Here is a 72089-nt window from a genome sequence, read left to right as displayed (position 1 = left end):
TAATGCACCCTCCAGCCTGTCACTTTGGCAGGATATTTAAAATGCTTTCTTTCAGCTTTTCATTTCCTCCAGAGTGACCACTTTCTTTCACAAAAGTAGTCTGGTATCATTCCCCAAACTATCTCCCATTCAAACCCTAGCTTCCAACTGCAAACCAAATCTCTTGCCCCTTATTTCTACTTCATTTGGGTATTTGTTACTCCGCACAGACTATGTTTCTTATAGTGTCAATTATCTTTTTTCTGTATAATATCTCTATTAATTTATTGAAAGGTTCTTAGCACAAAATATCAAAATGGCCATGAGCAGCAACAGATAAATTCAAGTAAAATTTAAAGGTGCTAAAAACTGTAGCACTTTCATTTGTAGGCTTGGTTATTGCTCTAATATTGATTAAAAAAACTCATTCATTTAGAAATAATACTAATAAAAGCAATCAGAAAGTCCTACTTGGTTCCATTGATACATACTCTACTTAATTGAAATTTCACTCCCAAAAGTTCACAATTCTTCCATACTCTATCTGTATTTTTCTAATAGAGTTCTGTATTCCAGAGTTTTTTTAACCTTCTTTTCCCTTGATACAGATAAAAAAATATAGTCACCATTCTTCATGGAGTAATTTCTAATTATTATTTTCTATTAGCTCAAAACCATATATAACTCTCCACTGCAGTCTATTCCACAACAATCCAATCTATATTATCATGCTTATCATTGCTGAACATTTTAGTAACTGTGGTTCTAATGGTATGTGAATAGCTACAAAACTCTCTTCCACTAGTGATAGGTTTTTTTTTTTTCTAATTTATTTGTAGTTAAGTGTTCCAAAATTTTACAGCATATACTGTCTCATAGAACAATACTAACAAACCCAAAGTCTGATTTTGAAGGATCAGACTCTATAATTTGGAGGTTCACATCATATTTAATAATGCTCTTGGGAATAATTTCAAGGTACTAGCATAGGAAAGATAAAGGAATTAAAAATGTGAGGCAGTTGCAGCAGAAGCCTCACTCTATCTCTTTGAACCAGGAGCAACAGGGACAGAAAATTTGTATTTTTAACTAATGAGTCAGGCAAAAAAAAAAAAAAACTTTATTAGAATTTTTAAATGTTATATAAGACCTTAATTAATGATGAATTTCAGTCCACAATAGAAAGAACTTTTGTTTCTCTAGGTCCACTATTATAAATATTTATCTTTCTTAAATACTCTAATAGACACACCCCCAAACTAATATCTAACCAGCAATCTGATCATAACTTGGTTTTGTCAAAATAATGTACATAATATAACATCATAAACATATTTCAATTTGAGCAATAAGAATCATTAATTATGGGGCCGGGTGGTGGCGCTAAAGGTAAGGTGCCTGCCTTGTCTGCGCTAGCCTTGGACGGACCACGGTTCGATCCCCCGGTGTCCCATATGTTCCCCCAAGCCAGGAGCAACTTCTGAGTGCATAGCCAGGAGTAACCCCTGAGCGTTACTGGGTGTGGCCCAAAAACCAAAAAAAAAAAAAAAAAAGGAATCATTAATTATGTAGATAGCTGAGTGCATTTTAACTCCATTATAAAATAATTTTATATTTTTATTTGATCATTAGATAGATTTTAATAAATTACTTTTTATATATTATTGAGAAACCATTCAAAATATTTAAAGAAAATGAAGTAAGACATAATTTATGATTTCTTAAGTCTACTAATTGCTTAACCACTGAAAATATTTAAAGGAAAATGAGTTAGACATAATTTATGATTCCTTAAGTTTACTCATTGCTTAATAAGTCAATATAATTTATGCTTATATTATTCTCTTATATATTTTGTTTATCAACTTAAAAATTGAATGCTAAGTAAAAAAAACACAAAACAATATTATAAAGTACTTAAAGTCGTGACTAGAGACAGTTAAGAGAGTAAGGAAGTAAGTAAGCCTTGGATGCAGCTGACCTTTGTTCAATCTTCAGCATACTATATGGTCCCCTTATCCCTACAGAAGTGATCTCTTAGAAAAACTGGATGTGGCCCAAACAATGTCCTCCACAAACAATGTTAATGTATTTTTAGAAAATCTATGCTAAATGTTCCTTAAGAAAGAATAGATTACTTCAGTATATACTACTAAATGGTATACTAGTTAAATAATGCTTAAATCCAAATCTTTGTTCTTATTTTATAACATGAAATTTAAAATAGTTTTTTAAGCAATTCAAAATATTGTATCTGCTTTAAATGTTTGCTTTTGTATTTTTCCTACTTGATATGTAAAACTATAAATACAGCTGATAATAAGTGGTAATGGAAGGGAAAGGCATAGGTTAAAACTGCATATATAATCTAAATTGCATAAGGTAATTAATCCAGTTGAAATTATGTCAATCCCTGTAGACAACCTTACTGTATTAAAGAGTTTAATTTATCATTTTATTACCCTATAAAAATATAGGGTTTCATCTAGAGGCTTTCTCTTTGTACCTGTAATCCTGTTAAAGCTGCCCAAGTAAATGATTGAAGACCAGAATCGCTAAGTAGACTGTTAGAGAGAAAGTGCTATATATCATCCTGAAGTCACATCATTAGGACAGATACTTAATTAAGACAAAATAATAAGAACAATACTGTCTAATCTTTCTCATTCTCTCTATGTCTCCATGTGCGTTTAGATGCATGCACAGAGAAATATTTAAAGAAACAACCAAAAGCAAAGAAAGAAGCAAATGTGAGAAACTATTAAGGTCTTTTGAATTATATTTTGATTATATTTTAAGGTTATATTTTTAAATAAGATAATTTTAAATATATTTCAGTGAGTAATTATGAAGCTTAGGTTTTGACATTAAGAAAAGAAAAACAGGCAATGTCAAAAGAAACAAATAAAACTATAATTTTGCAATAAGTCTTTCCCCTGACTTATTCCATTTTGCTCCTTGTCTTGCATTAAAATCTTTGAAGTGGTAGAAACTAGATAAATCCATTATAAGTTAATAAGACTATTGTGCATTGGCAATGTAGGACAGTTTCTTTATAAACTTTATTTACTCCTTAGAAGAGCAAACTTGGGTTGTTTTCTCCATTTTTAAAGTGAACTATTGAGTTATTCAGCCAATGGGAAAACTATAAAAGAACTACATGGGATTTTTGGATGTTTAAAGTTAGAGATAGCAAGTAACCAATGTTATATGTCTAGTATATTCAATAGTTTTCTAAATGTGTATGAATCCACTTATATGTTTCTAAAATATATTACTATACTTCCTTTCTTTGTATTAAGCATATTATATCTTTTTAACCTTCAGCCAAAAAGTAAAACTGCTTTTAACAAGTTTCTTGCCTATATCTTGATCCATGAAGTTTACTACAATATTAAAGTAATGCACCTCTCATTTATATTGGCTCTTGCAAAGCATAAGTCTTAAGGGCACATAAATAAATGCCAAGTATTGCCTATTTTATGAGAGGAAGGAGAATGCACATGCAATATACAAATACAGATGCATGCATATAGATTTCTAAACAGGGCATCAGAGTGTTATTAGAGAAAATTGAGCAAATTCAGTATAATAATCAATTTCTTCAAATTTAACAACTATTGTAAATATAAATACTTTCTATTATTAATTTTATTCAACATATCTCTTTAATATTGATAACTAAGCCTGTCCAAAATTATCTTCATTTTTGATGCAATGAAGAAATTCTCCAGAGCTAGAAAAATAACTCAAAGGGCTTACGTACACATCTTTTATGCAGGAGTTCCAAATTGTATTCCTAGAACTGCTTAAGCACCTGAGTAATTTTACAGAAAGTAGCCCTCAAGCGCAGTCACATATGACCCCAAAACATAAAAAAAAAACAACAATTTCCAGTTGGGGCAGAATATCAAGATATAAACATAATGGAATTCATAGTTAAAAATCATTGCACAAAGGCCTTCAAATACATACATATGTTAAAAAATCAAGGTAAAATTGCAATCTAGTATCAGCAATATTTATAAAAATAACAAAATGTGTAATATATACATATATAATTAACACAATACTGTTGGGACACTTTTAAGGAAATGAAACTCACATATTTCATTAGGTGTGAGGTATGACTACAGTTACAATCAAACATAGCATGAATAGTATGAACCAATCATATTGGTACAATGAAGCTCAGGACAGATATGGAAATTGTAATGCAAATCTGCTTATAATATAAACTGTTCTGTTTATTTTGTTTTCTTATCAAAATTATTAGTAATGAATAATATGAGGATTATTAAAACTAAATGACATGAGGGAATTTGATAAAAGATATCACACATTGAAACTGACTTTAAAATAAATATAACTTTTAAAAATATTGTATCATATATTAGTTTTAATAATAAAATCAAAATAAAGACACAATTTGTAATATATTTGAAAAGTATATAGAAACTTTACAAACATTTTAAAGTAGGACAATATTCTCTTTAATAAGTATACAGTATCCCAAGTATAATATTTAACATTATATTCTACATAATTTATTTTTAATTAATTCACATAATATAATTCATTTCACAAGTTACTTTTTCTACCTAATATTCTGCTTCAAAGTATTAAAATATCTTTATTAGTAATTTATTTTTATCACATTGATGTATTTGACATCTTGATAATATGCTAGAAAGAAACAGAGATATATGTGCATTCAATTATTCTTCACTGCAAAATTATAGGTTTCAGTTAAAAATATTCTATGTCTGATTTCACCCTAATGAGAATATTTTCTACCTTAATAAATGGTAAATGTGAAGTAAACATGAATTTTTAAAATGTATTCTAATCAAAAATGTAAAACACTAATGTGTAATTTAGTCTATTTTTATTATATCTCCAAAAAAACATAAACCCCAAGCATTTTTTATTTAAGAAGAAAAGTACATGTCCAGAGTAATACCCCTTATTAACTTTTCATTTATATTGCTATTTTCAGTCTAAAACAATATTTTAAGACTTTGGTACTACTATAAGCATTGAGATAATGAAGTTTTATAAAATGATGCAGGCAAGGGGCCAAGTGGTCTCAGGTTCATTGCTAGTGTTCAAAAAGGATAGAAATAAATATTTGAGCCAAAAGCAACAACAATGAAATCAAGAGACCCAAACTTTAACAATATAAACTTAAAACAGGTTGTTACACTGGCAGCCTGGGAGCAAGGGGCAGGTGATACATCTGGGAATACTGGTGGAGGGAGGTCGACACTGGTCAGATGGGATTGGCCCCATTTCAGGGGTCCTCAAACTTTTTAAACAGGGGGCCAGTTCACTGTCCCTCAGACCATTGGAGGGTCTGACTATAGTAAAAACAAAATTTATGAGTTTAGTTAGAGAAATAACTACATTTTGAACTGTCCTAATAATGAGAATGTATGAGGGAAATTGAGAGCCTGTTTAGAGTACAGGCAGGGTCGGGTGGGGAGGAGGGAGACTTGGGACATTGGTGACGGGAATGTTGCACTGGTGATGGGTGGTGTTCTTTACATGACTGAAACCCAAATACAATCATGTATGTAATCAAGGTGTTTAAATAAAAAAAAGAAACTTATGAACGAATTCTTATGCACACTGCATATATCTTATTTTGCAATGATGAAACAAAACAGATACAAATACAATATGTGGCCCGTGGGCCATAGTTTGAGGACCACGGAATGTCTGAAACTCAACTATGAAGGACTTTGTAAATCACAATGGTCAATAAAATTAAAATTTTTAAAAAAGAATTTTTAGAGAAAGACTTCTACTAGATTAGTTAAGAATGAGGGAGAGGGGAAAATGAGGAAGCAATAATTTGACTAATATGTCCAGGGATGTCCACAGAACTTCTAATCCAGGTTCAAATGTTGTAGTATCAATACAAGAAATAAAGAATTTGAGTTTCAATATTTGCTCTATTCCCCAACCCCTAGCTACTTATTTCAATCTGAAAAAATTATTTCATTTACCTCAAGTGTTTTATTTCTAAAAGGACTCATTAAAATTTTATTGCTTTACTGCCAGATCTTGGACAATAATCACAAATAAATGCAATTTTATGTTTTGTACTAAAATTACTAAATTTCCCTAAAAGTATGCTATTATTTTTATAGAATTAGCAGATATTGCCTACTTAATTAACACATAGATTGTAGCCACAAACTTTTTTCAATATTTTTACTTCTAAAGCAATGGGGTCAATTGAAGTAAAAATAGGAAAGGACTATTTTAATTATCTGTTACCTCTCCCTTATTTTATCTTCTCTATTTTTAAAATAATTTTTATTTAAGTACCATAGTTACAGAAATGTTCGTATTTGGGTTTCAGTCATAGAACATACACCACTCTTCACAAGTACAACTTCACTACCACTGATTTTTCCCATCTAGAATCCCCCAACTCCCTTCTTGACTCTGGGATAGGCTTTTTCTCTCTCTCATTATCATTGTCATAGTGACAAGTTTCATATCATGGGCTTGTCTTCCAGGTCCTAATCTCTATCGTCTCTAGATTTTTTTTACCATGCTACCTTTCATTTTTCTTATATCCCACAGATGATTGTGACTATTCTGTTATCCCTCTCTCTCTCTGACTCATTTCACTCAGCATAATAATATCCATGTTCATCCATTAATAGGCCCAATTAATGACTTTATTTTCTTAATGGCTGCATAATATTCCATTGTGTAGATATATCATAGTTTCTTTAGCCAGTCATCTGATGCGGGCACCTGGGTTGTTTCCAGATTCTGGCTATTGTAAATGGTGCTGTGATGAACATAGGAGTGCAAAGGGCATTGATATATTGATCTTTTTTGTTCCTAGGGTATATCCCTAGGAGTGCTATTACATAATCAATACCAATATATAAATATAGGAACGCAATTTCCAATTTTTTAGGAATATCCTTATAGTTTTAAAGAAAGGCTGGACTAGACAGCATTTCCACTAGTAGTGAATGAGAGTTGCTTTCTCCCAACATCCACTCCAATGGTTGTTCTTTGTGATGTGTGCCAGTCTCTGTGGTATAAATTGATACCTCATTTTTGTTTGAATCTCCCTGATGATTAGTAATGTGGAGAATTTTTCATGTTTCTTTTAACCACTGTATTTCTTCTTTAATGGAATTTTTATTCATTTTTTTCTCCCCTGTTTTGGAATGGGCTTTTTGTTTTTATCTCACTGAGTTCTGTCTGTACTTTGTTTATCTTACATACTTAGCCATTATCAGATTGGTATTGGGTGAATAGTTTCTCCTGTTCCATGGGTAGCTTTTGTATCCTAGTGAGTGTTTCCTTTTAAGTGCAGAAGTTTCTCAATTTAATGTAGTCCCACTTTTTTTTAACTTTGTTTCCACTTGGACAATGATGTTTTCTCCTTGGAGAAACATTTAGTCTCAAAGTCCTGTCTATTTTGCCTATATTCTCTTCTATATACCTAGAGTTTCAAGTCTCATATCAAAGTCTTTAACCTATTTTCATTTGACCTTTGTGCATGGTGTTAAAGAAAGGTCTGACTTCACTTTTTTTTTTTTTCATGTGGCTGACCAGTTGTCTCAACACCACTTGTTGAAGAGGCTTTCCTTTTTCCACATTGTGTTTCTTGCCCCATTATCAAAGATTAATTGATTGTATATCTGGGGGTCATTCTCTGAATACTCAAGACTATTCCCGAAGGTTTGGCTTTATCCCTATACTATGCTGTTTTACATTTTTTGGAGGGGGGTTCACATCCAGCAGTGCTCGGGGTTACTCCTGGATCTGTGCTCAGAAATTGCCCTTGGGATCCTGACCATATGGAATGCCGGGATTCGAATCATTGTCCATCCTGGATTGGCCACCTACAAGGCAAACGCCCTACCGCTGTGCTATATCTCTGGCCAAATACTATGTTGTTTTAATGACTATTGTTTTGTAGTACAATTCAAAGTTGGGGAAAGTGAATTCTCTCATATTTCGTCCTTAACTTACCAAAGATATTTTTATAATATTTGTCACTATTTTATATAAATTTGCTTTTCAGGCCTCAGAAAAAACCTGTTATCATAACATTAAAAAGTCACGTAATACTTGAATCATCTCCAGAAATCAAATTTTAATTAAATTTACCTATTTTAAGCATGGCTAACAATAAAAAGCAGCATATTGTCATATAATGTCACTTTATACTTATGAGATTTTCTATGTCACTTACTCTATCATGATACTCTAAGCCCTAAACTTACTCCTTAATTTGTAATAAACCCTTAATTTGGCTAATTTACATAATTTGTAGTCCTGTAAATTCTTTACATGTATATAATTAGATATGATCCACTTATTTTTGGCATTTAGGTCACACCCTGTGGTGCTTAGGGGTTGCTCCAGTCTCTGCTCCTGGCAGGCTTGTCGGACCATATGGGATGCCAGGATCCGAATCACCTGCTTTCCTTGGTAGGCTACTTGCAAGGCAAAAGTCCTACTGCTATGCTATCTCTCAAGCCCCTGATCTTTATTTTTGACAGGTTTCTACACCCCGTACACAGGGCATGCTCCTAAAGGGTTCAGGAGACCATATGAGGTGTGTGATACTTAGCCTAGTCTAGCTTCATGCAAGCACCTTATCCATTGAACTTTTACATCAGTCCCTAAATTTGGTTTAGTAATTGATTTAATTGCTGGCCTTAATTGAGAAAGAATCAAGGAAGACATATTACCTTCCTATAATGAAAAGCAATTAACGATGTACAATGATGTACAATTCAAAATTTGGTGGGTTTTTTGGAGGGGGGCACACCCGGCGGCACTCAGGGGTTACTCCTGGCTCTGAGCTCGGAATGGCTGTGGCAGACTCTGAGAACCATATAGGATGCCAGGGATCGAACCCAGGTTCTTCTTGTGCTGGCTGTATGCAAGGCAAATGCCCTATCACTGGGTTGTTACTTGGCCCCAAACAATTCAAAATTTAAATAAAAATATATTATATTAAATATATTATATTAAATATATTATATTAAATATAATATATTTATATATATAATATATTATAATATTAATATGAATCCATTTTACTAATAAAATGCTTGGTCAAGCACTTATAATTGTCTATGTGGAATAACTATTTCTCACAAAAAATTTTCATTAAACTAGGTTACTGTAGAGGATAAATATTTGTCTCGTTGGAGTGTGGCTTGGATTTTTAAGTAAATTATAAAACTTAATAGAAATTACATTTTTCTAAAAGACATTTAGGCATCTTATGAACATATATAAATAACACCCAGTTTATAGGATATCTCCTTAATGAGCAACTCTATATTTTATCGGTAAATAGTTTAATTTTTATCACAGTTTTTCATAATAAAAACATAATGGACATTGCAGTCAATAGAGTTGTTTCTTGTGCGTCTCCAGGTAAACATCCTTATCAATCACTCCAGCATATTTTGATGAAATTATTTCATGATGTGATGTGAGCTAATCAAAATTACTCTATTTACCAGATCTCTCCTATGGCTAGATGTTATTTTTTGTTTGCTTGTTTTTGGGGGCCATACTCGGCTGCACTCAGGAGTTACTCTTGGCTCTGTGCTCAGATATTGCTCCTGGTTCGGGGGACCATTTGGGTTGCTGGGGATCAAACTGTGTCCATCCTGGGTCAGCCGCGTGCAAGGCAAACATCCTACCACTGTGCTACCACTCTGGCCCTGATAGATGTTATATTTAAATTTTCTTTCACTGTTGTCAATATAACTAAAATAATTTCTTTACTAACATAAAATAGGAAAAAGGGGAAAGAAACTTTCTCCCTCTCCACCCAATATTATCATGATAATAAAATTCTACACCTATAACTTTAAATATTTCAGGCTTAGAATATCATGGATAATTTTAGGCTCTTAAAACTTCAGTGTTTTGGGGCTGGAGTGGTGGCACTAGAGGCAAGGCATCTGAATTGCAAGCATTAGCCTAGGAGGAATAGCAGTTTGATCCCCAGGCATCCCATACATTCCCCCTCAAGCCAGGTGCGATTTCTGATCACATAGCCAGGAATAACCCCTGAGCGTCAACTAGTGTGGCCCCCCAAAACAAAAACGTTCAATGTCTTATTTTCTACACTATTAATATAAAGTGTTTTGAGACATAGTAAAGAACTTTTAGACATTTAAACATAGGAAGTATGGTAAATCCAGAAACCCTGGCAGCCACAGGCATGACGCAGAGCTGTTGCTGCCATGTTGGCACTACTTCTAGCTCCTTAGACTCATTTAATTCTTGAAAGAGATGTAAAAATCAAGTCTCGAAAATATCTTAGGCATGTTGGTCTTGCAGCTAAAAACTGAAGCATTCTCTGAAGAGGATGAGCAGGACAAGTTAAAATCTTGGCAGCTATATCCATAACCCAGAATCGCAGCATGCAATAGCCCAAAATCATAGCTTAACCAACTCTCTCAGCAGATGTCTAACTGACCAATACTCCAGGTATGTTAGTATTTGGGTTTCGAACTCTGGGGTCCTTCTGGAGTAATTGTGTGCAGGCTCCACCTGGCCTACTGCAATTCTGGAATGCCGGGTAACCATAGAACCATCCGTCAACCACTTTCATGTCAGCCACAAAGCTTAGGGATCCTAGTGAGTGCCTGAAACCTCCAATTTTTTCAATACTGATAAGTGGGAATATATCAAATTAGATGTCAAAATAGTCTTGAAGTCACCTAAGACTGTAAACAAAAAATTAAAAACGACATATAAGTAGCAGGACATCAGACAATGATATAATGATTTCATTGTAAAATATAAAACTTTCCTTTTTCAGAAGTTTTTTTAGATAATTTCATTACCATTTAATTGCAAACAAACAATATAAATTATTTCTTAACTGCCAAGAGAGCTGCTAAGATATGGGTATTAATCCAGAGACAAAGGAGGAGGGAATTATGCATTGTTGGTAGGATTGCTGTTGAAACATGGAATGCCACAGACTTTGTAAACCCTGATATTTTTATAAAGTAATAAAAATGTAAAAAAAAAATTTTAAATGTGTAAAAAAGGAAAGTGTACAAGAACTTTAAGTGAAAGTTTATTGTCATGTATAATTAATTATATGCTTATTCATGTAATATATATGCATATAATTTCTATATGAAGTTCCTCAAAGTATGCAGAGGATATATTTATGTATATATATGTGTAAACATATGCCTATATGCAATTAAATAAATAATAGTATATCAAAATACTCAGTTTTATTGGAATCAAATTTGTGTATGTCTGTTCTAGATCAATATATAAAATGTATCTTGTAATTATTTTAAAAAATGTTTATTTAGGATAAGTTGGTAGGGAGAGTCACACAGCATGAGTCACTAGGGGTGTTGGTTGTCTTTTCCTGCCAGGGACGAGGTGTGGGTTTGAGTAGATGTCCCTTTGCTCGGGTGCTGGGTACTAGTTCGTTGGGGTAGGAGGTCAGTCTTGATGCCTAATAGATTAAGAACTGAGGGTGAAGAATTTTAATAAATTGGAAAATCTGGATGGGATTGAGGGGTGAAGGGGTAGTTGGATTCCTGGAAGGGGTATAGGGGAGAGTATTTGGAAGGGGCAGAAAGGAAGAAACGGGAAAATAAAATTAAATAGGGGAAAAAAGGAAGGAAGAGGGAGTAGTGAGTAGAGAGGTGAAAAGAGCGGGGGCATGTCATTTTGCTTGAGTATGTTCAATGAGTAGGCCCCTTAGTATAAGTCTGCAGGTCACCGTTGCTGCTTCGGTGGTCTGGCTGATCACACGATTCAGGTCCTAAAAGAAGGTATGCCCTAGAGATAAAGGGTTAAAAAGTTTTGTCCAGACAATTTTGTAACACAACCTGGGTATGGTATCTCGTGTGGCTTAGCTCTGAGATGCCATCTTAGGTTGCCCATCCTTTGTATCCAAGAACGCCTGTGGACAGAAAAGCTGAGAGGTTATTTTGAATATATTAAGCTTAAGGCATTAAAATCTATTATTTTGAAATACTTCGGTTGTAGACAGTGATTTCCCATGATATTCTTTACCTGTAACCTTGTATAAATCCCTAAGAGATTATTATGAGCCTTTGCAGTAATAGGCTGATACATACCTGTTCACTCTGCGCTGCTGTTTCTGCAGTTGTTGGTTTCTTTATGGTTTAATGTGTGGTCGAGAGTTTATGATGTTCCTCTTTCATGTGTTTTGGGCACTTCTGCCCAGTATATGTGTGGTATTTCAGTGTTCAGAGTTTCTACCCTGTTAGTCGTGTTATTTGATCTTTGAATATTAGTTGTATATATGGTGTAGTTTCTAGGTGCTTCAGAATAGTTCTATCATTCTGTGTTTATCTTTCATCTTCTGACTTACTTCGTTTAACATAATATGTTCAAGGTCCATCCATGTTGCTGCAAAGTCTGTGATTGAATCATTACTTACTGCCATGTATTATTCCATTGTGTATAGATACCACATCTTAATGATCCACTCATCTGTTGTTGGGCATCGAGGTTGGTTCTAAGACTTGGCTATTATACTGAGTGCTGCAATAAATAGTGGGGTGCACACATATTTTAGGGTGAATGTCCTTCCGGCATGTGGGTAGATACCCAGGAGAGAAATTGATGGGTCATATAGCAGCTCAATTCTGAGTTCCTTGAGCACTCTCCAGACTGTTCTCCATAGGGGTTGGACTAGGGGGCATTCCCACCAGCAGTGGATGAGAGTGCCTTTCATACCACAGCCCCGCCAACAGAGATTATTTCCATTATTTTTGATGTGAGCCATTCTCAAAGGTGTAAGGTGGTACCTCATTGTTGTCTTGATTTGGATTTCCCTAATGATGAGTGAAGGTGAACATGTTTTCATGTGTTTGTTGGCCATCTTTTGATCTTCTTCGGTGAAGTTTCTTTTCAGTTCATCTCCCCATTTTTCTATGGCTTTATTTGGTTTTGTGGAGCTTATCTTTCTGACTCATGCTGTGTGACTCTCCTTACCAACTTACCCTAACGTGGACTGTTGCTGGATACCGAACTTAGCCCTAAAAGGACTCCCATTGCAAGAACTTTACACAAGATCCCCCCTCAAATCTTTTACCAATCTCAGGAAGGAAGGGCAGGGTTGCGATGAAATGGTGCCTGGGAACCCACACCCCACAAGAAAATCTCAAAAGGTAATGGGGAAACATACTTCCATCATAAATATAAGACCTGTATAACACTACCTCTTTATTTTTAATTTCATTTTACTTAAAATCATTTTTCACTATACATAGGTGAGCAAATATATTTTTTTATTTCACTTTTTATGTTTTTTTGGGTATGTGACTTGTTTCTCTGTTTTTTCACCCCCAAATGCACCGGCAATATAATGAAGCACCAGTTCTTCCTGCAAAGGCACACTAAAAAAGGGGAAATTCCCACGTATATAAACAAGCTCTTATCTACTAGAGATAAGAACTCATACTTATTTACAATACAGGGGAATCTCCCACCTTGAAAATATGTCATGTGGATCCATCTTAGACGCCAGAAGATTATACATTGACCATCCAGACCTCAATCCTGAACCCCAGATAGAATCGACACAGTTCTTCACAACAGCTACAGAAACCAAAGCCCACCTGGGACATCCTGAATACTACTCGATCTCCAACATGTGCCAATTCTAATATGATATCCTGACAATGAGGAAATTGGGAACAAATGGACATAAGAACAGGTTATCCTACCTTACCAACTAATGATAAAACAAAATCGGAAGACGTACCACACTATGGGCTGTGCAAAAGCCAAGAACGTGATCTACAGATGACCCGCTGATAGAACCATGACCGGGCAGTATGTATACTGGGACCAACAAGAAAGCCTTAGTCTAGGGTTTGATCTATGTCCTGCACAACAATCATGACCTCTAATTCCAGAGTCCTGACTGATGCAATTGCAACTGAAAGGGTCTTCTGGAAATATAATCAAAGACAATATCCCAGGCTCCATCCGAGTTTCAGCACAAGGGCCAAGACCACTAACCACAGAAGACAGATTGAAATGACATCGAGGAAACAGAACTTCTAAAATCACAAAGAAAGTCTTCATCACAGACTGAGACCTCTAGATTTAGAGGTCTGTTTTTATCATCCAGATCAGAGCAGAAGTCTTCCATACAGCACAAAAACACCAAGGGGAGAGTAAATGAACATGAAAGGAGTCTATAGATAATCCCATGACAATATATTCCAAGGGTAGGGAAACTCTGTATGTCTTAGGCCAAGGGGATTCCCATTTTGGATGACCCCAACATTTACTGTGCCTATGCGGGGGGGGGGGGGGGGGAAGAGACAAAAAACACTGAATAATCCTTTTTTTTAATTTTTTAATTTTTTATTATTTTTTAATTTAGTTTTGATAGATTTCTTTGTTTTGGGGTATATATTGAAGTAGTCCATTTTTTAATTATATATTTACTTTTTCTTTCTTCTTTTCTCTTTTTCCTCCTTGTACCTCCTCATATTTCCTATCTCAAGACCATGGCAACTATGTGGTGCATATTTTTATGGCTGCAGTGCTCACTGGATATCTTATTTGATTCCTCTTTTTGAACTGCTGTGGTGTTTCACCTTCTTGTTTTCCCCATCGTCCCTCAAACCAAGATTAAGAGCCTCTAGAATGACTCTGCTCATAGTCGGCATAGTAGATTTTTACCCCATTATATTACCTTTCTCTTCCTCAAACAAAGCCACATAACTTGATCTTTCTTGTTCTCGCCTCCCAACTAGAGGGGGCAGTAATGGAGGCACCAAGACCAAACAGTTATAAGACCACTAAGTAATTAACTAGACACAGAAGGGACCACGCATTCTAGCAGCCCCTGGGGGGGGGGGAGAGTGGAGGATATGGGAGGCAGGATGGGAGCGGTTGTGGGAGAACAATTCAGTGGTGGGAATTCCCCTGATTCAATGTAAATATGTACCTGGAATATTACTGTGAACGATATGTAAGCCACTATAATTAAAATAAAAATTATATTTTAAAAAAAGACTGAAAAACAAAAAAAGAAAAAGGAAAAAAATTAAATTATTAAATAAATTAAAAATGTTTATTTAAACACCATGGCTACAAGTTTGTTCATAATATAGTTTATTTTTTAACAGATAAAGTTTTTCATGATTAGTTATGGTCATACAATACAATAAACTTCATCAATGTGCATTTCCACTACTAATGTTCCCACTTTCTCTCTCACCTCCAACTCTCCTCCCTCCAACCTACCCTCCCTCAAATGTTGTAATTCCTTTTACAGACACAGATATAAAGCTAAAAATTTACTTTAAGATCTAGCTATGGGGGCTGAAGAGTTATTATAGTGGATAAAGCATTTGTCTGCATGTAGCAATTGGACTTGATTTCTTTCACCCATTGGTGCCTTAACACTTTCATGGATTATACTTTTGTACAGTGTTAGGAACAAGTCCTATGCACAGTAGATTGAGGACCAACCCACGTCCAAGAAAGTAAATAAATTATCAGGTTATATCAGTGTTTGCCAGACTTAGTAATTCATGAAACTCTCCTAGGAGATTGTTTTGTTTTTTCAAGATTTTTTCCTCAATTTTTTTTATCTTCCTCACAAGTAATTGAAAACTGTGTTAATAATGGTAAAATTAAATTTTATGTATGAGAGCAGATGGTGAAATTTATTTTACTTTGAGCTTGTAGTGTATCAATTCTCTGTTATTAAAAATGAATCTGTATAGATTAATATTTTATAAAATTAAAAATATTACATTGATAATTGTATTTGTTATGTGTATTATTGAATATAGCAATGATACAACATACACAATCATGATCATCTTTAAAGTAGCTGAAAGTATGTTAATAAAAGATAACACTGAATTAGTGCCATAAAGTGTTTTTGCAACATCATGCTTACATGAAAGAAAAGATAAAAATATTATTATGGAACTTTAGCATTGAAACTGAATGCAATTATATTTAAAACCATATATGTACCAGGACAGGAGCAATGGTGCAAGCAGTAGGGCTTCTGTCTTTCATGCGCTAACCTAGAATGGACTGAGGTTTGGTCCCCCAGCGTTCCATATGGGAGAGAGGGTGGGAGAGATAGAGGGAGGGAGGGAGGGAGGGAGGGAGGGAGGGAGGGAGGGAGGAAAGAAGGAAGGAAGGAAGGAAGGAAGGAAGGAAGGAAGGAAGGAAGGAAGGAAGGAAGGAAGGAAGGAGAGAGAAAGAAGGAAAGGGAGAGAAGAAAGAGAAAGAAAGAAAGAAGAAAGAAAGAAGGAAAGAGAGAAGAAAGAGAAAGGAGAAAGAAAGAAAGAAAGAAAGAAAGAAAGAAAGAAAGAAAGAAAGAAAGAAAGAAAGAAAGAAAGAAAGAAAGAAAGAAAGAAAGAAAGAAAGAAAGAAAGAAAGAAAGAAAGAAAGAAGAAAGAAAGAAAGAAAGAAAGAAAGAAAGAAAGAAAGAAAGAAAGAAAGAAGAAAGAAGAAAGAAAGAAAGAAAGAAAGAAAGAAGGAAAGAAAGAAAGAAAGAAGAAAGAAAGAAAGAAAGAAGAAAGAGAGAAAGAAGAAGAAAGAAAGAAAGAAAGAAAGAAAGAAAGAAAGAAAGAAAGAAAGAAAAAAGAAAGAAGAGAGAAAGAAAGAAAGAAAGAAAGAAAGAAAGAAAGAAAGAAAGAAGAAAGAAAGAAAGAAAGAAAGAAAGAAAGAAAGAAAGAAAGAAAGAAAGAAAGAAAGAAAGAAAGAAAGAAAGAAAGAAAGAAAGAGAGAAAGAAAGAGAGAAAAAGAAAGGGAATTCCCTTGGCCTAAAAGTTACAGGGTTTCTCCGCCCTTGAAACATACTTTCATGGGAATAACTACAGGCTCCACTCACACTCCTTTTCACACTCCAAGGACTTTCCACTCAGTTGTGGATGATAGAATCAGGCCTCTAACTAGAGATCTTGGTATTTGAACAAATCATAGGATGAAGCCTAGGATAGCATATATGACAACTTGTATTGTGTATAATTTGTGAAAATTTTCATCACATTATTTAGTAACTAGGCTCATGTAATTCATTAAAATTGCCTATTCCCCCAAACATGAAGTTAGCAATTATACATTTGTTTATAAATATCTAATACTATAGATGGACAAATCTTAATCCAAATGACTGATCATTCTAACAGGAGTTTCAATAAAAGACAAAAGTTCATAAAATATAATTCATTTTGGTGTTCTTAGATTCTGTGTTCACCTTTTAGGTCATTTTTATTTCATAACCACTTTCAAAACAAGCTTTCCTGAAAACTCAGTGACAAAATTTTACAGCACTTTCTCACCTGCTCCATTACATACTGTATTGTGATCATTTCCAAATTTGTAGAAATTTTATCCAAATCATGAAAATAAAAGGACAACTTGTATTATTTATGAATTAATTTATAAGACATCAATTCGTTTCTTTTTATTGCTTGCGTCAAGTATGACACATTTAACAAAAAAATCCTATTAGTGATATTAATTGGTCAATTATAATTTCAACATAATTATATTTTAACACTTTGGTATATATTTTTGGCTTAGAATTTTTAAGTATATATTATTTATTCTATTTTAAGTCTGCATTTTCCTCATATTGATATTTTTTTTGAAAAAGAATTTACTCCATATTTCTGGGGCATGTATTAAATTTTTAAACATTCTTCCATTACAAAGCTAGTTTGGTGTATGTAATGAATTGAATTTCTCTGACTATGAACTTCAAATAGATTATGGGCGTGGGACTTTAGGAGGTAAAAGATATTTCATATATTTCTAAAATGAATACACCATTTATTTAATAGGTTGTTTGTTTGCTTAAGGCACTCTTTCAATTTGTCCCTCTTGATAATATAACCACCAGGAGGCAGGTTGGCCTTCTCACCCTAAATATATTTAATGCTTTCCTCATCCCCCAGCATCCATTTCCCCTAACCAGTTGGGCATATCTTGTAAACAGAATAAATAATTAGCTACTTAACAGCTTCTTACTGGGAACATGAATTTTTAATCACTTAAGTGCAACATGGCAGAATGAGTGAACATATGCCTATATTTTCCTAAGAAAATAATGATCAAAATCACTATTCTCAGCAGTGCTTTTTTAAAAAAGAGAGAGATTTAATGGAGCTTGGTGGCCTTAGGACACTGTTCATAACCAAGAATGCACTAAAGTTCTTGAAAATTTTTTGGCTTCTACAATATAAACAATATATCTGAGTCAGTTATCACCGTAACAATTTTTCTATTTTGTACCTACTTGCCAAACTATTAATAGAAAATAGATATATTTTAGTTACAATGTGATACATTTCTATCAAATATAGTATTTTTTCCTATATGTCCTCTTATAATACCATAAAACTAAACAAAAGGGAAAACTCATATTGTAGGTTTCTTTAGTAATTGAAATCTTTCCAGAGAATTTTTTCTATTATTTCAATAATAAAGCTACTATACATTTTGACTACACATTTTCCACTTCCTCTTTCTTTCTCATAATTAAAGCAATATTGCCATAACGATCATATTGTAAGTCACTTTGAGGAGCCAATTAGTTTTTTCTTACATGATTTATGTGAACAAGCTTTAACATGTCCTGAGATAACTATGCCAAATTAGGTCGCTTGCCCAATTTTAAAATGTTACAGTTCTCCTTTGTCTTATAAGAAAAGCATCTTGTTGAGTGAGTTTACAAAGGCTATGCCCTTTAATTCTTGCATACTAGAATACATCTGTAAAATACTGAATCTTGTTCATTCATTCTTTTCTTAAAGAGTCACATACTACAGCACTCAACCTAAGGCATCAAATTGATTGTGTATTAAAAAAGAGAGAAATATTTCTTCCTTTTCATTTCATTTTGATGACCTCTGTTCCCTTCTCTTCCCTTCTATTCCTTTATCTTTAATCCTTCTCTTCCCTTTTCTCTCGTCCCTTCCTTCCCTTCTCTTCCCTTCCCATCCCCTTCCTTCTTTCTCTTCCATTCCTGTTCCCTTCTTTTCCCTTTCTTCCCTTCCTTCCTTCCTTCCTTCCTTCCTTCCTTCCTTCCTTCCTTCCTTCCTTCCTTCCTTCCTTCCTTCCTTCCTTCCTTCCTTCCTCCTTCCTTCCTTCCTTCCTTCCTTCCTTTCTTCCTTCCTTCCTTCCTTCCTTCCTTCCTTCCTTCCTTCCTTCCTTCCTCCTTCCTTCCTTTTCCTTCCCTTTCCTTCTTGTCCCTTTCCCTTCCTGTCACCTTTTGTTCCCTTCCTTTCCCTTCCTTTCTTTTTAACCCTTCCTTTCCCTTACATCCTTCCCTTCTCTTTCTTTCCCTTTAATCATTTCCTTTAATTCTTTCCTTCCTTTTAATCATTTCCTCCCCTCCCTTTCCCTCCCCTCCTCTTTCCTACCTTCCCTTCTCTCCCCTTTTCCTCTAGTTCCTTCCTACCTGCTTCCCTCTTAGTCCCTTTTAGTCTCTTTAGTCCCCTTTTCCCTTTCCTTTTTGACTCTTGTTTCTTTTTCCTGCTAACCCCCTTCCTTTCTTCTTTCCTTTTTCATCCTTCCATCCTATCTTCCTTTCTTGAATTTGGGGGCAAAAAAAAAAAAAAAAAAAAAAGCCCTGACTTCCAATCTAAACCATTAGCAAGGCCTGTGGTTAGATGCCATTATGTTACTAATGGATCCACAGTGCAATGTGACACCACTTGAGATCTCCACTGGGAAATACAGGCACATAATACACATGTTTATTTTAAGTTTAAAAGGGTATACTAATGGTTTCAGCACTTTAGTGTTAAGTAATAAAAAAAAATTCCCTGTTGGTAGGAAACGTGTTGTAATATAATCCATGTTTTCATGGGATAATAGAGCCCTTTCTCCTTATTGGAAATATGCTGAATTTTAAAATTACAATCATGAGCTAAGATGAAGCACGAAAATATCCCCACTTTCGAGTTTGCTACAATTAACTCTCACCTCACTTTCTGCCCTATATACATCAGGAGACTTCATTCTCACAATTTTCAGTTGGATGTTGGTTCAACACCATTATATTAATCTAAAATTGCAATTATATTGGGCTTGAATCTCTGTGTTATTTACACAGTGCAGTTTGTTTTGTTTGGATTTTACTTATTTATTTAAGCATGTAATATATACACATGTTTATCAATTTAGATTGCTTTTAAAAAGCATGAACTTAAAAAAGCACTCATAAACCTGATAGATACTACTGCATTCATACTTTCAGTCTGGAAACAAAATACTTAAAATATTTTCAAGGATTATGTTTTGAATCGTTTTAGAACTTTAATTTCTAATATATTTAGTTATTTTTACTTTGAACAATTAATTTTGTGGTAGAAAAATAATTTAAAAAATTTAAAAATTAGTTGATCATCAATTTAAGTTTGAGAATGTGAGGGTAATAAGAATTGGTTGTTTCTGGGCCGGTGAGGTGACGCTATAGATAAAGTGTCTGCCTTGCAAGTGCTAGCCAAGGAAGGACCGCGGTTCGACCCCAGCGTCCCATATGGTCCCCCCAAGCCAGGGGCAATTTCTGAGGCTTAGCCAGGAGTAACCCCTGAGCATCAAATGGGTGTGGCCCAAAAACAAACAAACAAACAAAAAGAATTGGTTGTTTCGATTGTATAACAGCAGAAAACTATAGTGGGTGTAATCAAAGAATAGGCCATTACTATAAATTTCTGACATTCTTAACTCTTTCCTAATGATTTTTTCCTTTTATTTAAACACCACGCTTACAAACTCATGATTACATTTCAGTCTTAGAACCTACACCACCATTCAACCATGAACATTTCCTGCCACCACTGTTCCCAGTTTCCCTCCCTTCTCCCCCTTACCTGCCTCTGGAGCATGCATTTTACTCCTCTCTCTGTCTCTCTCTCTCTGTCTCTGTCTCTCTCTCTGTCTCTGTCTCTCTGTCTCTCTCTGTCTCTGTCTGTCTGTCTCTCTCTCTGTCTCTCTCTCTCCTTCTAGAGACTGGTTTGTACTATTGTTAATTATCTAAGCAGCACAAGAAACAACATAAAATTGAAAAGAAACCTTCATTCTTTTTAGTCATATATTCTTAGAAAGATTAAGTTACTAATTATTTATCTTTTCATCCCCCTTTCTTTATAAGCTAATCTTTACCTAGAAGGGCACTTATTAGAATGGTAGCAAGAATAAAATAAAAACCCACATTAAGAATAAATTAATGGATATTAAATGCACTTAGGACAACTGTGTCCTATGACCCCCATCAGATGTACTGTGAAGACTAGTTGTTTGCAATATGCTGTGAGAACAGAGGCTAAGAAGTTATCAATTTAGATGCCAATTGAATATAGAATATTATAGTACTGTGATAGGAACTGTGACTAATAGGGGTATTTTTGTCCTAAGGATTCAATATTAAGTTCTGTTTAATGCTAAATTTTGCTTTAGATGTACACAGCTTCTTAAAAGCTAGCAATTTTCACTAGATCTGAAGCTCAGTGAGTAGACTGAATCATGTATATTAAGTCTTGTCTGCTTAAACATGGATATTTTTAATACCACCTCAAAATAGGCTTATAAAAGTTAATCATTGTATTAAGGATTCCAATTTGACTCTTATGCCGCCTTTAAGATATGTATCTTGTATCTACATTATGTCATGGATCTAGAAAAACTCAAATTTTGGTCCATTTTTTAAATTATTGTCTATATCAGGTTCTTTTCTCATATATTAATAAGATTATATACAATAGTAATAAAATAATAATGATATTATATACAATAGTAAAAACCTAATAAAGTAAAAATCTTGAAAGTCTTTATATTTCACAATTATCACCATGTAAACAACAGTCCAGCATCATAGTTTCACCATTAATATTAGAAGAGATGTACACCAAACTGCAAAAATTCCTGGTATACTGGTCTTCAGAAAAACTGAAAAGTCTAAGATGCTCTCATGAGAGGGGCATGGGTCCACACATTGCTGAAGTTTTGGCATCCCACAGCTATTGTGATACAAATCATGTGAATAGTCAGACTCTACTGCCTCACGATTAATCTCAGTAGAGATACCAAATCAAAGATAAATTACAGATTTACTAGTTTCCATGCTGAGAACTGGAGTCAGAAGATTCCTGCCCCTTCCTGGCAACCACCCATATCGCACAGCCACTTCCATGTAAGTAATAACAGTAATCCAGAAGAGTTTACTAGCAAGATTAGTAAACCCTCAGACTTTTATGATCCTATTGTGAAAAATATCAATTTTTCAAATTTTTCTTTGTGAAGTATTTTTTGATAATTCCATTAGCCATTTTATTGTAACAAACAATATTAAATAAATTAGTTTGTGCCTAAAAGGAGGCAGGCGTGGGGAGTATATGGGAAAATGAGAGGAATGGTGGAGGGAAGGTCACATTGTTGCTAGGATTGGTGATGGTACATTAAATGCCTGAAACAACTATATGAGAACTTTGTAAACCATGGTGTTTAAAAAAGTTGATTTCTTTTGTTTTTTTGGTTTTTGGGTCACACTCGACAGCGCTCAGGGGTTATTCCTGGCTATTTGCTCAGAAATCGCCCCTGGCAGGCACAGGGGACCATGTGGGATGCTGGGATTCGAACCACTGTCCTTCTGCATGGAAGGCAAAGCCTTACCTCCATGCTATCTCGCCAGCTCCCCCCCCCCTTTTTTATAGAAAAGTTGATTTTTTTTTGAATATTTGTACTTTGGTTATCAGATACTCCTTAAATCTGACTAACTTTACAGTGTGAAAAAATTAGGACAAGGATTATGAATATGTTAAAATTTTACAAAAGCACATTTGATCAGTCTAGTCTCTTTATTGTATAAATTAAGTACTTACAGACTTTTTGAGTCAAAATGGTCTGGAATATTAGGCAGATATTATTTACACAAGCCAAATGCAGAGAATTCACAACTGAATTCCCTTTTTAACTTTACCATGAATATACAGTGCATCAGCATTCCTGTTTTACCATTCAACTGTAAGCTCATCATTATCTTTCCAATTCTTTATGTCAGTAAACCAATGTTAAGTCATCTCTCACCTCATTTTCTGTGAGACCTTCCCAAGTGGTTCCCCCTTTTTGTCTACACCCTGACTCTGACAAACCATTACAGTTTCATCTTGACACTGAATTTGGGTAACAATTTAGGGGCCAAAGTAATTGCATGTTCGATCTCCAGCATCCTATATGGTCCCCTGAGTCTGATAGGAGCGATATTTGGGGGAGGTTGTTTTTGGGTCATACCAAACGGTGTCAGGGGTTACTCCTGTTTCTGTGCTTGGAAATCACTTCTGGTAGGCTCAGGGATTCATATGGGATGAAAGAAATTGTACCGGGTTCTTACGGGGTTGGCCATGTGTAAGGCAAACGCCCTTCCACTTTGCTATTGCTCAGACCCCAGGAGTGATTTCTGAGCACAGAGCCAAGAGTAAGGGTTGAGCACTGCTGAGTGTGGTTCCACCAAAACAAACTAACAAAAGAAGAATGACTATAAAAAATTCTATAGAGAATATAAAAAGTCTGCTCCCCCTGAAACCTATATATCAAAATTATTTCATTGAATCACTGTAAAATACAGTTGGAAAGTTGTTCATGATTAAATTTTCAATCATACAATGTCCAACATCATCCCTTCACCAGTGCATTTTGCCCACCATCCGTTTCCCTAATGCCATCCCCCACTGACTTCTACCCTACCTGCCTCTATGATCTACATTTTTCTACCCCTCTCTCTCTTCTCTTTCTAACTCTCTATTTATCTTTCTCTGTTTGCACTTTCAGAATATATAGTAATTTGATGATTCTGCTTTAAATGGTAGAAATAGTTAACTTGGACACATACTAGTGAGAAAAGGTGATGTAAGACAGTAATAGGACAGTTAATGCCAAGAAAAATATAACAATTGTACCAACAGTTGGAATGCCATATGGAAAAATGAAGCCTGGTTTCCATAACCAGTATAAAGAGAAATCTGTCAAGGGTTATTTTTGTTGCATATTCATAACCTGATAAATTGTGTTAATTGCTAAAATAATGAGGAGTCAAGCAAAAATTGATTTGTGAAGCATATTTTAAGACAAGCAATACAGTTTCAAGAGTTGCAAGAATCTCTTCTGAATGTGATTCAAAGTTTCATTTTTTTGGTGGTTATTTTCACTTATAACTGGAAGGGGAGATATCAACATATATTTTAGACCTATTTTACTATTTTATATGTTTTTCCCACAATTGCAATAGAAAATTTAATAAAACAGTGGTAAATTAATGTGAATTAACTTTTATTATAAATAAATAGACATACTATACAGGTACACATATAAAGTGATAAGAACTTTGGGAAAATTTCATAGTATCTTATTCTTGAAACAATTACTGCTGTCCTAGCACAACCATATATATTTTTCAGTTTGTTTATGTGTTTTTGCTTTTGCGACACTGTTGAATTTTGCAGAATATAAGTTATGTGATAAAATACAAGTATATGCGATGTGAATACATATATGTTAGAGTCATATTGCCAATTATAATATTTTCAAACTCTAAATTCCAATTAAACATTATTTAAGCAGTTCATGGTATATACAATGAATACTATCTTCAGTACTTGCTTTTAGCATATTAGATGAGACAAGTTTAAAAGAACAAAGTTTAAAAGAACGAAGCAGTAAATATCTCCTGCTTTGTTGTGCTTTTTTAAAATATAGGAATAGAAAGGAATATATCAAAGACAATATGAAAAGATGCCAATCAAGACCAAATGAAAGCACAGTATAGTTAGTTGCTTCAGAACTATAAAACTTTTTGATATAAACTGCTTTGATAACTTATATGATACAGAAAAATACCTTTTCTTTCTTTTTTTAAATTTTATTGAAGACAAAAATGCAAAGAGAGGACAAGGTGAAATTACAGTAGGAAGGCAACCACCCATAAAGAGAACTCTCAAAGAAATCCTCTTGCTGATGCCTTAATTTTGAATTTTCAGCCAAAAAAACATTAAGAAAAATAAAAAAAATACATGCACATTTACTTTGTTCCTCAAGCCCCCAGATTGTAGTACATTATAACATTTCTTAGCAGTACACAAAGCAATCCAAAGCCACAAAATTTAAACAACTCCTTTAACATTAAAAGCTATAGTATTGTTGGCACAATTGATCACAATATATTATTTCATTAAGGTTGAGTCAAAGGAGTACAGCAAAGACGGTGTTAGTGTGGAAATTGTTTGCATAGGCCCACCAAAATATAGGAGACATGGAAAGGAAAAGTCTTGGTCTAAATACAAGGAGACCTTACCCCTGAAGTTTTCTAGCATAAGACCAACTCTAGGCTCAAGGAATATTAGGTTGTCCAATCCTGGTCATTGTTTATAGTGCCAATACACTTTTATTTTTCACATAGTCACTGTTGTTGGTGTCAGGTTTCTGTAGCCAAGGAGCTTAGAATATGTCCATATCCTATATAAAAGTCAGGATGATGCCGAGCACCCTTTAGTTTCATTCACAGAGGGTGATGCAGAGAGCTCATTCCTGAAAGCAGGTCGTTGTTGCTGTTAAGTCCTCTGTGTGTTAAAAGAAAGTCTCTGTTGAATAGGTCTATGCCAGAGCAGTGGTAGGGTCTTCCCTGGTAGAGGATTGCTTTCAGGTAATGTAGTACACAACCGTGGTTGTTTTGTAGATGGCATTCCTGGTTCAGGGGTATATGGACAATGTCCATTCTTCTGAGACCTGAGCCAGGTCTTTTTGACAATGTTCAGGGTGTAAGGTCCTACTGCATTACAAGATTTGTGTGTTCCCATCTCTATTATATAAGAACATACATATATGTATATAATTTCCCATATTAATGTGCCTATGCAAAGGAAGAACAATACCATATGGCAATTTGGTGCCTATGGGGACACTAGAACTAGTCCAACAATCCAATTGACTTGGTTCTAATGTAAACTTTAAATGGAGGGAAACTTCTACAAACTTCCTTATTTAACAAATAACAAAGAGAAGGAAAGATAAAACAGAAGGGAAAATTTGAAATAGTTGGGTGGGGTATTAAATTCAGTGAAAGATTTTCGTCTATGATTGACCTGTATGGTATTGAAGACAAAATGGGTAAATGGGGTGAAATAATGGTTGGGGCTGAGGCAGTAAAGGACAAGAAATAAACTGTGTAGGGCGATGGATATCATGCATATATAAAATATTTGCCTACAGTATTATCAATAAAATAGAGACCAATGAGAAAAAATTGCCAGTGGCTGTCCCAACAAAAACCAGTGCTGCATCGCTTGCCCTCCACCCCATGCACCTCAGCCCTAGAGTAGGGAGAGGGAGGGGGAAAGTCTGAGGACCCCTATAGAGTCCATCTGGGCCAGCACCCAGGGAAGGCCATGAGTCCAGGGGAGAAAGAGGGGGATGGCTGGGGGCCTGCCAAGCCTCCCAGCACCCCCAAAGCTAAGAAGAAGGCCTCCAGCATGGGGCCTCCCCAAACCCCATACCTGGCAAGAACTTGCCTGCAGAATTAGGGAGGGATCAGGAAGCCAGATATCTGCCTGCCCTCCTCCCCAAGCCAGTCCCCCAGAGTAGGGAGGGGGGAAGCCTCAGGACCCCTATAGAGTTCACCTGGAACCCACTTCTGGCCCCCTAGGCCAGCACCCAGGGAAAGCCTGGAGGCCAGAGGTGAAAGAGAGGGACAGCTGGGGGCCTGCCAAGCCTCCAGAAGAATATCTTTGTTCTAGGGAAGTAACTCTAGAATATACTTTAGAAGTAAACATTTTAGCTTCAAAGCCATGAAAAAAAAAACTAGCTGCATGATTTTATGTCATTGATTTTTATAAAATAATTAAATATACTCTGAGCATTCTAAGATAAAAAAATAGACATTGACCATCAGTATTAGTTTAACACTATGAGATATGTATGAGTAACCATGTTCATGTTAAGTACATGTTTGCCTGTGGGGTTACACTTTTATCAGAGGTTTGTCCTATTCTGTAAACTCCAAACAGTAAGGAATCTGAGCCAAAGAGATTTTTCCAGCAGATGCATAGTATTAACATACTCTAAACTTATATTCAATATATTCTCAACAGTTTGATTAATATGAATTTCTAGGACACTGCATTTTACTACTTACCATAATAAAGAACTATTCTGTGAATAATAAAATTTAAGTATATTTTATGTAATAAATAATTCAGTAATAAAATGTACTATCTTAAAACATGAAGTGTTGCAAAATATACTTAAAATTATGTGCCTTTAGTTTTTCATTGAGAGTGGTTTTTCTTTACCATTCATAAGTAGATGCTAAGTAAAAAATTCACCATTAAGGATTTGGAATCTATGGATACTGAACTTTATAATTCTCTTATTTGGATAAGAGGCAACATCATTGAAAAAAATGTGGCTGAGAAATGTACTTTTCTATTGACATGGAGATTTGGGGGGAAGTTACTTTAATGATCCTAAAGTTAGGAGGTTCCAATATCCTGGTCACTGAAGAGAACAAGGACAAATATATTGGTTTAATGACAGAATGGCATTTTTTTCTAGGAGTACAAGAATAAACCAAAGCTTTCCTTGATGGTTTTAATGAAGTTGTTCCCCTTCAATGACTACAGTACTTTGATGAAAAAGAATTGGAGGTTATGTTGTGTGGAATGCAAGAGGTTGACTTGGCAGATTGGCAGAGAAATACTGTCTATTGACATTCTACAAGAAATAGCAAGCAGATCATTTGGATTTAGCAGTGTGTGAAAGAGACAGACAATGAAGTAAGAATGCTGCTTCTACAGTTTGTCACTGGAACTTGCCATTTACCTCTAGAAGGATTTGCTGTGCTCATGGGAAATAATGGTTTTCAAAAATTTTGGATTGAAAAAGTTGGCAAAGATTCCTGGTTACCAAGAAGTCATACATACTTTAATCACTTGGATCTACCACCATATAAGAGTTATGAACAAACTAAAATAAAATCTTTTTGCAAGGAAAGAGACCATGGACAAGATGACTGTTTTGTCTTGGAGAAGCTCTTGCATTTAAATACTCAAGCCAAGGAAAATTGCACAGATAGCGTATATAAACTGTCATTTTGTACAGTGACCTTTTTGAAAGTAAAAATATTTTTGTTTTTCCACAGAAATATGCAAAAACATTCATTCTTTTCTACTTTATTTATTATTCCCTAGAAGTGAATGATAAGGAAAAAGACCATCAAAAATATTTGAAAAAGATCAATTTGCAAGCAAGAGTCTTGAAGTATATTATCTCTATAAACACATATGATAGTGGCTCTAGTTTTATAGAGCTTGAGTACATTAAAGATGACCACCGTTCATTCAAAAATATCTGAATTTGCTTTAACTTCTTTATTCCTATCCAGGAGAAAAAGTAAATATTGCTCCATGCTCTTCTTTCTCCCTTTTATAACATCCTAAGGGTATTTAATTGCATGTCCATTCAGGAAGGTATTCAGGGTTTAGGCCAAATCTTACTCATGAGTATGTTAAAAAATGCTGCTGGCTTTTCTGGACAGGTGGTTGAGACTGTCATTTTGTTTTCAATAAAATTAGTTCAAATTTTCCCATTTTTATTACTGATACAAATTAATGAATGAAATGTAAGTTACAAAAAAGTCACATATTAGACCCAGAAACATTTACTTTCATTCTAGAAATTAGAAATTGAGCACAATGGAAGTTGTTTACATGTTACTTTGGGATACTGGTTAGGAATTTGTGAAATTGAAATTAAGGCACATCTTTTTGTTTTGTTTTGTTTATTTTTAATATAATTTTTATCTTAATCATAGTGGCCTACATATCATTGACAATTATTTTAGGTACATATTAGCATAAAATCAGGGGAATTCCCATCACCGAATTGTCCTCCCTCCTACTTCGTTCCTGTCCTACCTCCCGTATCCTCCTCCCTCACCCCCAAGGCTGCCAGAACAAGTGGTCCCCTCTGTGGCTAGCTAGCTACTTAGTGGTCCTACACCTGTTTGGTCTTGGTACCTCTCTTATTTCCCACTCTAATTGGGAGGCGGGACTAGATAGTTCTAGTTATGTGGTTTTGTTTGAAGAAGAGAAAAGTAATAAACTGGTGAAAAAAATCAAATACGTCGAAAATGGGCGGAGTCCTTCGGAAGCTCTCATCCTAGTTTTGAGAGACGAAGGGGAAAAGGAGGTGGAACACCACAACAGTACAAAAAGAAGTGTCAAATAAAACATCCAGTGAACACTCCAACAATAAAGATAAGCACCACATAAAGGCCATGGTCTTGAGATAAAAAAAAAAAAAAAAAACATGGCAGAGCACAGAAAGGAAGAAAAGAAAAGAAGAAAAAAAATATGAACGGAGACAACAACTTCAATAACCACACCAAAACAAATAAATCGGCAAAAACTAGATAAAAAAAATTGTGCTTTTTTACCTTTTTTTTTTTCTTTTTTCTCGCCTCCTGCACAGGCACAGTAAATATTGGGGTCATTCGAAAAGGAATTTTCTTGGCCTAAGAGAAACAGGGTTTCTCCACCCTTAAAGTATATTGTCATGGGATTAACTATAGACTCTATAGTTAAGGCACATCTTTAATTTTATTTTCAAAAACTGTGTTCAATTTATAATAAATTGATGCCATCTTACCCTTGGAAATATAAAATATAATGTTCAAAAAATTCTTGTACCTTTATCCCATTTCTTTATATTCATATTTTGGACTATTATTTTATTGACAACAATGACTCTAGATGTGTTTTCTCTATTTTATTACTAAGAACAGAACTTACTACCTAGACTAGCTCCATGAAGTATTTATGAGTAAGTAAGGGTTTTTCTTAAAACTAGCTTATCTTGGTCACAGCTTTACCGAATGATATAAGTATCTGTATCTAAATAAATGTCAAATTATATAGTCAATTTATAAAAACTTGCACATTTTAGAGATTTAAAAGATATTGAAATGTCTTAAGACACTTAAATGTTTAAGATATTTAAAATTACTTAATATAAATCCAATATTGAATTAGATATTACATGGAGTCATATACTGTTTATATATATGAAATAACTTATTTCATGGATCAAAATGCTATATTTTATATATAAACTAGACTGCTCTTATTAATTTTTATCACTACAAAACTAACCTTTACATACACATACATTCACACAAATATACACTGCCATGACTTTCTGAAAAAACTTGCACTGGAGAGAATTAATGAAATGACAACTTCTTCACCTGGAGTGTCCTTTATAGTGAAAACACTATAAAAATACAGATTAGTGAACATATTATAAGTAAAATTTTACAAGTAATATTGAAAACAAACCAAGGATATAATTACATGCATATGGGAAAACTAAATAATAAACACAAAGGTAATAACATTAAAATATTATTATTTATCTAGCATCCTGAAACTGTCAGGACTCATAAAAGCACTGAACACATTTATCTAAAGTAATTTCACCCTTTTCCTTTCAAAAGATACAGGTCATTTAGGAATTTTAAAAACTTTATTCTAAGAAGGCAAATTATAAAGAAATAACCTTTTGATGTAAAGGTTTGTTGAATGTTCAATTCTGGTACTTTCTAAGTTCAATATTTCTTTTAGTTATAAAAGTAATGCATAGACTGTACGTTCAAATTGCAATTGGCATTCGACATGTTTGTTTCTCTGATTGCAATTTTCATTTAATGTCATTAAAAAGTAATTATCCTTAGGTTAATTTAGCAACTATGATAATCTGTACAAATAAAATGAATTGTCTATTTAGCAATAAATATCCTAAATTACGTGATGCCTAACTTTATAGTTAAACTGAAGGAAAGTTAGTAGTTTTGATTGACCAAGAAAATCAAGTCTGACACAGTACCATGAAATAATGCCAAACATGGCAAAACAACCTCTCATATAAACATATCAACAAACACCATGTTTTCCAATTTTCTTTTCCCACAAAAGTGTAATTATAGAATATAGAAATAATTACAGACCTGTTATTAGAAAACAATGGTATATTGATAGCTGTTTTCAACCATATATAACTGGTTTATTCATTGTCTTATACTAAGAATATTGATTTTACTGGCTATATTTATATCATCTATTATTTTACTTTGCAAGTTTATTTAGTGTGTTTTAATACCACCTTTACCCCATTTAATTCTACAATCTCATAAAGATTATGGAAGAAAATTTTTCATTTTTGATTATTTTTCTTAAGTGTGTTGCATTTTAAAAAATTGATTGATAATCTAAAACTCAAAGGGGTCACCTCATTATTAGGCAGCTTAACTGAAATTTCTAGTGTCAAGTTCTATGTGCAACAGTTTTATTCTACCTTTTTCTTTTTTGTTTGTTTGTTTGTTTGTTTGTTTTGGGCCACACCTGGCAGCACTCTAGGGTTACTCCTGACTCTGCACTCAGAAATCACTCCTGGCTCAGAACCGTAGGGGATGTCAGGGATAGAACCTGCATCTATCCTGGATCAGCCATGTACAAGGCAAACACTGTACCACTGTGCTACCACTCAGGCCCCTACTTATTTTTATTACAAATGTTATATAAAAAACATCTGAGAGGAGAAAGAGACAGATGGAAGAGCTCTAAAGTGTATAGAAACGGCACATACCAAGTTGGAATACAGGCAGCCCCAGGATGAAGTATTTATTATTATTTTATTATTTGTTTTAATTTTAGGAGTTGTTTTTTTTATGTATCTGTGTCTTTGTTTTTGACAGTAGTTTATCCTGTAGAGTGTGTTTTCTTTATGTGTAGAAGATATTTTCATGATATTAGCAGTTTAGTAAAATAATTTTATTATAAATATAAACAGATTATATATATCTAATGATTTGTAAAACCTGTACAAAATTAAAGTGTAGAATCTAATGAAAACCAGAAATGATGGTGACAATTACTATTATTATTTCTATTATGTGATTCATTGTCACATGTTTACATTATCTATGTTTACATAGATTAAAATAAAGTAATCTATGTTTACATAGATTAAAATAAAGTATAGCCTAACTACAGTTGAAGTAAATCAGTGCCAAAACTTACAATATGGTTTGTGATTTCTTTTTTTTTCTTCCTTTTTTTTTGTGTGTGGGGGGCACACCCTGCAACACTCAGGGTTTGCTCCTGGCTCTGCACTTAGAAATCACTCCTGGTTTGGGGGACCATATGTGATGCTTGGGATCAAACCTGCATCTTTCCTGGGTCAGCCGAGTGCAAGGCTACTACTGCTCTGCTACCACTTGGGCCCCAGTGCTATTTAAATATTACACATCTTCAAAACATTGTAAAACATTGTCACCATTCTTAGCATACACATCCATTTAATTACTAAGATAAAAATAGGTTTTTATCTAAGAATATAAATTTCTATTAGCTTATACTTGTATTTTTATATGTTTAAATATATTTTAAATAAAATATTGACAATAAAGGTTATAAAATAGTCAATTTACAATGAATATAAATAATTTAGAATATTTTATGTTTTTGGTTTTTGACATACCCATTTATACTCACTGCTTAAGTCTGGATCTGTGTTTGGGACTCATAATGTGAACTGCAGGGATTGAAAAGAAGTCAGCAAGGGAAATTTCTAAACCTTAATATTATCTCTTCACTAAAAATGTCAATATAATATTTAAGTATCACTTTTCCATTAATATCTGTTACAAAGATACTGTAGTATTTTTTTCTTATTCTAAGGAATTTTTCAAAGAGTAACCATGAGTGTGACCATATTTCCTTAAATTATGTTGTAACACTAGTTATATTTTCTAACTGCCCAACTTTTCATGTCATGAGTCTACTTAAGTTTATTATTAGAAATTTGTTTTTCCTGAACTATAGCTCATACATTTCATAGATATTCTTTTGTACACTCTCTGAATCATACACTTTAGTTTGACAACTTCCATTTTTCTCATTTTTACCTTATCTCTGGGCAATAGCTGATCCCTCAAACTTTAAGTCTAGAAATAGCAATTCTACTACACTATTCAAGTGATGGGAGCATCAGATTTGACCAAGGAAAGGATCCAAAATTTTTCTCTCCTTTGTGAAAAAGTCTTCCAAAGATTACTGATGATGAATGTTTTTATTCCCTGTGTGGTGTCCCTTTGTCTCATTCTTACATGTGTGATCTAGTTTGCTCTTTGTATGAGACTTCAGTATCAGAATTACCTCAAAACCTGTTATTCAATGTTAGATACCCTTATCAATCTCTTATCATTTTTTTAGAAAACACTATCCAGGAAATATGGTTGAGGCTCTAAATGGAATCTTTTGACACATATAGAGAATGAGAAAGTAAAAGCAACTCTCTCTATGTCAAGATCAGTACCTATTATTTTAATGTTTTACCATTTAATAAAACTTGGCATTAAAAACAGTAAATATTAGACATGGAAATTCTTATCCATGCACTCAGGTAGATTAAAGTGCATACAGGTGATGACAGTGAGTGCTTTAATTAAATTTAGTTAAGTTAAATATTTTTCTTGAATTTATTTTCTCATTTCTATGAATATGCTATAGCCAGCTTTGGTTTCTATTTGTTCATCAAAATTATCCTCTTTCGTTTCAAGATATACAGCCTTTTCCAGGGTTCATTTTAGATGCAATCTTACTATTAAATCCAAGACAACATACTTGAAAAGAAATAATTGCCACTTCCGGGATAGATTGTTACTGAATTGAGTATCGTGCTTATCTTACATGTGATGGACCCATATTCAATTAATCATTGGCACAACTTATGGTTTTCCAACTACACCAGGAGTGGTTTCAGAATCAGAACTAGTAGTTAATCCTCTAAACAGCCAGGTTCTATCTCCAAAAGAAAAAGGTGTCACCTTCCTTTTGGTTCTTAGAAATACTCCATGCATTCTCACCCTTTATCATTCCTCTTCCTCCTACAAAACGAAGGTGTAGCTTAGACTTGACTATAGAGATTATAATAGGCTTACTTGGGGGAAGGAGGGGACAGAAAAAAAATAACAGGATTACATTATAAGTCAATTTTAAATATGACTGTGTCTGATAAATTGAGGGCTGAATAAATTTATAAATGGAACCGTTCCTAATGATCTGAACACCTGAATAAGTTACCAATATTACCTGTAAATTTATAGCATCTAGTTATTAGTACAGCCTAGATCATGCAAACTAATACATTTTTGTAAGCGTTTCTAAAAAGCTCATGATTTATGCATTTTGATAACATAAGAATTTTGTGTTCTTTAATTTTCAGAGATTTGTGGTTTTGTAAGGAGAAGTAGTTAGTTAAATTATTTTTCCTGTCTGATTGATTGTTTTAGTACAAAATAATACAGCTTAGTGTCTGGACATTCACTCAAACCACAACTTCATCAAATGGCTAATAGTCATTGAATATTCAGAAAATCATGTCATTCTTTTTGTGAGGGTGATAGAGATAATTTGTATTCAATTATCTAATTAATGGTCACAAATGATCTCTGCTTAAAATGGTTTACGCTAAGGCGTAATCACTGTATCTTAAGATACAAAACATAGTTAACTTTCATTTCACTGGAGTTCTTAATCATCCCCTGAGATCTGATTAAGCAATTATACTTAAGCACTGCATATAAGCATTCAGTACCATTTGAGATGCTATTCTCCTAGAAATTAATAATTTATTATTAGTGTTCAATCTTCATTAATCAATTGTAGTCACATAGAGAATAACATATTGAAAAAGATTCTTTGACATAAACCAGTTACAAAGCATAGATAATTTTAAGTTCTTGTCCAGCGATTCAGGATATAGGTACATTTATGAAAGTACTAATTGAGTCACTTTGTGGCCTATAACATTAAGATCAAAATAAAAAGTCATCTTTCTCTTAAAATTTACTTTTAAATCTTGTCATATATGTATACTCTGTATCTATATAAAATGTAGAACTTTTATATTAAGTGAAGTTTTTATACTATTTATAATACTGTTAAATACTCCCTACACTTCTCAGATAATTTTAAATATTTTATTATCATTTTATTATAGCAATTATCCTCTGAAATTATTTATATTATAAGAAAGGATAAAATTTTAATTTATGTACTGGATGAATATTTGAATGTATTTGTATTTTAAATCATTACTCCATATCTTGTTACTCTAGCCTCTCAACAGGATTAGCTCATTCTTCCATCTTATTGGAAGTCAGCTATTATTTTGTCTCTATATACATTAATTTATGTAATACTATTAATACTTTTATAAGAATCAAACCACTTTAAAAATAATCAGTTTGGATTTTCAAAAGTTTACAAATTTTACCAAGGTAATACAGCTAAGTGTGAATGAAATATAATTAGAATAGTAAGTCTGACTTCCAAGTTTTGAGATAGTCTTTAAAATATTTTCTGCAAAGTCAATAATAAATCAAAAAGGTAAAAACAAATATATTAAAGAAAAACATTAAACTTGATTAACTTTGGGCAGGAGAGATAGCATGGAGGTAAGACATTTGCCTCGCATGCAGAAGGACAGTGGTTCAAATCCCGACACCCCATATGGTTCCCCGAGCCTACCAGGAGCGATTTCTGAGCATAGAGACAAGAGTAACCCCTGAGCGCTGCCAGGTGTGACCCAAAACAAAACAAAACAAAACAAAACAAAAACAAACTTCATTAACTTTAATACACATATACTTTAACAAAATTTTTAGAAGGGAATATATAGTAGCTTTTTTTTGGCCATACCCAGCTGCTCAGATTATTACTCCTGGTTCTGTGCTCAGGGATCACTTTTGGTAGGGCTCTGAAAACTATATGTATCAATGATCTAATCTGAATCTACCATATACAATATAAGTACATTAATCTTAGAATTATTTCTCTAGCTATAAATGAAAACTTTTTTCAGAAGAAGCTTAAATTAAGAATATTGTTGTTTCATTTAAATTTTTCTCTAAAATTCAAATTCAAATTGTAGGATGCTTCCAAACTTACCTTCATATTTGGTCATGAATCAAAGAAAACATAATATTTATCCTGATATTTTTTGTTTTACTTAGCATTTTATTTTATTTAAGTTCGATTTTTCACTCCACTACTTACTATTTTAACACATAGCATAGTATAAAAAAATAGCTATTTTCCTTTTGGCAATATTAAATAATTCAAAGAGAAATATTAATATTCTATATGTAATAGTGTGTGAAGTGATTAAACAAACTTTTAAAATAAATTATATTGAATCTGATCAGGGCAAAATGAAAATGTTAAATGTTATTTTATAATAGTTGGAGGCAGGGAACTAACAATATAAGAAATAAAATATAAAAATAAAAATGTACAATTAGAAGAAGTGTTGAGATGTGTTTTCTTATGGTCAAAGTTTAAATATGAGCTATTGAAACTATAATAAGAAATTTAAAATGTCATCATGTCCGTCATGAATTTTAACTATAAATCAGAACAATTACTTTAAAGGAATAACTTTTCTTTCAGTCCTGCTACCGTCAGTGTAGTGAGAATGAAAACTTATTCTTGACCTCCTACTGAATTTAAAATTACAAAACAGAGCCAAAACACTGAAAATCCTCCAGTACTAATTACTATTAAAACTATTGTAGATGAAAACATGGCATTATCTGAGTAAATAAATTTAGTAGGGAAAATGCTGAAACTGAAATAATTTTGTTGCCCAGAAGACATGAGAGTCCTCATTTGAAGCAACAGTCTCATGTTCCAAGTTTAGTACATTGGAGTGAAGCGGGTCTGGAAGCAAAAGCTGATACAAGAAATAATCTACACATGGTTAAAGGATAAAACCGGTTCATGAACTCCACACTCAAGCCTTCCACTCCTAAGATGCAGATAGCTCAGAGGTAGAAAACCGAAACTACCAAAGGAGGTTTTTATCTGAGATTTGGGGTCTTTATTAGAAAGTGCCAGACGCATGGAGAACTAGTGGTCTAAGGCACCAATCTAAAGGTGCTACATACCTATGAGTGACAAGCATATAATGAATAGGGTGGTACCCGATGAACCCAAAACTCACTAATTCAATTTGTAAGCTACTCTTGAAAATGATGTTGACAGCTTGAAGATAAAGATTCATTTCTAAACACACATCAGACTGTTAAAGGTATTAGTCATATTTATAATTGTTCTCACTGTTCTTTAACTAACCACTTAGACACATCGTAAAAAGATTCATTTTTCTCATTCTGAAGTGTCTATATATTTTTCTATAAAATTACTCCCACTTAATTTATACATTATTATTTATTCACTCTTTGTATTATTTGGAATGCTCATTTGACTTTTCCTCAGCTTTAAAAAGCATTTTTTCTATAATACTCCTTGGCATAATAGTTTTGGGTTATGCAATCAGTAAATAGTGCTTCTATCTAGCCCTGGAAACAATATCATTTTTTTGTATTTTCTTAGTACTTGGCCAAATGTGAAGTGAACATTTTATTTCTTATAATGTGAAAACTTTTTTATATAAACATCTTCTTTTGGATAGTTTTAGTTGCAAAGACAATAATTACATTAGGGGCTGGAGAAATAGCCTGGAGGTAAGGCATTTGCGTTGCATGCAGAAGGGCAGTGGTTGAATCCCAGCATCCCATATGGTCCCCCAGCCTGCCAGGAGCGATTTCTGAGCGTAGAGCCAGGAGTGACCCCTGAGCACTGCTGGGTGTGACCAAAAACAAAAACAAAATGAAACAAACAAAAAAGATTACATTAAGACATAATGTTAAAATTACAGGTGATTATTATTACCTAAGCTAGCAAGTTATATAATTTTATTCCAATAAATAATCAAAAAGAGGCAAATATCTTTTGAGAATTCTAGATTATATCATCCCATTAATCCCTTACTTTTCAATATTGATGATATGTCTCTATTTGTGGGAAAAGGGGGTTTACTGCCTACTATATTTTACATTTAGTCCTTTCTGTTTGGTTTTTAATTTTTTGGTGGTTATTTTCACTTATAACTGGCAGGGGAAATATCAATATATATTTTAGACTATTTTACTATTTCTGAATTTTGGCTTAAGGTAGATTTTCCACATAGCACTGTGGTTGTGTGTGTGTGTGTTTGTGTGTGTGTGTGTGTGTAAATACCTTCTGTCAGTTCATATTTTGTAATTTTTTTAATTTTATTTTTTTATTTAACCAACTTTATTACATACATGATTGTATTTGGGTTTCAGTCATGTAAAGAACACCACCAGTGCAACATTCCCATCATCAATGTCCAAAATCTCCCTCCTTCCCTCCCAACCCCCGCCTGTACTCTAGACAGGCTTTCTATTTCTTTCGTACATTCTCATTATTAGGATAGTTCAAAATGTAGTTATTTCTCTAATTAAACTCATCCCTGTCTGTGGTGAGCTTCATGAGGTGAGCTGTAACTTCTAGCTCTATTCGCTTTTGTGCCTAAAAATTATTATTGCAAGAATGTCTTTCATTTTTCTTAAAACCCATAGATGAGTGAGACCATTCTGCATCTTTCTCTCTCTCTCTCTGACTTATTTCACTCACCATAATAGACTCCATGTACATCCATGTATAGGAAAATTTCATGACTTCATCTCTCCTGACAGCTGCATAATATTCCATTGTGTATATGTACCACAGTTTCTTTAGCCATTCGTCTGTTGAAGGGCATCTTGGTTGTTTCCAGAGTCTTGCTATGGTAAATAGTGCTGCAATAAATATAGGTGTAAGGAAGGGATTTTTGTATTGTATTTTTGTGTTCTTAGGGTATATTCCTAGGAGTGGTATAGCTGGGTCATATGGGAGCTCAATTTCCAGTTTTTGGAGGAATCTCCATATTGCTTTCCATAAAGGTTGAACTAGACGGCATTCCCACCAGCAGTGGATAAGGGTTCTTTTCTCTCCACATCCCCGCCAACACTGATTGTTCTCATTCTTTGTGATGTGTGCCAATCTCTGGGGTGTGAGGTGGTACCTCATAGTTGTTTTGATTTGCATCTCCCTGATGATTAGTGATGTGGAGCATTTTTTCCATGTGTCTTTTGGCCATATGTATTTCTTCTTTGTCAAAGTGTCTGTCGATTTCTTCTCCCCATTTTTTGATGGGATTTGATGTTTTTTTCTTGTAAAGTTCTGTCAGTGCCTTGTATATTTTGGAGATTAGCCCCTTAGATTTTCAGGAGACACCTAAGTTATTTAATTTTTTGAAAAATGGCCAATAACTCAAAGAAGCTAGGCATCCTCTATTCTAGTTCTTTTCTACCCATTTTTATCTCAAAATAATTATCTTTCTATCTCTCCAACAACCAGCATTATTTTGGAACATCATTTCTTTGCACTTGGCTTGGTAATTCCCTCTCATTAATAATCATAAAAATATCAGTATTTATAATTCTGCATATATATTTTATTTTTATTTCTTTTTAACAAGAAAATGTTGATTAGCTTCATTACTGATCAAACACAATTCCTTTTTCCTTTTTTCGTTTGTTTTGTTTTTTGGGGGACCACACTTGGTGGTATTCAGGAGTTAACCCAGAACATAATCCTGGAAACTATGCAGTGCCATGCATCAAATCAAGGCCTCCTATATGCAAAACATGACAATAGAAATTTAATCTACCACCTTGACCCATTAAGTCTATTTATAAAAGTATGTTGAATCAATTTTCCCTTTCTTGAAAATAAATCAATAAGATTTGTTTAAAATAAGCAAGTAAAAAACAAACCCTAAGGCCAAGATTAGGATTCTAACATTTCAATATATTCTTGCATACTTGATAATTACTTGTCAATTAGTTTATGTCTCAATTTGAGATAGTTTTTAGAGTGTCTGATTAACAAATATGATGGCACATATTTGACCTCAGTAATCACCCAACAGGCTTAGTATAATTCCAGGAGTATTGCCATTTGAGATCTCCAGTTCCACAAGAAATATAAAGTATCCATACCCAGCACATCACAATTGTGTGTACCCTGATATTTCAACAATGTCAGCATCTACAAAGGAAAGAAAGAAATAAAGAGAAAAATGGAGGGTCATGGATATGATACTGAACATGTATGAAGTGCCATGTTCCACCCCTGTTACACATACACTCAACCTATGTTCACACTGATAGATGTTGTCCAGGTGACCATTCAGCTAAAGGAGTGAACCATCAGGGATGGATAAATGTCAGGAATGGGACCCATATCCCCTCCAATGAAAATGGGCCCTAGAAAATTACAAAAATTAAATGGAGAATGAGCAGGCTCAGTATGGTTCTTGAACTTCCTTTACTTTCCTTTAGCTGAATAGAAGCAAGAATTTAAAAAGAAAATCAGAATAATGAAATGGTTCAAAGGACTAAAACACATGTTAAGCTTCAGTTCAATCATCTGCACCATATGCTTTTCAAAAGCTCTGTGCACTAAGCCAAGGGTAGTGCTTGAACGCAGCCAGCTGTGGCCCAAACATAAAACAAACAAACAAAAATATATAAAAATATGACAGTAACACTGATATGTTGTAGCCAGCACTAACTACATCTCAAAGTATTGATCTTGTTGCAGGCAGATAAGTGGGGTTTCAGGGAGAAAAGTGGAGGCGGGGCTTTGGGGGAAATAATAAAGCTTAAGAGAAAATTTTCTGGCCCTGAGGACATGAAGATCAAATACCTTTGACATTAAAAAGTGAGCTCTTTAGAGATAGAGAACTATCCAGATACTTAAATCAAAGCCCCAACTTAAAAAAGTATAGTCCCTCAAAAGCAACCTAGAGAAGTAAACCCATGATTATAGATAGTATCAGTAGTGCCAAGGATAAGATATGAAAAGACCATCAACATTGTAAGACTTTCCTGTGAGAAAGCCTATATTAACTTTTGGTTTTATATTTTTTGTTTGGCGGCCACACCTGACAGTGCTCAGAGGTTATTACTGATTCTGTGCTCAGGAAACACTCTTGGCAGGCTTGGGAGACCATCTGGGATTTAAGGGATCAAACTGGACTGGCCACACAAGGCAAGCATCCTAACCACTGTACTATCATTTTTCTACTTCCCAGAATATTTCTTATGCATGAAAAACTCCAAGACCAAATAAACAGTTAGAAAAATTGTTTAAAAACTTATTTAAAAAAAGTCATCATTCCAAACTTGCTCTTCAAGTTAGTTTTCTCTCTTGAACATATAGCAGACTTTCCTGTCTCTTTCTTTACTTTTTCCACTCTGGAGAAGAAGTTTCTTCTCTTGAAAACATACTTTCTCTTTCCTCATATATATTTCAATATTTATTAAGTTTTATTAAGATGTTTATTAAGATGTTACATTTCAATAATACTCTCTTGCTTCACTATTTCTCCTTCCTGAAATTCTTTTCTATGAAGGAAAGACAATAGACCAGAATGCCTGTGTCCAGGTTAAAACTGACTTTTCTTTCTTGCAAAAAGCAAGTCTTTAGTCCAGACTGAGTCCACTGCACCTCAAGTAATTGAGGGGCAGGAATTGTCATCCATGCTGAGTAGAACGTGTGGACTCCAGATGCGAACTTGATGGCTGTTTGGACTTGACCCTCTGTGCCACGTAGGTGTAGGTGTTTGCAATAGACTTCACTGATCCTAACCCAAGCCTAACACAGGTGCTGTGCCTAAATAGGTTAGAGTAGAGCTATGGGAGCTCTTTCTCTTTTCTTGTGTCTCAACATCTACAAACCCTGGTCATCTTATTCTGTACTTGCTTTGAGCATTTTTGCAGACAATAGACACTTGTTATCTATTCTAGTCTGTCCTGTTGTAGTGTTACTATTTCCTGGATTCATATTCACCTATATATTTAATACCTAAAATATTTTCCAAGGCGCATATCCTACCCTCGGGGATTTTGTTAGGAGGGGTAAATTACCAAGTGCCCTTTCCCTCCACTTTACAGAGCAACAGCCTATCAAGCATTACCTTAATTGATGATTTTATTTTTTCATTTGGGGTAGTGAAATTTTTCTAAATTTATTTGTCAAATGTTCCATCAAACCTATGTTAAAGTACATTAGTAAAATGTCAATTATCCTTTATAAGCTAGTGTTCAATAAAGAGTTGACCATTGAACAATATAGATTGAACTACCTGGGTCTACTTAGACAGTTTTTTTTTAATACAATTATGGTCTCAAAAAAATAGAACAATGCTATAAATATTCCTATCCCCTATGATTCATTCTGGGTGAGGGGAAATACATACCAAGCAGTGTTTAGAGGACTCCAGGGATCACTAATAGTTATACTCAGCCTGCCTGTGGGTGGGCAAATAGTTTAATTCTTGGGTCCAGATATGTAGAGCTGTTCAGACCCACCAATGTTTGAGGCAACCATAACTACAGCTGGTGTTGCTCATGTATCCAGGGCTACTCACAAGTTCTACAGGACCTTAGAAGTGACAGAAATCAAACTCTAGAAGTTGAAAATGTCAGATTTTTCTCCAGCTCTTGAACAATTTCCCCAGGTTTCTTATGACATTTATTTTTATCAAGCCTGCAGTACTTAGGGTTTACTCCTGATTTTGTGCTGAGGAGTTACTCTTGATATTGGGGTATCGTACATAATTATAGGAGGAATTTTAGACAACAGCATGTAAAACAAATGTCTTTTCCACTGTACTATACCTCTAGCTCATTATGAAATTTTAATAGGATTTTCTTTTATTTCTGGTTTACCTTAAGGCTGAAGAACTAAATACATATCCATATATATGCACATATATGAAACATGTAAATAATTGTTATGTTATTGTTAAGAGTCTGTATTGACAAATAATTAGTAACTAGGTTTAGAAATAGTCAAAAATTATATGGGGATTTTCAACTATATAAAATTCAGTGCACTTATTTTTATGTTATTCAAAAGTCAACTCAGAATATGTCATCAAACAATAAATGGAATGGTACTTGAGATTATTGATTGATAATTCACCCTGGGAAATATGAATTCTTAACTTGCTGTCAATATCCAAAATGTTTATATCATTTAGTGCTCCCTGACCATAACTGTCCATAGTCTACTTTCACTTAGCATCACAGTAATGAGAATTTTTTATAGTACAATATATTAAACTCCCAAGGAGCTGGCCTCTTTGTAGCTTTCTCGAGCTATGTTAGTTGTTTATTTTGTTATTTTTAAAAAACTACAGTTAGGACCCGGAGAGATAGCACAGCGGTGTTTGCCTTGCAAGCAACTGATCAAGGACCTAAGGTTGTTGGTTCGAATCCCGGTGTCCCATATGGTCCCCGTGCCTGCCAAGAGCTATTTCTGAGCAGACAGCCAGGAGTAACCCCTGAGCACCGCCGGGTGTGCCCCCCAAAAACAAACAAACAAATAAACAAACAAACAAACAAACCCTACATTTTAAGTTTATCAGTTTATTTGGTTTTAAGTTTTTTCTTTTTATGAGGATCATACAAGCTCTGTTTAAAGACAGCTGGTATAGCCAGGACAGTCCTATGATTGTCCCAGTAATGCAGTGACAGAGACATGAACCCAGAGTATTTGTTCTACTCCTGTAGTCTTAGTCATCTTTTTATTTATTTCTTGTCTTTCCTCTACCTTTTCCCCACTTTGATTTACCCTTTATACACTACAAAGATTTAAAGGTTTGTAGGAACTTCACATAACCTATGATGGTTCTTTTAATATGTATTACTGCCCATTTGCACTGAATAGTTTTTTTCTTCTTTTTTTTTATTGTGACTGAAGTTCATTACACAGAATTATTTACAGTACATAGTGACAATGAATGAAGGGCTTTCCCACCACCAATGTTGTCCTCCCTCCACTCCTGTTCCCAGCTTGTCTCCCACATATCCTTCCTTTACCACCCAGAATCCTAGTGTAACTGGTCTCCACCTTACAGCTTGTTATAGGTTGGGTATCTATTCTGTTTGGAGTTCCAGTCTGGTCATTTTTATTTACACTACGTGTTCATATGACTGGTCCTGGTATCATTCTTTCCCCCACTCAATTTATGAGGTTGAATGATTTAAGTTATGCTATTCTGTTGGAGATAAAAAGGTTAAGGAAAAAAGAAGAAAAAAATTGGTATCAACTACTAAAATAGAAAAAAAAATCACCGAATAATATCCACAAAAGTGAAAAATAAAAAAGTGGAAGAATAAAGAGAAGTGAGATAATATCAAAAAACAAACAAAAAAATATAGCAAAACAAAACCAGAAAAAGTGGTGCAATGGCAGGGCTTGGTGTTACTCCATTTTTTTTTTGGTATAGGCACAGTAAGTATTGGGGAAGGAAGGAAATTCCCGTGGCCTAAGAGATTCAGGGTTTCTCCACTCTTGAAGCATATTGTCGTGGGAACAACCACTGGCTCCATACCTTCTCATATAGTTTTTATAATCTTTCCTTGAGCTATAAACTTATGTATTTTCCTGATAGCTTACATTGAATCTGGCAAAAATTTATCAACAATTAACATGTCAATATAAGTTGAATATATATAATATTATTTATAACTTCTAAGTCACACAGATCTTGTAACTCATTAAGATCACAACTTTCTTATTTCTTAACATGAAGCCTTTTTTTATTAGCAGAATTTGCTATTATTTCTTAATATTAAATTACCAAATTCTCAAGAAAAACAGAGTTCCAAATTCTCAAGAAAAACAGAGTTCCAAAGGATATCAAAGAATAAAAAAACCTTGGGGGAGGAATGATAGCACAGGACAGACCAGGGTTCGATTCCTGGCATTCCATGTGGTTCCCAAGCCTGCCAGAAGTGATTTCTGAGAGCAGTCAGGAGTAACCCCTGAGTGTTGCCCAGTACGACCCCAAATCCTAAAAACAAAAAAATAAAAATAAAAAAGAATAAAAAATTTAACTGTTTTTCTAACAACTATACAACTTCTGATCATATATAATTAATTTATCATAGCTTATTTTTACCTTTCCCAGATTTAAAATAGCTTGTTCCTTAAGTTTGATAAACTTGATAGTTTTAAGATGATTCAGTCTTCTCATTCCTTAACCCTGTTAAACAATAAGAACCGTGTTGCCAGAATTCCTTTTGTAATGTGTAAGGATGTGTTTGTCAAAAAAGGTTTAATGTCATATGTGACATCATCTGATGCCCTGTTTTCCCATATGGCCATAATATAGTGTTTACATTTTCAGCCATTATTCTGTCTCCAAAGGAGGGTGAGAAAAATAGAATCCATTGACATCAATATCATTTCTTTTCCTAGAAAGCAAGTGTTTTCCCAGAAGTTAGATGTTTTCCCAGTTCCCTAATGTTCCTAAAGTGAGTTTCTCTAGTCAGACTAGCCTGATCTGCATCATATGTCGAATGTTAGCGTCAATAGAAGCTGGGGAAACGTGGAAAAGGATTTTACTATTTGACTTCCATTAAGATTCATCCCTTAGGAGCAAGCATATTGTAATAGTAGTAGAATTGTGCTATTAAGATAGAAGAGGAAGTCACTTTCTTTCTAAAGCTTAATTATATTTTCTGGCAGATACATTTCAGTGTTATTTAGTATCAAAACAAAACCTAAAACTTTTGTTAAAGGAACTAGTATTTCACTAAATAAGACTTCAGTTTGTGGCTTAACAAATAAATGTCTGTGTCTGTGATGTGATTTAAAAATACAAACCCTTAGAGCAAGGAAACCTCATCTACATGTTCCGATTTAAAATTCATTTCTTTGCTGTGTATCAAAGTACGTATTATTGGAGCTTTGCTGTCTGTAATTTAATTTTTAATGCAATTTTAAACAACTTTTAACAAAGAAAGCAGTTTAGTAAATCAGAAGATAGAGACACGCAGATATTCTTACCAATGAGAGAGTGAGAGGGGGTTTTCAGTGGACGTATCTCTTCTATAAGACTGCAATCAACTCTGAGGAGAGAAGAAACCAAAAGAGAGTAGGAAAAAAAAGTACTTCATAAATTTAAAAACAATTTTTTTACATTTTTCTGAAAAACATCTGAGTGTTTTTCAAAATATAGTTTAATAAGCATACTATGAATTCATTTGAATATTGCATTATTAGAGAGAATTTAGTCATTTAGACACATTTGGTCATTAAAAGTCTCTGGTGCTTTTTAAATGAGTGACACTTTACATTCCATTTACTTATCTATATTCATAGTCAAAATAGTCACAAATTTACATGTCTAATTTTTCTCTCATATTAAATTAAGGTGATAATCTATCTTGCTATACCCAATAGTAGTCATAAATACATTTTTCAGGTACATAATTTAGTATTATTTGTATATTATTAACATATTTAAAAGATTCAAATGAATTAATTAGATTTAAGTGTGCAGTGTGATTTTTTTTAAACTGTTAGTAATAGTATATAAATCTCAATGTAATCAATATAAGTACCGTATTTGCTGGCGTATAAGACAACTGGGCATATAAGACGACCCCCTAATTTTGCAGTTAAAACATAGGTTTAGGCCTATATTCGCTGTATCAGACAGAACGTTCCTGTGCTGCAACTGTATATACCACAGTGAGTCAATCACAACAAGCAAAGGTTCAAAGGTTATACTGTAATAGACTTCCTTTCTGACTGACCAATCTGAGCAGGCTTTTTACAGTGTAGATTCAGGTCCAGAACATTGTCTAATTTGCATGCATCAAAAGTCTGCTTGGATTGGCTGAGTTAGAAAGGCTATCCGAGCAGCCTTGCAGTGATTGGTGCAGGATCGAGTTGGAAAATTTGTTTTGTGGTAATATTCAGACAATTTTTGTTTAGCGGCATATTGAAACATTTTTCAGGATATACTCAGAGTATAAGACGACCCCTGATTTTCGGTTGACTTTTTTTTGTTTTTTCACTGTTCTATAATGACATAAAAGAATGCTTGACATAACCAGTTTTGTAGAGTATATGGTGCCTTTCCTCTGCTTTAAAATTCAGCAATAGTGATTCAAGTTTTTTATTGCCACTTCTTGAACTTTTTCTATTTCCTTCTTTAACTCTTTATAAAGTCATTTAATTACACTGGGCCCATTTCCCATCTCAATATTATTAATTTAATTATATTTACAAAGTACTTTTAGCCAGTAAGGTGATATATTCATAAGTCATAGGCTCTCCACTTATATATCTATATACATAAATATACAATATATGTATATATTGCATAAGGTTATGTTTAATCATTAGCCTATTTTACATAACAGTAAATTTGTAAATATATGTATATACAATCTTTTTTGTTGTTGTTTTGTTTTTGGGCCACACCCATTCGATGCTCAGGAGTTAATCCTGGCTAAGCGCTCAGAAATTGCCCCTGGCTTGGGGGGACCATATGGGACGCAGGGGGGTTGAACTGCCATCCTTCCTTGGCTAGCGCTTGCAAGGCAGTCACCTTACCTCTAGCGCAGCCTCACCGGCCCCAACAATCTTAAGAAATCAAATGTGGGGCAGGGAGATAGCATGGAGGTAGTCTGTTTGCCTTGCATGCAGAAAGACGGTGGTTCGAATTCCAGCATCCCATATGGTTCCCCTGAGTCTGCCAGGAGCGATCTGAGCATAGAGCCAGGAGTATATCCTGAGTACTGCCAAGTGACCCCCCCCAAAAAAAAAGGAAATCAAATGTATGTACTTAGACAGATTAAAACATTTAAATAGTGGAGGCTAGTAATGCCTCATGCATCCCTTTCTAACTGGAAATTGCAAAGTTATTCTCTGGTCCCAACCAATATGTTGAGCACTTTTTCAGGCATATAGTCATTGTGATTCTAGATACCACAAGTGTGTGATCTCCAGAACATCACATCTAAGTGTGTGAGCATTCAAACCAGCTATCTAATCTTCTGTCATTACAAAGGAACAATGAAAATAAAGTGCTTAAAAATAAATTACAAATATTGATATACTAAATATAGTATGCTATTACATATATGACCAGACAAATTTTATCTATATTAAAAACATTCTTTTGGGGGCACACCAGATGACACTCAGGGGTTACTCCGGGTTATGCACTCAGAAATCGTTTCTGGCTTGGGGGACCATATGAGATGCCTGGGGATCAAACGGCAATCTGTCCTAGGTTAGCATGTGCAAGGTAAATGCCCTACCACTTGCACCACTGCTCCAGCCAATAACATAAATTTCCAACAACAAAATTATGATGTGTTTTTAATTAAAAGAATACTTAAGTCAATAAGTTTTATTCAAGAATTTTAAAGTAATAGTTAACCATTAGTGATCCAATCTGGTACTAGATCAGTGCTTACTTTTAGTGTTAAACTCCCATCATTAAAATCTTATGAAAATAACAATTACTATTGCAATTTTATTGTCCTCCTTAATGAAATAATACAATAGCTATTGGCAATATCTTTAAAACTTTTTCAATATTTGCATATCCAAGCATCTTTACAATTGGTATATTTTATATTCATGTATGCAGAAATTACTTTTGGAAGAGATATTCTTTGTTAAATATTCTGACCCTTAGCATCTGCTCTATTGTCTATGACTCAATTCACTCATCTTAAATATATAGTTAAAACAACCTTTAACTTGTATGAAATGCTAAAAAAACTGTCAAAATTTTATTCAATCATTCTACAATCTAGAACCTGTCAATCTTTCAAGGACCTTCCCACTTGACCCTGTCACTTCATATGCCCTATGGGTGTAGAATAAAGATAGTTGTTTTGGTGTAGAACTAGCCCTCATTTTTACTTAAAATGCAAGTTTTGTTTTGTTTTATTTTTGAGTAACACATATATGTGTGAATGATTTAATTATTTTATATTGTTCTACTGCTTTCATCTACATATCCCATATTTATAATAAATCCAATTTATAGCTGACTCCTATTTAAGATTTTGATAACTTATTTATGTATATACTATAGAATTTTTAGTTTAGTTGCCCTGAAATTTGCATTTTTCCAATATCCTTTAACACGGTGGCCCTAGTGACCCAAAAATATGCAGACTACAAAGAACAGCAAGACAGCTATATGCAAGGCAAGTTTCCTACCCCAGAGTTAAGTGATCCTACTGGTAGATATGTTTATACAGTAGTGAGGAATAAAACCTGAGATTCCTGTAAAGTCTGTGTTTCAACTATATAAGATATTCTCTGACCCAACATGTACTTAACAATAAAATAATTATCATGTAAAAATGTTCTATGTTAAGCATGTTACATGCACGATTTCAAATTTTCTTTTAAATAACTCACAAGCCTTATATTGCAAATTTCAAAAATAAAGCTTAAAGAAAGTAATAAGTTTTTCCAAAAGTAAATTTTTTCAAAATCCTTATAAATGACAATTTTAAAATTAATAAATGGCTAATTTGAAAGTCATTTTTCAGTACAGAAATACAGTATATGCAACTGATAAAATTCTTGCTCATCTATACTTTTTTTTAACAACAAGAAAGTGTTAATGTTATAAAAGAAAAAAAGCAACGAGGGAAACAGAAAGGGATGTGTAGAAAATAAATTAAATTTAAATTTGATGGCAGTTATGATTTTTTAATATATATATATTATTTAAACCCCTTGATTACATACATGATTGTGTTTAGGTTTCAGTCATGTAAAGAACACCACCCATCACCAGTGCAACATTCCCATCTCCAATGCCCCAAATCTCCCTCCTCCCCACACTACCCCCACCTGTACTCTAGACAGGCTTTCTGTTTCCCTCATGCATTTTCATTTTTAGGATAGTTCACAATGTACTTATTGCTCTAACTAAATTCATCCCTGTTTGTGGTGAGCTTCATGAGGTGAGCTGGAACTTCCAGCTCTTTTCTCTTTTGTGTCTGAAAATTATTGTTGCAAGAATGCCTTTCATTTTTTTCTTAAAACCCATAGATGCTCATCTATACTTTAAGACCTATATCATGCTGGGCATGTGTTTTATTTCACAGTATATGCCTAAAAAGCATTTTATGAGGAGAATAAGTACCAATGTATTTATTTTAATGAGGTAATGTAAATACCTGTATTTTATGATGTGATATTTCTTTTCTTGATGTATGCTATAATGTCATACCAATAGAATGCCAATACTCCTTAATCACAGTCTAATTCTCTCTCTTTTATTTTCCTCTCTACTTCCTCTTCAAGTCTGTGATCTAAGTCTAAAAGTGTATTTTCTTTTGAATATTCCTGTTTTTCTTTCTATGTTGACTTGTAATTGAAATAATACTTTATATCCTTCTCTTTTGGCTTTCCTCATATAGATCCCTTCAGTTACGTGAAAAGGATAAAATTTTGTTTTATAGCTGTATAGTATTTCATTTTGTATGTATACCACACATTCTTTGTAAACTTTCCTGCTACTGTATATAAAGGACATCTATACTGTTTCCATATTTAACCATTATAAATAAAGATACTGTGGGTATAGATGCACTATTTTCTTTTTTTATGTTAGAGTTTCAGTACTCATTAGATACTAGTGGTTCCAGATTGCTGGAACTTATCATGAAATAATTTTAATATTTTGAGAAATCTTTATCGTTTCTTTACAGAGACTGGAGCTACATAGAGAGAGTTTCATCAATATGCCTGAGGGTTTCTTTTTCTTCAAATCCCACCTAACACTTGTTTTTAACTTTTTTATTGGTAGTCCACATACTGCCATTCTGATAAGAATTTAGAAACGAAACTATCCTAAAAACAAGTCACTAGAATTATTGTATTACATTAATTTATTGACAGCATATAAAACATAAAAATATTTATACAGAATCAGGTTATAGTCAACTGTTTTCAATATAAAAATAATAATACAGTAATTATAGCAATCATTATAAACAGTAATTATTGCATTTTAAGCAAACATATATCAATCATTATATGAAAATTAAGTTTTAAAATCATGAATCCTCTGTATCACTGTTTCATGAAATCCAAAATATTTTGGTTTGAAATTACTTTTTCGGCCATCTAAAATTCATGAGTAAAGATAGACAAAAATGAATTTTTTCTTCTTGACAACATTCAATCCAGGGGCACATTTGCTTAGATCTTGTTGAAAATTTTATTACACAGGTATAAACACAATGCCAATATTTTGAATAGTTACTCATTTAGATAGCTCATGATTTTCCATAATTGTCTGGAGTCAAAGGATGAGACCTCACAATTGAAATGAAGTAAAACAAAGTTTTGTTTCTTCTATCAACAAGCTACAAACTGACTGATCAGGGTCACCTCCCTTAGGAGGTTACCCCCTCCCAGGGATCACAAGCCAGTTTATGGAGGGCTAGAACCAAAACAATCTTGACCTTTAAGTTGAATGATTAGTGCCAAGGCTGTTTCTAGAGTGCTTCGTCTAAATGTCTAGGGTGGTATATTGTGGTTTATAGCAGCTTTGGGGTCTGTGTCATTATTGTTGGGTTAGAAACATAGTCTTTAAATGGAAACTTAGCCTTGTTAGCCTTAAATGCAAACTCAACTTTGGGTTGACAAAAATAAAGTGCTCTCTGCTCCAGGCTTCACAGTCTTCTCTCTATAATAAACAATTTACTCATAAATATGTTCTTTTCTTTATATTAAATTTTTGTGTTTTAAAAACTGTGGTTTACAGAATTGCTAATAATAGTTATTTCTGGCATTCAATGTTCCAGCACCAATCCCACCACCAGTGCCCCCAGTTTCCCTACCTCCCCAAAGTCTGCCCCCTTGGCAGGTACATATTATTTAGTTAATGTTGCTTTGTGCATTTAAAGGGTAATGATATTATTTAAAAATTTTATTAGAAGAAAATGGGAAAATGATCATATCTCACAACGGAGTCATTATGTCATTGTCTGAAGGTTTACTAAATTGCATATTGCTAGTTGAGTATTACATTGTTTTTTTTTTTTTGTTTTTTGTTTGTTGGGATTATGAGGCTTGTCTGATAATTTAACATACAATTCAATGTATACCTACTGGAAAGCATTAAAACTATGGAGGTGTCAGCAATTATGCAGCAAAAACTCATGGATATACCAGCTTCACAGCTGATTGTGAAGGGGTATATTACCAAAGGGCCCCCTGCCCTGCTTAAGTACTGGCAGCTGTATATACAAACGCACCCTACTGTGTATTGCCATACCAAAGGCCCAGCTCCACCACATTTTACTCCGAAGATACCTAACCACCAAAAAAACTCCAGCTACACCAGTTTTGTTGCTCTGGTCGGCTGTGTGCAAGGCAAACACCCTACCTGCTGTGCCACGGCTCCAGCCCCTCCAGGAAATCTTTAAAATCAGGGTGGGCTACCACCCCTTGCACCTCTGTTCTTCTAAAAGTCCTGACAATCAAGCCCACAATCAAAAGTGACCACCATGTCTGCTCATCTGGCGAGTGACTTTTCTCCTGTAACTCTTGAAAGAGAGGTAAAACAAGCAGCAAAAACTCTTTTGGAGGGAGGAAGGGCAAGATCCCCCCCCCCGCCCCACAATCCTGCTTATTCCCTGGCAGCTGCATGCACAGAACCACCCTGCTGTTATGCCAATGGCCCAGGTTTGCCACTTTTCCACTAATCTTTGCAGAGAGTCTTAATGCCCCAAAATACCCAATATTCTGGTTTAGTGGCTGACATTTTCAGGGACTCTTTGAAGCCAAGGTGGGTCACCTCCTCTTGCACCTCTGTACTTCCAATTAGCATGTTCTTAATTATTCATCTATTGCCCTATGAAAAATTCAAATGAATTATTTTGCATGTGAATCTTATAATAAGTATCTTGACACCTTCTATTGGTAGGAGCTTTAAATCACAGTAATTTCTTGGATCCTCTGAATAATCAGGGGGTTGGGTGATAAAAGTCTAGATATGATTAATATTTAAAGCATACTTTCAAAAACTTCAAGTAAATTTTTTTAGTATGCATATATACTTAATCTGAAAATAAGATACATGTTTGCTTTACCTCATAAAAACATATAGTCTTTTGATAGTACTGACCATTCAGGATACAGAAAAATTTTGGAAAGTTGCTTTAGTAATAATCTTACCTTTCTGCTACTTTAATTCAAAATTGGCATATTATTCCTAAAACGATTCTTAGACAGCATTCTAGCTGATCACCCATACATATTATTTTTTTGTGTGAACAAATTCTTTTTGGAAAAACTATTACCTTCTCAAAGAAAGTAACCCTATTATTGTATACTTTGTAGGCATTAAAATAGAAATACTTATATATACTTTAATATAAATATTAAAACAAAAAACGTATATTAAAACATTAATTGTAAATTATTTTTACAAATTATATATTTAAAAATATATTGGCCAGCACAAAATGTATTATCTAGAAGCACTAGAAATATCACTAATTGGAGGTCCCTGTTTATTCTAGAGTTATATCATCAGGAAAGCTAAGATTTGTCATTTGTTTCTCAGTTAAAATGTCATTTTTTACTTATAGTAATGCCAGATTTCACTCACTAAGAAAGTGGAATGTGACTAAAGTTTTGTCTCTAGTTTCTTTTATAAAATACCAAATCACTAAACATGAAGCTAATGATAAAGAGATTACATTTATGATTAAATTTTATAATTATAAAAGGCTAGCAGTAAGGAAATTAATAAGAAAACTTAAAACACATGAAAAATAAAATTTTTATTAATATACTTTCCTCTAGGGCTTCCCCATATATTTCTTAAACCTAAAACTCATAAATTTTCAAGGTTAAACTATTTAAAAATGTAGGGATAATTTTATTAGTAAGTAATGTTGACACTTCATTTTAAATTAAAATAAGTTTCAGTCACTTTGCTTTAATGTCAGTCTATTCATTTTTAGCACCAAAGAAGCATTATTTAATTTTAGTAAATTATACAATTATATGATATAAAATGCCTTTGTAGGCTTTACATCTAAAAATGGAATTAATTTGAATTAAATGTTGTTTCTATACCATTTAATGCATGCTTGAACCAATCAAATTTTTAAAAAAATTGTCAAAATCACAACTTCAAAATTCAACTACTAGACTTGTAACCGATATTTCTAAAGCTTGTAGCACAACTCTCTATATCAGTTTCTCTCTTACTGAAGTGAACATATAAAGTTTGTGACATTATATGACTTATCAAATTCTTAGATGTGATCAAGGACAGGTAAACCTTTTAGAAATATAGATGTAAATTCTGAAAGTACAATTTTCATCTGCATTTGAAGATGTTTTTATTATGTACTGAAAAAAATCTAATGACACAATCAATGTTTGCTCTCTTAAATTTCTCAGCTCATTCTATGACCATTTATAATACGTATTCCCACACTTGAAAATTCCTTCCCCTTAATTCAATTCTCTTCTTTCAAATAATAATGACTTCATTTATTATCAGTATGACTGCAGCAATATACCAACTGGAACTTAATGAGGTTAATTTTTTTAATTCCAAATCATTTTTGTGAAAAAATATTGAATATTACCAATCACAATCAGACCAGCCATGCATAAACTCTTTCATGAATTTTCTTGAGTGTTCTGACTAAATTTTTTCTTCCTTTAAGCATAGTCATCTTGTTCTATTTCTCTGTAATAAACACATTTGAATATTACAATCATATTTTATTATTTGGGAAATTCAAATCCAGTTTAACTGTATTGTCCTTGAATGACCCTCAACACCTAATACTTGCTTCCATTAAATGTAATTAGTATATTTCACTCAGACTTGAATTCAGCTCTTCAGAAACGTTTTACCTTTAGACAAGTTACCATCATCAATGCCTGAAGCCTCCTAAAGGGCTTCCCAAGTCTGTAATTGTTTACTCCTATTTAGATGCATTTTTGTTCATGTATCTATTTTCCTCTAGGCTGTAAGCTATTTTAAAGTTTTTGTTTGGCCAGTGCCTAGAGTGCTATTCAGAATGAAGTTGTATCGAATGAATATTTATATTTATAAAGTGAATAAATGAATACCTTAGTAAAATAAAATAATGATATTTTTCAATGATTTAGATGTTTACATTCTTAATTTAAGACCCACAGGAGTAATTTCTAAATTTATGACTGTTTAAAAAATAATTTAGATCATGAAATTTAAAGATATAATTACCATATTTCATACAACAACCTTATGAATTTGAGAATAATTGTGAATAGTAAAATAATTTAAAACATTTTTTAGAAAAAACAATGATGTTCAGAGTAATAGCATAGTGACAGGGCATTTGCTTTGCTTGTGGCTGACTGGGACAGATCTGAGTTAGATCCCCAGCCTCTCATATGAACCCCTGAAACTTCCAGAAGAGATTTCAGCAAGCAGAGCCACGAGTAACACATCAGTGTCTCAGGTGTGACCCAAAATTTAAAAAAAGAAAGGAAAGGAAGAAAAAAATAAAGAATGTTTCTACTAAATCTGGTGAGTAGACATTCATAAATATCTTCCTATAATTTAAACATGTGAATGATGTTAACTAGCCACATTCAGTTAAAGTCAGATTATACTGACCAGATTTGATATGGTAAATGACTTGGCAAATTAAATTAATATAAATTGGTGACTTTTAATGAATATAGTTTTCTAGTATTTTAGAATTTCAGAATTGTGGATTATTAATCATAAACCTTTATAAATATATGAATTTTTCCAAAAACTATTGTTAATAGGTTTATATGTACTATATATTTTTCTTGGTATAAAAATGTAGATCAAGGCCATAGATACTCTGAATTTTCCTCACTAAGTAATAATTTTCTTTATCAAATTACAGAAGTATCTTCATTAGTTTATTTTTCTAGTTATCCCATTGAGTTAAAAGTTTAAAAAAGAACTTTAACTTTTAATAATTCTGCTTACTTTTATAGTTAATTTTAAGCATTAAATAATAATGTTTTTTCAAAATGATTGGTTTTTTAACATATATCTTTGTAATATTTATACATATTTCTGCATCTAGCTTTGATCTGGTTGCATTAGAGAACCACTTTGATTTCCCTCAAGGAGAGTAGATACACAGATGGAGAAATATGTAAAAATGAGAGACCATACAAGTTATGTGAAAAAAAAATCCTAACTTTAATGTGAAAAGTCAGGGGTATATATGGGATATTTTGCCAGTCATAGGTATGAAAAGAATGCTCACATTTTGTTTCTTTGCAAAATACAACATATCTCTCTTGTTAACAGAAGCTTATCAGAATACATTGTTTGATCTTCAAAACAATTCACCTGACTTTAGGTAGTATGCAGACCTGATAAATAAATATAGTTCAAGTAAGAGTCCAGAGTTAAAAAAAAATGGTTAATTTTAACATCTCAAAGCAGTTCCTGTCTGGCAGTCTCTGATGTAAATTAGGGATTTATTTAGCAAAGAGCTGGGTTTCCCTGTCAAAACAACTATTTCTGAAGGGACAGGTTTTTGTATTACAGGCAAATAAAGAAGACAAACTATATATTAAAGGTATGCGAATCTTATACCTGGTAAAAGTTCAACAGCCCAATGCTATATCCTAGCCTAGGGGTCAGCAACCTGTGGCTTCAGAGCCACTTGCTGTGGCTCTAACAGCATGAGAGTGGAGCAGTATCACTGATCTCCACTGCCTCTCCATGCTCAATTAATTAATTCACAAAATTTTGGGGACTGCGGCTGGAGCAGTGGCACAAGTTGTAGGGCATTTGCCTTGCATGCGCTAACCTAGGAGGGACTGCGGTTCAATCCCCTGGTGTCCCGTATGATTGCTCAAGGAACACTTTCTGAGCATATAGCCAGGAGTAAGCCCTGAGTGTCACCAGGTGTGGTTAGAAAAAAAAAACAAAACAAAACAAAACATTTTGGGGCCTGATGAATTATTTAAAAAAAAAATGGTGACTTGTTAGTGTAATTTAACGATTATTTCTATGAGGAGGATTAATTCTGAGGGAGTCAAACAAAGAAATAATAATAATAATAATAATAATAATAATAATAATAATAATAATAATAAAATCAATCATGCCTCCCAGTTGATAGCTTTAGCCTCTGTGAAAATGAAGGTAATGTCTTAACAGCCCTGATGTGCAGACACTGTACACTGAGGTTCAGGAGAAAAAAATCTCATTTAACAGGTAAACTAAATATTTTATTTTGCTATTAATTTGCACAAATATATTTTACATTAAGTGAAATTTTTTTTTCTTCTGATCGACAGGTAACTGCGTGATCCTGTATATGTATGCATTGCTATATTTGTTTTAAATGTAGCAATGGTTTTGTGGCTCCCAGGTTTTTTTTTCCTACTGAAACAAGTCTAAGTGGCTCTTTATGTCTTAAAGGTTGCAGACCTCTGTGACTTGGCCAAATCTTTTTGATGTCAATTCTGAGGTAAAAATTAATTAACAAGTACTCAACGTCCTTTAGAGATATTTCAAAGGCAAAACATTCCTTTCTGTTACAAATTTCAAAGTTATTTTATTTTATTTTATTTTGTCCCCCAATTCACAATACACACCAGGCAAAGGGCCTGTGTTGAGGTGTATATGGGGTGCATTTACTGTACCTCCTCTTTCTATACAGTCAGTGTAAAGAACACAGCCTGTGGTAAGAATTGGGAGGCTCAAAGATATTTTAAAGACAAAGAGGAAAGAAGTTGTTTTTAATTGTTATTTTTTGGTGTAGGGTCGGGTGTTTTTTTTTTTTTTTTGGTTCACATCCAACAGCATTCAGGGGTTACTCCTTGCTCTGCACTTAGAAATTGCTCCTTGCAGGTTCAGAGGACCGTATGGGATGAAGGGAATCAAAAAGGGTTTGTCCTGGTTTGGTCATGTGCAAGGCAAATGCCCTACTGTGTACTATCACTCAGTCCCTTTAAGTGTCATTTGGTGCTGAATTTTCCAGGTAAAGAAAAATAACATGACATTTATGTGCATGTATAAAGTACATACTGATATATGGGTTTTTGGGTCATATATTGCTTTGTGGCTACTCTTCTCTTGGTGTCAGGTCAGGGGCCACTCTTAATGGTATGAGACACTAAATCTAGATATCTAGGCTATATTTGCCTGTAAAAATCTTTATGTTAGGAAGTAAAATTTCAACTATATACACAATTAATACAGCACAAGGGAGATTCATATTTAGGCCAAATAAATGTTTGTTACTAAGCATGAAGAATATTAACTTCACTAATAGAAATCTTGTCAGCTATCCACACACACTGAGGGAAGACTTCTCAGTGCGCCTTCTGACAACATTTCTATTCACCTTCACCATTAGAAATCTTGGTCAGTCATCCAAGCTGAGAGAAGGCTTCTCAGTAGGCCTACTGACGAGATTAGATAGTGGGAGTTTCATATTTAGTAAGCATGAGGAATATCGCCTTTGACTATCAGAAATCTTGGTCAGCCATCCAAGCTGAGGGAAGACTTCTCAGTGGGCCTACTGATGAGATTAGATAATGGAATTGATAAATATACACATAAAGAATATAACTTATTCGCCTTTGCTATTTTTCAGCTTACTTTCGAGAAGCAGTGAGCATTCACATGCAGAAAAGCATCCATTCAATCAGCTAAGTTATCTCTTCTACCTTATTAAACCCAATTCATGGGCCAGAGAAATAGCTAAACAGATGTAATATAGTGCAGATGTTAAAAGGGGCCAAGGAACCCAGGGTCTGGGGAAGCCCAAGGATCGGGACAACCCTGGGCCCCAAGGGGGGAAGCCCAGAGTCCGGGAAAAACCATTACCTCAATAAAGATTACAAAACATACCTCAAAGAATGCAAAAGCAAAACGGGTTTATTTCAAAGCTCTGAGGTTCTGGGGACAGCCATGTGGACTGAAACCAATCTAGAAAGGTAGTTTTTAAGCAACCTACCTAGTCCCGAGTTAAACACCACAATGTCCAATCAGAGGGCGAACTTGTCCTTTTTCAAAAGAAAAGGCAAGAACCTGGGGAGGAGCGAGCAGAGGTCCATTCCTTTGCCCAAATATGTCAACTTCCACGTAGGAGGGGCCTTGGCTGATGACAGCAGGCAATTGATGCCTCAAAGTGAAATACCAGATCAAGGGGGATCAAGAAAGTGGGGCAACGGGCATATCTGGTCAAGGTGGGGGTGGAGAAGGGCTTAACATGCATCTATCACATATCTGATTTATTAGAGTATCTATTTTATAAATTTTCCCCTAACATAGGATACCGGGGTTTGGATTTCTGGCACTGCATAATATCTTCAACACAGCTAAAAGCAGTCCCTAAAATTGAAATGAGAAGTATTCTCCCAGAACTACAGGGTATGGTCCCCAGACAAACAATCAAACAAACAAACAAAACAAAATAAAGAACAAAAATACAGAAAGCAAACATTCAGCAAAATCTGAAGGAAATGAATCAACGGATTCTGTAATTCTCCAATATGTACTTCAGGCCACTCATCTAGTAGCTCGGCTTTGTACATATTGCAATTTGATATAGTAGCTGAAAAGCGATCAGCTAACAGAGAATTGCAGCAATCAAGTTGTTGGGGGGAAAAAAATCAATGTACTGAGCAGACTTTCAATCTTATTATAAGACTGATACAAGTAAAGACAGCAATGTTCCTTCTCTACCAGCATTGAAGTGGAGAGATGAAGAAAAATAAAAAGACATGACTTCACAATTTAAAACTCAAAGATAGAATTCAAAAAACCCAAAGTATCTAGATAAATCCAAACATGATACAATTGAAATTTGATCAAAAGCCATTTCTATTAAAAGTACAATAAAATGATTAAATCACTCAAGTGAGTTAATAAAATGTTTATTATTTGTGTAAATTAAATTGTCTGAAACTTCATTATAAGTAGCAATTCAAAGTTACATAAAACTCAGAAAGTAGGATAACATATTAATATTTCACAATAGGTATATGTGGGTTATTGTAAATGACTCAGAAATGTAAACCTATTCAAATATTGATCTCCAGAGAACATTGAATACCACATTTAAATAAAACCATATTTGAAAACTTCCTTTTGTGCACTAGCTTACTTTCTAGGAGGAAAAAAAAATGGAGGGGGGATTACTTGAAGGGGGACCAGAATAGAAAGAAAAAAAGGAAAAGAAGAATTACACAACAAACAACGTTGACAACTCTCCTGGGAGACAAAGGCCTAAATCAATCTGAGGTTGCTCTTGAAATGCAGGCATACGTTACCAAGCATTATATTAAAATTTCATGATCAATAACGCTGAAAGCTGCAAAACATATCAGGAAAATAAGTGCTGACAATTCACCAGCATATGAATTTAATAAAATGCCATACTCCAGCCTCAGCAGTAGTGCCAAAAGGAGATGGCCGATCCTGATTAGAATCTGTCAAATGAATCTCTATTTGTCAGGTAGTAATAAACTCAGAATAGTACCTTTTGTTCCAAGTTGTGTTTGTTCTCTGATATACAGGAGTCAATTTATATTCTAATATAATTCTAATGTTTTCAACAGGAAGTCAACAAGTCAAACAAAGACCTTCCTTTCCCTCCTGGGGAAAGATCAGAACTTATTTACATATTTTGATTTTATATGTAGATAATGTCTGGACTTGAAGATAGAACTGAGTTAGGAAGGTTTTGGTTTCAGAGAATCTGCATTTGTATTCACATGCCACACATCTACTTCTAAAATTTTATTGCACATCTTTTCAGTCTTGTTACATTTTAAGGACACAGAAAGTTTGTCTTCCACGGTTACTAAAAGCAGTTCTCTCATTTTACTTAACAGCTTCATTTATCAGGCATTCAGAAAAAAGTGTTTAGAGAACAAATCTTCATTTTAGCTTGAAAGAAATGCTTATTCATCTCAAGAACCACTGAGTGATCTAGAAAACATTATATATGACTAAATGGCGAAACTTATGATTTTATTATCTTTTCATTATTGAATAAACAACTTAAGAAAAACAAATAGTGAGTTATATGTATTTATTAGTATAAATGCTATATTGCTGTATAATTAAGATTATATTTCCTTACTTAACATTAAACCAGGCACTACAATGGTCTGAAGATTAGTTTACCTTTAGCTCACTGAATTTTCTTAGTTCTCATTATTAACTAGTTTGCATCATGAACTGAGTTTTCTGATAATGCTCTATCTTTGACTCATATTCCAAAAACACCATTTTTGTGTCATTTTCCACTATGTTAGAGTTATCTACAGCATACACATAATAAAAGTATAGAACTCTGAAATAATCTAGAATATATGTGATATTTGAGGATTACAGACTTACTATCTAAAAGTTGTGACCTTATATAAAGAATGCTTTAAATAAACTATACTGTGCTTTTTCTTGATTAGAAAATCAACCTACACTGCTGGTAGAAAGTTAAAGAGTTGCAGCCATTACTAAAATCAGTATGATTTTACAAACAATGAAAATATCAATTTCTAAGAGATTCCACTACCTTACATTAGTAAATTTATACAAATCCATAACACTCGTTTAAAGATATATATATATACATATTATAGATACATATATATTCTATATCTATATATAAACTCCGTGTGTTTCGTATTATATATAATAACCAAGAACTGGAAACAACCTAAGTACCCACAGATGACAATGGATAAAATAGATAAAGATGTGATTTGGGGTCAGATATAGAAAAGATTTAAAATCCCCGTCTTATCTGAAAGCCACTCTGGTTTGCTCCCAGGCATTGTGCCTGATCCTTCAAGCATGCTAAGAGTGATCACTAAGAACAAAGACACTGAGCACTGCCTGGTGTGGCCTAAGGGCTGTGTGATGTGGTATATATAATAAAATACTATTAAAGGATTTATATAATTTTAGTGAATCCAATACTTTTATTGCAATTTAGAGAAGCATGATGGGAGAGAGAGATCTGTTTTGAAGTTACTCAAACATACTTCTCTAGAGAGTATTAAGCAGAGAATGTCTTTTAGAAAAAAAGTTATGTGCAATTTCTTTAAATTGCTTTGGCCTGGAGTTCTCTGCATGCATGAAAATCAATCTGGACATAGTGACAGGGAAAGTTTTAGATTCTGGAAATTACTTTCATATTCTTAGCATGTCCATTATAGTTTATCATCTTTGTTTTTTAGAAGACCCACCCTTCTCTGAGTGAGGTCTCGTTTTTCTCATCTCCAAAGAACTCAGGATTTGCATCTTTAGGGGATTATATCTTCATGTCTTTGAGCTTTTTCAGGGACGGGCATTTTTTTTTTCCAAAAGCTCATTGCCAGGCCGCCCTAGTACCTGCTGTTTCAGTCACTATGTAACTGAGTTCAAAACAGTCTTAAGGAAGATGACCAAGATATTTTCATTCACATAGCAAGTACATCGTTTTGGATAAAAACCTTTGGATTCTAGATTAGTCATCAAAAGCCTTAAAGTTTTCGCTCCATTATGGAAGTAAGTGACAAGATGGAAAAATAAAAATAACCATCTTTTTAAAGTTCTGTTAGAGAAGTAAAATTTCAGAGAAATTTCTGAACAACGATTGATAAACCTCTGGACACTGAAATTGACCCTGTGAGTTAAAATATCCAGGAGGTTAGAGTGAAAGAGATGATTGTTTAAGTTTCTCTCTAGAGCAATAGCTAATTCTCACAGTTAAAGAGAAATCCTTTCCCATAAAAAATAATTCCCATTACTGTGAGATGGGAGTAATTGTGATACAGTGGGAGTATAATGATGAAAATGAATTTATATATCCGATTAAAATAGATAAGGGATAACTGGGCATGGGGAATAATAGCAGAAGGAAGCTACCAGCAAGAAATCGCTCTTCCTTCCCCCTCTCTTTTTGAAGTCTCTACTCTCTTAGCAGATCGATCACAGGATCAGGTAGTGCCTGCAAGTCCAGACAGATGGCTGCAAACAAGCAGGCATATCTCTGAGAACAGGGCAAGGAAAGAATACAGACAGGGTCAGATGCTCAGAAAAGCTCATATTCAGGCAATGCTTGGATGCTCAGCGATTGATAAGGTACTGAGCACTAGAGTTTCAACAACAAGCGTCATGGCTATGGCCAGATAATAGGAAAATCGGTGACAGGAATTACTGGGGTTCAGTTGAAAAAGGCCCAACAATAGGTATACAGCACGGGATCAGTCCATAACCTCGGCCATGCTTGGAGATAAAAGAGAATGAAATAACAGGGAACCTTTAGGGTACAGTACAGGAAAGTTCCAGAGACAAGATTTCAGAAGTTGTACACAGGATAGAACATTGTGTGATAGAATGAGCGATATAATGCATGGGTAAGAAAGGAGAGGCCTGGACATTTGAGGAGGGACACACCAGTTTGCTTTAAGTTTGAGACCAACTCTAAACTATTTTTGGGCCACACCCGTTTGACGCTCAGGGGTTAACCCCCTGGGTTTGCGCTCAGAAATCGCTCCTGGCTTGGGGGGACCATATGGGATGCTAGGGGATCGAACTGCTGTCCATCCTAGGCTAGGCTAGTTCATTACACATACTGTAATACATAGTGACAATGAATGAAGGGCATTCCCACCACCAATGTTGTGTTCCCTCCACTTCCTGTTCTCAGCATGTCTTCCACATCTCTCTCCTTTACCCCCCAGAATCCTAGTGCAACTGGTCTCCACCTTACAGCTTGTTATAGGTTGGGTATCTATTCTGTTTGGTGTTCCCAGTCTGGTCATTTTTTATTTACACTACATGTTCATATGACTGGTCCTGGTATCATTCTTTCCCCCCCTCAATTTATGAGGCTGAATGATTCAAGTTATGCTTGAATCAAGTTATGCTTGAAGGTTAAGGAAAAGAGGACAAAAAATTTGTTATCTACTACTAAAAAAGAAAAAAAATCACCAAATAATATCCACAAAAGTGGAAAAGAAAGAAAAAAGTGGAAGAAAAAAGAGAAGGAAAATAATATCAAAAAACAAAAAAATAAAACAAAACCAGAAAAAGTGCTACAGTGGCAGGGTTTGGTGTTACCCCACCTTTTTTTTTTTTTTTGTATAGGCACAGTAAGTATTGGGGAAGGAAGGAAATTTCTGTGGCCTAAGAGATTCAGGGTTTCTCCACTCTTGAAGCATATTGTCATGGGCGCAACCACTGGCTCCATATCTTCTCATTGCCATATCCCAAGGTTTTTGGGTTTTTTGTTTGTTTGTTTGTTTGTTTTGTGTGTGTGTGTGTGTGTGTGTGTGTGTGTGTGTGTGTGTGTGGTGTCAGGAACCTTTCCTCTTGGTTATGGATGAGAAAATAAGGCCACTGTAGCAAGCAATCTTGGTATTTGCGCTGGTCTTAGGACAAGGCCTAGGATAGAGTCTTTAAGTTTCTAGAGGTACTATTCCACCATTGTTGGTGTGTTCAGTTTTCTGTATCATGTGCTCCATGTTTTTGCTCGTTCCCTAAGCTGAAGTCTAGGAAATTATGGTTCCAATGGTTCTGCTCAGTCTCTGTTGTCAGAATTGGGCCTCTGTACTAAGAAATCTTGATTTTTGTAAGAGACCCGGGCTATAGCCTAGGGTAGGGTTTTCCTTAATGGTCTCAAGGTATATTCTGCCCAGTCACGGTTGTCAAAATCAGTTTTCTGTAGTTAGCGCTCTTATTTTTTATATTTCAAATAACAAATACAGGTTGGGATATGCAGGGAGTAGAAAGGTCTCTGGGTCTGGAAAGACAATATAGAAGAGGGGTTCTATACATTGTATAGATGAAATGTTTAAGGCTAAGGCTCGGTAGTCATAGAGGACAACTGTATAGAAAGTAACGTTCACTTAGACACTGACTTCAGAAATCTATTCGAGTGTTATACTCCATATATAGGACATTCCATTTCCTTTACTATAAATAGTCAAGAATTGATTGGGGCGTAGCGATAGCACAGCGGTAAGGCGTTTGCCTTACATGCGGAAGGTCGATGGTTCAAATCCCGGCATCCCATATGGTCCCCCGAGCCTGCCAGGGGTGATTTCTGAGCATAGAGCCAGGAATAACCCCTGACCATTGCTGGTATGACCCAAAAACCAAAAAAAAAAAAAAAAAAAAAAGAATTGAAATATTTTTGGACGATTAAAAAAGGATATATGTCGTGCGGGCACATTTGAAAATGGTTGAGATAAATCTGCTTTGGCTAGCTGTCCAGGTATGTGGTGTCTCCAGGCCCCGCTTTCGCCTCTGCAGCTTGTGAATGAATGGACAGGGGTGGAGTTTTCCTTCACCCCATCCCATCCCCCAAGGCCCAGGTTACCAGATCTGGCCATGAAGACCATTCTGGCATGGGGGAATCTGGCCCCCTGGACTGAATGGCAGTCTGGGGGGTCCTTTGGTTAGCTGTCCAGCCCAGTGCCCACCACATACCAGTGCAAGGGACCAACTCCTAGCACTCTCAACATCTGCTATCCTATGATATACAATATAGCATATAATAATAAATTTAATATATTAATATGTAATATAATAAATATGTATATTATATAATATATGTTCATAGATTAATAAAATTAAGTTTAGACAAAATTCCCATAATTTTCTGTATATGTAAAAATATGAAAGGAGATTGAATAAAATAAATGCATTTTTAGCATCTTTGAATAGACATGCATTTCTGTCTTTATTTTCTTTATTCTATCTTTATTATATATCGATTATCCATTTTCTTTTATATATATATATAATTTATATTTAATTAACAGTTGTAATAAAAATTTATTCCTTTTTCATGAAAACATTTTTTGTGACATATATTCAGGGTGAAACTCGCCACTTAACAGTCAGATGAAACCAGAAAACGCTTCATGACACCCTAACTTTGACATGGATTCTGTGCAAAAACCAAGATCTCTAATTACAGTATCCTGTGATAACCATGATTGAGGAGACTTTTCCTGGGACCATGAAGAAAGACTTTGGGGTTAGACAACTTAGTATGACTGTAACTTGTATTTGTTCTTCTGGCAGGATGATTCATGTGGAGGGGCACCTGGTTTTAGACCACATGTAGTTCCTTTCTATTTTCCCCAAATTTTGCTGCACCTATGCAAAAAACTGCCACTTCTTTTTTTAATCTTTTAGATAGGGGCTACCACCTTTTTTAGAACTTGGGACACAACTTATTTACCTCAGATTTCTGCATTTTTTTATGAAATTAAGAAGAAAAAAATAAAAAGAAAGGATGGCAGCCAGGGACCAAATGATATCAGGTGCATTTGTGGAGATAAAAAGGGAGAGAATTAAATATCCAAGCCAAAATCAACAGCAATAAAATCAAGAGACCCAAACTGTAATAATCTAAATCAAGAGAAATTTGGTCTGCAATCAAATTACAGTCTTTTATTTATACTTGCTTTGTGTTATATATGTAAAGTGCATTCCAAAATAAAGGTACAAATTAAATTTTTAAACAAAAATTACACATAGCATATTCTCCTACTTGCATTAGGAAGACATTCAATATTTATGTATACTTTCACCATCAAGATATATAATTTTGTCCTCTTTGAAGTACTTTAAGTCTATATGTCTAAAATCTAAAACAAAATGATTTTTTTTTTTTTTTTTTGGTTTTTGGGCCACAGCCGTTTGACGCTCAGGGGTTACTCCTGGCAATGTGCTCAGAAATCGCCCCTGGCTTGGGGGGACCACATGGGATGCCGGGGGATCGAACCGTGGTCCGTTCCTTGGCTAGCGCTTGTAAGGCAGACCTTACCTCCAGCGCCACCTTCCCGGCCCCAAAACAAAATGATTTAAGGAAGTTTTCTGTAAGAATACTCCTTCCTGAAATTAATTACATAATGCTGGGTGTTTTGCCTACTCAAGAAAACTTACGAATTAAGAGAAATAAATAAAATTTATGTTGGCTGATTGTATAATAAAGTGATGTACTACTTTCTCAAACCTTATGGAATCTAGTTGTAACTACCACAAACAATATCATGGCATGGTAACCTCCTTCTATTTAAATCAATATTTACCCATTAATAGAGAAATTATAACATATTAAGCTTTATCATGTTTACCCAGCACACTAGAAAAATATTTTATATAGGTAGATGTTTCAATGTTTATGATTATACATAAAATAGTGTGATATTAAGATTGATAGTGTGATATACAGATGTAGCAAGTTTATTTCTATTATTCTTTCTTGCATTTTAACTTATTACCATTTTATCACAAAGACTATCTGATTTTGTGTTTTTGCTTAGTTTGATAATCAGTTTTCAGTGTTTAGTCCTGACCCAGCATTCATGGATCAATCCTGGCAGTTTTCTTGGCATCATATGTGATGACAAAGATCCAAACAAGTCAGGCAATGTGTCAGGCAAAGGGCTGAACCTTTCTTCTATTATTCTATCTCTCAAACCTTTGCTATCTATCGGGCATTCTGATGTGAAAGAAGTACAGTAAAAATTTCTTGTGCTGGTTATATCCTACATCAGTTATTTTTTTCTTTCTATACCCAGTTTTTCATCTAATCATTTATTTATTTAAATAGTAGAGTTTAGGGATTTTTATGCTAAAATGTTAAATATGCATATAATTATTTTATATAAACACATTATTAAAATAGTCCTAACTGGTTAATAGAAAATAATAAAAATAAGAAATATTAAGTGGAAGAGATAAAAATAATTAAAATATCTGCCTTGAATGTAGCCAATCCCAATTGAATCCTGCCTTGCATCCTCCAGAAGCAATTTTTGAGCATAGACTCAGGATTAAGTCCTAAGCATTTTTGTTATGGCAATAAACAAAGAATCAGATAAAATACTATTTGATCATTTTCATAAAAAAGGGTAAGAGAAAATAAAGCAGAATGATGTGAGTAAAGAATAAGTACATACTGGTGTTACATTTTAATACACTTGTCATAATGATATGTAAACTTATTTCACTCTTTGTTGTTCTTGGTTTGTAAGGCATTTTCTTGGCTCTGCACTCAAAGATCACTTCTGTCAGTTGGGGCGTTGAATATGGGGTGCTGGGTTATCAAAGATTGAACCCTGGTCAGTCAAGTGCAAGTACCCTAATGGCTGTACTATAGTTTTATACCTAATTTCACTAATTTAAAGATAGTCTTTCAGATGAAATTAATTTCAAATAAGTATTTAAACTTCCAAATGACACAAGTAAAAGTTCTCAAGAGCATTTAAATTAAAAGTTGCAATAATGATTGCAGCAAAATTATAAAAGTCTACCTAAAAGATTTTGGGTTGCTTATTCCTGACAATGTTCGTATCATTGCTTATCTGTGTTTATAGTTAGCCATAATATATTTGTATTTGTAAATAAAAACATTTCTAATGACATTGCTTTTCACATAGTAACCTACTATATGTAAAGGTGAACTTCTCAGAATTATTTCTTCTATTTTGTGGAATATGTTAACACATATTTCTTAGTAATAACAAAATATTAGTATGCAAAAATTTGAGGATTACAATTAAGTAAAGGGAACAAATTAGCAAACCATCATTAAAGTTGAAGATATCTTCCTAACATAAAACATTTCTAGGGCCCGGAGAGATAGCACAGCGGCGTTTGCCTTGCAAGCAGCCGATCCAGGACCAAAGGTGGTTGGTTCGAATCCTGGTGTCCCATATGGTCCTCCGTGCCTGCCAGGAGCTATTTCTGAGCAGACAGCCAGGAGTAACCCCTGAGCATTGCCGGGTGTGACCCAAAAACCAAAAACCAAAAAAAAAAAAAAAAAAAAAAAAAAAAAAAAAAAAAAAAAAAAAAAAAAAAAAAAAAACATTTCTAATATAATTTTAAAATATTACCCATACATATAGTTATTATTAGTTAATAATCATATAAAATCACTAATTAATAAACTATATAAATACAACCAGATAAGTACTAATTTGATACTGAAAACACAGTTCATTCCATTTTTTGTCTTTTGGAATACATGGACATGTTTTTCAGACATATTGACATATTGCTATATTTTCAGAGATTTGTAAAAATCTGTTACAGACTTATCCAGATATGAAAATATTCTTAATAAAGACAATTAACCCTGAAATGTTATAGGAGGAAATGGAAGCCTGTCAAGAAGGCATAAAATATATTTGTGATATCCTGGTGATAAAACTTCTGTTACATTGTTATTAAACACTGTGGTAATGTCAGCAGGAAAAAATGCTTTAAAAGACTTGGACAGAAATACAGATGGTTTCTCACCAGGTCACTTTATGTTCTTTACTAGTCTATCTAGTCAACCACTGTTTCATATAGGGCTAACACAGGTAATTAATCATTTTCATATATTTGAATTCATTATCATTTAGATATGGTAGTGTCAGTGTTGCAGTTATAAAAAAGTGTTTTTATTTATATTTTGAAGAAATAAAGTGAGACATATTGACTTCTTGATTCAAATGTATTTTATTAAATTGTATTTTCTGTTTTATTCCAGAAAAAATATTTCGCAATAATAACAGCTCAGAAAATATTTTTTTAGTTTAGACTTATTTTATTTAAATTTGAATCACACATATTAACATTTTGTTTTCAAATAATTAGCCTGGTTATATCAACTGTATTATACACATAAACAAAAATAGAAAGTTTCTTAACTTTTATGTGAGCAATGAAATATATTGAAAAAATAAAACATAAACAAGAAAACCAATATATTCCTTTCTAGATGTCTTATATGCATATTTATTTGTATAAATGATACATTCGTATACATTATGTACCTATTTAAATGACAGCAATGCAATGTTAGGTTTATTTTGTTTTATTGTTTTTTTATACTAATTATGTTCTAATAATCATGTTCTGAGTAACTAAATACATACTTTTAAAAGAAAGATATTGAAAGTTTTCTTAAAATAGTTCTATATTTTCTATTCTTGGTAGTTAAAAGAAAATAATTTCTATTACCTTCAGCATCTATTCCAAAGATATTCCTTCTCAAACTGTTCTTATTCTTTTTTATTTTTGGGGGGGTATCTGGTAGAAATTATTGCTGCTTACCCCAAAAGGTTCCTACACCATATTTTTAAATGTACTTTTTACACCAATAACTAAAAATAATGACCACATTCTGTAAGTGCTTTACAAAAGGGAGGTTATTTATTTAAAATCTGACTCATGATATGTAAGAATAAATTTATATATTAAATTAGAAAAGTATTACTAATGAGATGAGACAAACTCATCTTCTATCCCAATCATTTTTCAATTGTTTTAGCTCTATATGAAGATTAATACTTTGATATTAGTATGTTTATTATCCAAATAGAATATTTGCCTTTACTTATGATGAAAATAAACAACTTAAGTATTAAAGCAGTGATTAATAAAGGTAAAAAAATCTAAGTTGTATACTTGATTTTTCAATTAAGATTGATAAATGCCTACCAAAATTGTTCAAGAAAAAAAGATAAATTGTTTAATATCACAGTGATGCTACCATCATATTATTACAAATATTCAGACATCAAAATGACATTTAGAGGGAACAGTATAGATGATTACTGGGCAAATATTTGACAATTAATTTAAATAAATAAATTATTGGAAAATATAATGCAATAAGTAAGGAATATAATTGGAAAATTAGACATGTCTGATATATATTAAGGTGATTAAATCAGTTATTATTTTTATAAAGATTAAAAGTGAAAAGAAATTGATATTCTCTGCAGAGTTGGTTTCAATTTTAAATCAACTATCTTTTTTTAGCTCCAAACTAGCTTTTGAAGTTATCACAGAACACTGAAAAGAGTTTAAGTTGCTTTATATATTCTATAATCAATTCATATGGAAATAAATAGAATAGAAATAGAGTAGAAAGTATTTTGTAGACTATAGGTTAAAAATGGATTGTCTGGGCCCGGAGAGATAGCACAGCGGCATTTGCCTTGCAAGCAGCTGATCCAGGACCAAAGGTGGTTGGTTCGAATCCCGGTGTCCCATATGGTTCCCCGTGCCTGCCAGGAGCTATTTCTGAGCAGACAGCCAGGAGTAACCCCTGAGCAATGCCGAGTGTGGCCAAAAAAAAAAAAAAAGGATTGTCTGACTTTCAGGAATTATTTCTTTAATGTTTAATGTCAGTAAGTACTGTTTTAATTGCATAAATCTATTTAATTTTGTCATTATATTAATTTTTCAGGATAATGTTCTTGAATATTTATAAGTAACAAATCCATTTAGCATACTGTTCTGAATAGAATGGAGTCCAAACTTTGAAATCTAAAATGTTAATTTATATTGTGAGATAAGTGAATTAATACATAAGCAAAATATTATTATTTAAAGTTTCTGTGGTAATAACAATTGATTCCAATTGATTTTCATAAGTTGTTAAGGTTAGGCTTGTAAAGTCAATGTCAAGGCAAACTTTGTAGGGTCCACATTCTAATGAGGAGTAAAGTGGTGGAAACGTGATCAAACAGATGAACAATCATATCAAAACAAAATATAAATAGTATCTCTGTTAATTCAACCAAAAATAAAGTAGCTAGTTCATAAGTTTTATTTGGAATGACCATTTCATGTCACTATTTCCTTGTTCAGCCATTGCATACATGCTATCTAAATACTAGTTATGTGGGTTGGGTTTGGATTTGTTTATTTTGATTTATTTATTTTGCTATGATAAGGATGAAGCCTTAATACTTACAGGTGGCAGTACAAGACTAGTGAGCTTCAGTCCAGGTTAATGAAGACTAGCAATGACTTTGGTTACCATGGACATTATCAGTTACTAGTCAGAAAGTATTCTAGGAAGAGCCTGAGCTAGATAAGGACCATATTTGCAAGGTAAGCAAATCCCTTAAAACTTAGAACATGTTAACAATTTTATAACACTTTCCTGTGAATTATATAATTATATATCATAATTTTTATCAAAACATGAAATTTAACACTATTGTAATCAAGTTCTCTAAATTATAGTAATAGCATTAAAATTTTTAAAAATTTAAAAATATAGAAGTATATCACTCTAGAGCTTGCCATATTTTTCTTTATTTTTTTTTTTCATTTCTTTCCTCCACTCTAAGACTACAGGATGATTGTAGAGCTACACTTCAGTGTACAATATTGTTGTTTTCAGTATCTTGAATGATACTCATAGTCTTTTCTACCTATTAATTTTAAATTTTAATTAT

At 33.7% G+C, this 72089-nt stretch overlaps 1 non-coding gene and 1 pseudogene across 1 annotated transcript; one reads left to right on the top strand and one right to left on the bottom strand.

Annotated features, from left to right (window-relative positions):
- Positions 1-13127: 13127 nt before the first annotated feature.
- On the top strand, positions 13128-65153 carry LOC126032150 (NEDD4-like E3 ubiquitin-protein ligase WWP1; annotated as a pseudogene).
- LOC126033303 (small nucleolar RNA SNORA51) lies at positions 57453-57585 on the bottom strand. Its single transcript, XR_007504411.1, has one exon. It is a non-coding gene; the product is annotated as a small nucleolar RNA SNORA51 (small nucleolar RNA).
- Positions 65154-72089: the final 6936 nt, after the last annotated feature.

Source organism: Suncus etruscus, chromosome 16 (assembly GCF_024139225.1).
Source record: "Suncus etruscus isolate mSunEtr1 chromosome 16, mSunEtr1.pri.cur, whole genome shotgun sequence".
NCBI classification, from domain to species: domain Eukaryota; kingdom Metazoa; phylum Chordata; class Mammalia; order Eulipotyphla; family Soricidae; genus Suncus; species Suncus etruscus.
Note: the sequence above shows the minus strand (reverse complement) of the source record. Positions and strands in the feature narration are given on the sequence as shown.